The following is a 70,414-nucleotide window of genomic DNA, read 5'->3' on the forward strand; positions in this document are numbered from 1 at the left end:
CAAACCCTGGTTGGTGGATCTGGGACCTTTAAAAGCCACTCATTGCCCCACTTTAAACTAAAGAGCAACTTTTGACAAATGCACCATCAGAACTGCCTAATACTTGCTCCACTCCTAATCCTTGCTGAGCTGTTGCCCAACTGCTAATCGCTCCTAGCGACCATCATTAAATCTTTCCATGTTTGCAACACTAATTCTAAACAATTGCATCAGGAGAAAAACATTAGCTGGGTCTATGCCTTTGTGCTGCTTGTATGCTCCACAGGAAGATCATTTAGTTTTTAACGAGACTAATTAAAAAGAAACAAAAAAATAATACATCCATCCCATTAATGTATAATAAATCAAAACACTACTGCCCTTCCCAAAGCGTTGGTTACTACCAGCTCCTAACACCGCGGAATGCGAAATTATTCTTGTTATTATTTAAAACATTTCACCAATGCRCTCGTAATACCAGATTACCTGGATTTTGCCCGCACGGCCTTCAGCTCGGCATCGCCTTCCCGCTCGGCCCTAAAGCCCAGGCGCCGCGGCGAGGGCTCGAGCCGCAGCGGGTCGCCGGCCCCCGGCAGCGCGCGGCCGCTCGCCGCGGCAGCACGGCCCCGGCGCGCGGAGCGTGGTGGGAGACCGCGGAGCCGACGGGAGGATACGGCAGCGGGTACCGTTTCCTCCCAGATTTCAGAGAGACCGGAGCGCTTCTTGTCTGTTAATATCTTAAATTCTCCGCTGTCCGTCACAGTTTTTTTGCTTGCTTTCTTTTTTAACTAGTTTTAACTAGTAGTGCTTCACGCTGAGCACAGGGCTATCCCTGCTGCCTTTGCTGGGGCTGCTCGGGCTGCTTCCGTTCGTGCCGCTGCGCTGTTTTGGGAATATTTTCCCTGTTAGTCCAGGTCAAAACCCCTTTAAAAGGGGAGGAYGCGCCTCGGCGCTCGGAGCAGACCCCCCGCCACCCCGGCGCCTCCGGYGCCCGTTCGGACCGGGGGCTCCCGCTCTCTGTCCTTTCTCTCCCGGTCACTGAGTCTTCAGCAGAAGCTGCTTTCTTGGCCGCCGGAGCGATGCTCCGGGCAGAGGCAGCTCTTTTGCCGTGGGGCTCCGAGGCAGGGACGGAGGAGCACCGGCTGCGTCCCCGAGAGCCCTGTGAGCAAGGGCCGAGGTCCCGGGCGTGCGGGTAAGCACCCGTCTCCAGCCTGAATCTTAGAAGTGCTCATTCAAGCGCACTGAAACAAGGAGACGTGTTCCTAAAATTAACCTGTAAAAAGTGATTCRATGGGACACTGACAGCTAAGAAGGAATCAAATTGTTGTTTGGAATTATCATGAGATAATTGGCCTCATTTACTATTTTAAGACTGAGAAAGGCTCCCTCCTCCAGACAACTGCAAYGGAGAAATATTCAGGCGTAGATAATGTCCCAAAACGTATCATTAAAAGCTTTAAATAAATGTACAATGACATCTCGTATTAAGAAAGATTTCTTTTGTATTTCAGACAGTAGCTAGCAGGTCATTTTCAAAGTCATCTTTAATAAATAAAAGATTTTTCTTTTGTTTTCCCAGATATGTAATTTAAAACAAATTATTTGGGATGTAAGTATGTAAATTGAATTCTTTTACATGTTATTGATTTAAAAATCACTTTTCTTAGGGATGCCTCATACTTGCTGAAAGATAAATGCCTCTGTCTGCTGCGTTTTGTCCATTGACTCTACTTGAAGTGCTGCAGAAATTGCACAGTCTGATCTAGCAGATCATAATGTTTGTAAAAGGGAGGAAGAGATGAGAACTATCCCTTTCTTGCTGACTGTCTCATTAATTACTAGGATTAARCTCCAAGGCAGCCATGCAGCGTTATAAAGAAAATGTAAATACGCAGTGAAGGAGCCAAGTTCTGCGCTTGCCGTTCAGCTGTCGCAGTGGATCTAAGCGGGGTGCGGACGGCGCCGGCCGCTCCTCCGACGCCGGGGCTCGGGAGCACGGCTGCTCTCTCTGCCGCGCTCCCCGGGCGGCAGCGCCTCTCGTGGCCCGCGGCGTGTGTTTTCTCCCGTGTCCCTTGCCCTTTCCAGGTGTAAATTAGTGACGTTTCCAGCCCAGGGAAGACTCGGAAGACATCAGCGCCGAGGAAGGGCCGGGTGCAGGCTCCATGCACGGAGCTGTTAGAGAGGTTTCTACTTTATGTGCTTGGTAAGAAAGGAGAGAAGCCTGCAAGGATCAAGGGAGGACGGGGACATGCTTGAAACAGAGGCAAAGCCGCAGCTTGGACCCACCCAAGGAAAAAAACAGGCTGATGCGCAGCACTTCTGGAACGCAAATTAATGATGTTGGAGGTATTTGCTGTTTCCCTGACCCCATGACGTAGCCGGTTTTGGCTGCCCTTACGGCTCTGCTCGCTCACACGAGCTGCAGCCGGGGTTTCTGTGCTGTCCTGGGCTTTCCTGCTGCTCCCTCTCGCTAGTGGCAGGGCTTGGCGGAGCCGGGCCGAGAGCAGGCCTGTGAATCCCGGGGTCCGATCCCACGGGAGCACCTCTGGAGCTGGCCCTGGACTGCCGCTGCCCTTCCTCTCACACGCCCTTCCCAGCTGCAACAAGCTCCAGGACACAAAACTGCTGGCTTGGGCTCCCCGAGTGACGTCGGATGCTGAGCAATTGCATCCGATCGGGCTATTTGGCAAGGGAGGACACTAGATACGGCACAGATGTGTCTGCTGCTGAGTTTGCCGTGCAAGGAGACGCTCATGCCAAGAGTTGCAATTTCACTCTCTTTCTGTGACAAAAAAGACTATTTGCAAAATACGCTCTCCTGTGCCCTGGCACCCACTCRAGTTTTCCAGCCCTGGTCAGTTTTAGGGCCAGAGTGGCTGAACCRGGCAGTGAAACCTCCGGCAGGGAAACAGCCCCATCCTCTTTGCCCTGGCCCCATCAGCCGAGCAGCAACCCAGTCCCCCGTGAGGGGGAGGAGCCACTGGGCGTGGAGCCCCACCCAGGGGGTGTGGCCAGGAAGGGCCAATCAGGAGCAGGCATTGCCTATAAAAGCGCTGCCCTGGGCACAGTTGGTCTTTGGTGGATGAGGGTAAGGGAGAGGYGGGTTGGAGTGTGGACAGCCGTGGTGGGTGCTGAGCTCTGGGGCCTGCCTGGCGGGTATGAGGTCCCTACCTGATCTCTGCTGCACGGTGTGGGTGGGGAAGTGCTTGGCTTTGCTCTTGTCTTCTGGCTGTCTCATGTTCTCCCTCAGCTTTGCAATTAAAAATGAGATATTTAGAAAAAGTGTTTAAATGAAGAACACATTTCTGTTTCCTAACAATACAGAGAAAAGCCCTGGGTACGACAGTTAGTGCCACTCGCACTGAAGATGAATGTTTTGATACAGGAAGCCAGATGACTCCAGAGATTTTTGGAAGACAAAAATGTAATCAGAAAGGAAGAGTTTAGAAATATGTAGAGTGCAAACAAGAGGTTGGAAGCCTCCTTTGCTGCAGGATGGGGGAGGCAGAAGATAGGACGACCACCTCCCTGGTACAGGCTTCCACCCTGCCTGCAGCTGCCTGGGACCTATCCAGTCTGACCTGTTGGCCCCTGGCAGCAGGTCTGGTCTGATCTGCTCTTGGTATCATTCTCTTCCTTCCTTCTGCCTCTCCTGGCTGGTCTTTCAAGGCTTATCTTCCTGGCTTTGGCAAGCTCTCACGTGCTCTGGGCTCAGGTGGCTGGGTGGTTTTTATCCTCTTGGCAATTAGCTTTTGCACTGCTGAGCACAGATAAGCCAAGGACAAAACTATGCTCCTGGGCCAAGGCTGAGCTGGGCCATGACGTGCATCTTTCGTGTGCTTGGGCGGCTTCCAGTCTTTCTTCTCTAGCCTGTCCTTGCAGGCCTCCCTTCCCTCCCTGCCACACTCCTCTTTGCCCTGTCTCTGACATYTCTCAGCCGTCGGCCCTTGGCTTGTGCGTGTGCACTCACGAAGGCTCCTCTGCTCCTCCAGAGCTGGCTGGCTGCCCTACGCTGTGCTGGCTCCTTTTCTGGGGAGGCCGGCAGGGAAAGCGAAGGAGCTTCTCAGATAGGAGCTTTTCAGAWATTAAAAGCTAGTAGCTTGTGGAACCTTGAGCACCAAAAGCAGAGCGGRGCGTGAGCCAGAGGTGTCAGGCCTGAACTTAACCATGGCTGAAGCTGATGTGTGCTTAGATGGACAGTTCGGCTGGTCGAGGCAGGCTCTCCGCACTCAGYCCCTGACACCAGACTGTCCTGTGTGAGGAAGGGTGGATGGTGGTACAAATTGTGGGCGAATTGTGAAACCCTCACCCAATGCATGGTGGCCAAGAAGGCTGCACGGGCTTCCCCAGTGCGGAGCTGCATTTGGGGGCTGTGCCCCCTGCACCAGTGGTGCTGACGCTGAGCCCTGTTCGGGGGCTGCGCTCCCTGCGTGGGGTAGGTACCAGCTATTTTCAGGCTCCCCATCGTGGAGCCTCCCCAGCTGGCGCTGACCCTCGGTGCCTAAGAGGGAGCATGGAGGAGCCAAGGTCGGCCGAGCCTTTGTAGAGCAGTGCTTGTGAACAGAGGCGATGGTGGGCTCCGTATAGCTGGGCACGCGGACGGTACTTTCTGTTCTCACTGCCGTATGTCCGCCCCCGCAAAGGCAAAGACACGGGACTGTTTTTCTTGGATATGTCGAGGTGGACTGGAAAATTACACTGACCTCTTAAGCAATACTGGGTTTTGGCCGTCTGGATGCTGGCTCAGCTTGCATTTGATTTATGAGATCTGATTTCCAAGATAGTAAAAACAAAGCAAGCATCTTCAACAGCCTATCTCACTGGGTGTTGTTGCCTTTGCCAAAGAGGATGAAAAAAGTGTATCTATTTTTAAAGGTTAAATAACAGCAAATTGCATTAAATCTCTCCTAATGGTGCTGGGTTGCATATATGCATTCTTTAATCAGTATTAAGTTTGTTAAATGACTTTTATTGGTAGTTAACTGTGTAATGGTCTCRGTGGAACATCTGGTCCATGATTTGAAAAAGAATACTCCTCAACCCTTGCTGAGTGCAATTATTTTTGGATACAAGTGGAGGCTTTAGAGCCATTAAGAAGATAAAATGCAGATTGTCTGCAGACTTTCTTAAAATTTTAATGGCTTTCAAAGAGAAGAACTCATCATTAATTTTTCTATTGTTAGGAAGCAGTATAGTGGAAGCCAAGCAGAAGAGCTGTGAATCTAAGAGAAGGTGGTAAAGCGCTGATGCTCTTGTGTTTTAGGCTCCTATTTCCCAGTGGCTTGGCCAGGCACCCAAATCCCGGGGTAGAGGGTTTGAAATCCCCCCTGAGGCTTCYGTATGTTTGTTTTCTGAACCTTGCAGTAGCTCATCTGTCAGTCAGTTTCTTAGTAAAACCACTGTGGGCTGGTTTGGGTCTTTCTGTATAGTGATTTCATAGCATGTCAGTAAGTGGGACAAGGACTGTTTACAAAACAGAGGAAATGAAGGGCTTTACGCTTTCTTCCATTGGTGGGAGAATAACGGATGGATCCCAAACCTCCTGACTCSCAGCCTAAAACCAGTTCATCCAGACCATGAATGAAAATAGCCAGTCTCTGGGCAGCTGATGTGCATGGTAGCCTGTGATGGCAAACAGGACACCTTTATCCTAAAGAACATGTGCTCTTGAAGGGAATGCACAACTTACCAGTAGAAAATCAGTTGCCTCATGAGCTAAGTGTCCTTTTTACACTATGCCTCTCCATGGATGGAGCTGGCTGACTCCTCTTTGTCTGCAAGAACAGTGCTTTAAATTATTTACTGGAAACTATACCATCCTGGCTGCTGTTTGCAGTTATGATTGTGCATCTTGTCACAGTGAAAACCCAATGCAGGCAAGTAATAAAATTTTGGCAAATTATTATAGGAAGATTAAGTGAGACTGTTAAACCAGGTAAGGATGGATGTTCTTAGTCTATGCTGAGGACATGCTATTTATCATAGAGAAAATCAGAGATTTGARAAACATGCTGTGCTATCTGTCATGGATGGCCTTGGAAGTGCCAAAGGCTCAGTTATGGGATGGAGGAGAGAGACTTTGGCCATGCATGTTTTCAGATGAAGGAGCTCTACAGAGGGGGAGATAGAGAACATGAGGCTTCCCAACCTTTCCTAAAAAAGAGCGAAACTGCAGCCTTAGGGTGGTGTGGGCACCTTGTCTGTGGCCAGTTTGTTGGTGGGGACATCAGCAGCTCTGCCAAGGCGATCGCAGCTCGTGATAGTTGTCAGAGCAGGGACTGCTCCAGACCTCATCTAATCTGCAGCCAGAGGTAAGCTGGGGAGCAGAGCTGAATCACCCCAAACTTTAGTTTGAAGTCAACCAAGACTATGCATTCTTTTGGGCTGGGGTTTAGTAATGAGTTTCAGGAGGAAAACCTATTCCAAATTATTAAAAAAATACTAAAAAATCAGTGTTTCATTCAAACATTGCTATATGTTTCGACTTGATTTTTTTTGAAATGGCCTTGTGTTTCAAAACTACAAGGGAATGAAAAGTAAAGGAAGTAAATTWCTTTATCAGAAACAATTCTTTGATATTGATTTACTCAGAGGAAAAAAAAATCCTTTCCAGTTGGTCTGTAACTAAAGATTTGTTCATCAAAAACCATCTGTACTTAGGGATGGTTAAAAGCAAGTTCAGGTAGTGATTCTTTACTTCCCACGAGGTAAGGGCACTGTAGGTGTGAGAACAAGTAAAATATCAGGTGTTGGGAGGGTGATCCTCTCGCTTCATGTGCAGCCTTTGCAGCACCATGTTTGTGTTCAGATCTTTCTGTTTGTTTCTACTTGTTTTTTCCACTCCTGACAGTATTCATCTCTCTGTTGCTCACCAGGGTCAGTGAAGATGGGGTCATYTTAACCTTGGCTTGAAAGCTGACCGCAGGACAGTTGACCAGAGTAAGCTGTTTTGCAACAGCTTTTCAGGGGAAGTGCTCTGCGTGAACATAGGATTCTGTAATAAAAATAACAATTTTGGCATAGAGTGTTTGGGTAGGCAGCTACACCACAGCAACTTATTAAATAGCTTATTCTACAATAAATGCAGCATAAATTAGAAAATCAGAACACATGGAGCTGGGAAGGACCTCAAGAGGACAACTGCTTCATTCATAAATATGCCTGGGTAGATCTGTCTCCTGGATTTGTGCAAACAGCATTCAAATTGATTGCCTACAGGCTCCTCTGACTTTCTTGCCATCAAAACAGCTTGAACTATTTGGGCCTGAACTGGTTGTCAGCTTTGCTTCCTGTTTTCTCACTTTGTCGGAAGTCAGCATTAACGTTGAGGGTTTTCCCCCTTGCCAGTGGGAGCTGTCAGCAGCGGACCTTTGGGGGCACTGGATCTGCAGCCACGCGGATGCTCGAGGCAGAAAGGTGAGCAGATGCCCAGTGGACGCCACGTGCTGGTGCCTGCAGTGGGCCCTGCTCTAAGTAAAGGCTGTGGATGGCTGTAAGCACTACTGGGATGCAAAATAAAGTGGAAGAGAAATGGTGAATCTCTTGGGCTATCGGAATACGAGCACCCTGCCGAACAGCCGCTGAGCCTGTGTACATTTGCCTGGAAGAAGCCTGTGTCTGTCTGGTAAAATCCTGTGTTCAGATCAAATTAAGATGCAGTTATAGCATTGGGACTTCTTGTAGCCTGAAATGTCTCTGTATAAAAATGCCCCTAACATTTTAAACATGGGCATTTGAGCAGAAAGATKATCTTTGTGGCTTAACTTGCCCTTTCTTAATGCTTTACGGGTCAATTGCTATGGAAGGGTTGGTTCGTTCTCTCTCTCTGGATATGACTTGTGCCTGGTGTGACAGCAGAGCTTGCTATCTTGCAGGAGAACTGGGGCAGTAAGTTTTGTTTTGTTTTTTTTGGAACAAGAAAGTAATCAGGCTTGGAGGGAGGAGTCTATCAGCTGAAAATTCAGCTGTTATTTAATGAAGCCCTTTCTAGACTTCTTTATTAACCCTTAGTCACCACTGAAGTGTGAATATCAGGGCATGGAATACTGTGTAGATTGGAAACAGAGGTGCCGTCTAAAGGGAAATAATTGTTTCTGGGAAATAGGTTGAATACTGAAGTAGCCAGTTTTCTTGCAACAGTGCTGATTTTCAGGCACACGGTCAGAACAGGTTTTCCTGATAGTGCCAGAGAAAAGCACTTGAACAAAGCTGCTGAAGTGCACTTTAAAAGGCCAGGACGAATGCCAAGAGCCACTTGCAAAAAGGGGGCATAGGGGCAAACTGATAACCTCAGCCAGGGTGAGCATAAGCTGCTCTTGCCTGTTGACATAGCAGCAGGATATTACGGAACCGGCCTTGTAGTAGTTACTACCTCTTAGGAAGGACACAAGTGATTTAATTTTTCTCTTAAATCTTCTTAGAAATGACACTGCTGCACAGTGATTTACTGAGGTCCCTTGGAGCAAGGAACATGCAGGTGGTYGGAAGCATGCTGGTGATGTAGCCAGTGCTTTGCACCAGCATAACTCCCTCGTCAAACCTCCTCGCAGCCAAGAGGGCTGTGGCAACAAGGCCCGTGGGTCCAGGAGGCTGCRGGCAGAGGATGCACGAGAAGCGCCTGGCAGAAGGCACGGAGTCCCATGGTGCTGGTACCCCTGCAGGCTTTTGTCTCAAGGCCTGTCAGACATTTGCGTGGCTCTCCTCTCTCTTGGAAAGGGCCAGAGCAGCTGGCAGCATGATAAGATAAAGCAGGAATAGAAGTGCAACTGCAGAGCTTTGTTCTGTGAAAAACATGTCCAAAATCGTGGGCTGTCTTCATGTCTGGTATGCGACTCACCCTTCCTAGCCAAGTGATTCAGGCTGCGGCCAGCCTGTAAGGTTAGAGAGAGAAAACAAGGATGAGCTGTCTTCTCTAGACCTGATCTGGAGTTTTTGATGTTTAACCCTTCATTCCTACCTGGCATATTTCCCTGGCAATTAAGACAAAATTCATCACTTTCAGCTATGTCTTATTTCTGCTTGTGTTTCTGTGCTGAGCGTCYCAGTGGTGTGGAGCTTTGAGTGCTTGGATGAAAGCCTGGATGATCAGGGTCCCATTAGGGTATAGGGGCAGGGCCTGAAAGCATGCACTTAAATCTTAAATCTTAGAAAATTATATCTCAGACTAAACTATTCATTAGAGTGCCATAGAGGAGTTTCAGGCTGGCTAGGTACATCATCACAGGAGATGGGCTGCAAATTATAGTAATTTGGAAAGAACACGGATTTGGATCTTACTGCCTGTGGTGAAAGTCAATGCACAATGAATTATTCCACTTAGCAATTCATACTCGCGCATGGTTTCAGCTGRAGCCTGAGTAAGCCTATAGCTCAATATTTCTCTGATGAGCTACCAGGCATATCACAAAAGCTCTTGTGGGGGATTTTTTGTGCTTGCTCTTAGGTTCACAGTTCTGCCTTCACTGCTCATTTGRAGGTAAATGGCTGTGAAAGGAGCTTGCTCGTCTGCTGTGTGCAATAACCAGAGAGTGGGGAATGTTTCTTTATGCCCTCAGTGGTCTTCTGTGATGATGGCAAGCAAAACGCTGTAGAGTCCTTGTCACTTGTGTCCTGGCTAGTGAAACTGCAGAGCCACACTGATGCAGAGTTGTCTAATCTTTTTATGAAAATTGGYCAGGGAAACAGTCTAATTGGCACTGAGAGAGGCCCCCAGCTGTTTCTGTAAACTGTATAAATTGCTTGTTTTTRTCAACTGGAGTTTTGCTAGTGGGAGTCCCTGTGGTCTCCATGTTCCTTTTGGCTTTCAAGAACCATAAGTAATACCTGGGATGCCTTTTGCATATGAGAGAAAAAAATAGCTCAGGAGAACTGTCTGCTGATTGCTTGCTGAAGTGCAACTCTTTTGAGAGTTACCCAGGAGGACAAATCTTCAGCACTTGGCTCCCATGTATGCTCTGCAGGTGCCACACGCAGGTACCCTGCGTGCCAGGCTGGCTTTGGACACAGATGCCTGCTGGATGGCAGCCTGAGCAGAGGTACAAGACTGTGCACAGTGCTAGTGTTTGCTTGCTGTTGCTCCAGATTGTTTTTCCCAGGCTGCCTGGTACCCCAGAGTGATTGGTAACGGTAGGAGAGTGATGAACGGAGGCTACACTCACGGGAGGGAGGCAGTTTGGGCTCAGGTGGGTGAGGGGCTTTCTTGCATGTGAGTGCTGCTCTCATGGCAATATTTCCTCCCTGTGCTTTCCCATGTGCTTCAGATTTGTCCAAGAAAATGGGATCTTTTGGCTCCTCTTTTCCTCAGACCATCTCTCCACTCCTGAGAGAGAGAAGGATTTTAGGACATGCATGAAAATTGCCCTCAAATTTTGATGCTTGCTCTGTGGAGCTGCCTGGGATTTTCATGGTTTCTGTAGCTCACAGTGATGTGGTAGGTCAGCAAAACCTCGGCAGCTCACCACATGTTCTTGTTGGTCTGTTCAGAGCACTTGTTATTTCATTCCTCCTGTTCGCAAGGTTGAGGTCCTCTGTTTGCCTGATCTTCTATCTCCTAGCACCAGCAGCTGCAGCTCCRGAGGAAGATTTAGCAACATATAAAGAAATCTCCAACTCTGAGGAAGATTTTTCTCCTTCTCCCCAGCCTTACACGAATTAAAAATAACTAATAATTAACGCCAGAGCCTGTTCATTCTGTGAACAAATGAGATATTGGTGCATGGAAAAAGGGAGCTATGAGATCACTCATGCTGACTGATTTGTCCATCTCTGTCTAATATGCATTCAGGGGCATCTGTAAGCACTAAGAATTTAAGGGAGAGATTTGAACTATATGTAATTCAATAAGCATTCATTAAACATTAAAAGAACCACTTGGCTTTGCAGGAGAAAATCTTGAATTTGGCTTTGTCCTTTCTGTTTTCCAGTGAAGTGTTCAGTCACTGTGTTTAAATCTCACAAAAAAAGGCAGATGCATGCTGGAGATGCCAGTCTGTGTGGGGTATGTTAGCACCAGTTGGGAGGTTTCTGTTGATGTGATTTTTTTTTTTGTAGGTGGGAATTGCAGTTGTAGGAGGCCTGTGTTTTTTGTAGAACAGCTTGGGCTTTGCTGAAATGTATCTCTAAGAACACGGAAGGTTTATTTTTGGATAGGTCCAGAGTTAATGTGTACCTGCCTTATGGTAATTGTAGCTCAGGGCTTCCAGCCTTACAGGTGTGAGTAGATACATTGTCCACATGGCGGAAGAGCTACGGCCCCCAGCCTGGGGTCAGCCTCWTGGCATTGCCCTGTGGCCAGGCGCTAGTGTCTTGTCTCTTGGCAGACCTGTGCTCCCATTTCAGTCAAGTGACACTACAGCTTGCAGTAAACGTTTTAAAGAGCTGAACTTTGCTGTAGAACTAACCTGGCTTGTTTCATCTGAAATAAGTTATAGAGGAAACCAGCTGATGTGAAAAGATACGATGAATAGCTGGAAGTAATAACCTTTTATAGTAGACCTGGGAGCATACAAGAGGTATCCTAACCCCTTTGCCCTCAGCACCWCATTGCTTTAGCTGGATTGTTCCTCTCCAGAAAAAACTTCTATTTCAAGGTTTCCAAATCACATTTTCCAGTAATTTTTCAGCACACAAAACACCAACATTTAGTCCATATGTCCAAGCTGAGATGAAAATAGCAGGTTTTCCCCTTGGCCTTGGCGTGGGTGCCCTGCTGGCTCAGACTCGCGAACTTTGATAGCCATTAAAAACACTTGTGAACTAAATGACTGAAAGAACAGCAAGAGAAAAGGCTTCAGCTTAATTGTGCTCAAAGTCTTTTTTAACTACTCACCTTTCTTCTCAGGCTTCAACTCACACTGAGGGCAATGGGGCACTCTCAAGGATCTGCAACAGGCAGCTCAGAGAGGCAAGCCTGTGCTCTTTTTTGTTATATTTGTTATGAAGGTCTTTGCAGGAGAAATGTTAAGAGGCTATTCACTGGAAAAGGTTGAAAATTACTGAATATCTGCACAGCTCTCAGTTGCTGTCCATCTTCCCCACCATTTTTTTCAGCATAGAGAGCAAATTAATGTGTGCAGTGATTGCAGCTATTGCTGGATTACATAGTTATTCATGGCATGCAGATTACAAGGTAATAATTATAGCTGAGGTTGCTGTGATTTTACTGGATCCCTAAGTATCAAGATCTCATAAGCACTGGGAATTTTGCTCATATAGTAACAGTTAGCTTTAGTTGGAGACACGAGCAGGGAGCTTTCAAAATGCATCCTAACTACTGGGGAATTACAAGTGCAAAATATCCTTGATAATCAGGTAACAACTGAATCTTTCTTTCTCTGGACTGAACTTGCCCCATTATATTGTGGATGCTATTCTGAGAGCTGGCACAGGCTCTGAGGGGCATTAGCAATACAAAAATAGCGCTGGGTTTGGCCACATCCAAGCTCTCAGGAGCAGATTGGTGTTTATGATGGTTGAGAAGATAGGCTGAGGCTGGCCAGAGTGGGAGGCTGACGAATCAATTCACTCTTGCTCATCCGAGGATCTTACACCAGCAGGTTATCTTTTATTATTAAAGACAGAAAATCTACAGTTTTCAAACCAAAATACAGAAGAATACTTTAAAAGATAACTTTATATGCATATCCGAGATAAATTTAGCCTTGAGACCAATGAGTCAGCATGGTAGGCCAGGATCAACTTCTGGAACACCAAGATCTGGACCAGAGGCTGCTGATGGTCTCAGTACCTGCTTTGCTGGGGCAGGGAGGTCTACTCTGGAAGCAGGGAGGGAAGCTGGCATCTTTTGGCCTGTCTGCTAGAACAGAGGCTGGCTTTTGTAGAATTAACCAACGGGGGAAGCCAGGGTGTTTTAGTCTGGCTTGCTGGTGGCTGCTTCTCCTTTAGAATAGATGTTTCTGCTTGCTCCCTGTCCAGCCTGGGAAAAATTAGCTGTAAAGACCTTACATCTGACTCAGTGGTGCAAACTGTTTCCTTGTTCAGTATCTGGGAGGTCATGGGTGAGTCTTGAGGTAAAGTTAGCTTCTGCATCTCCTAGGAGACAGAGATTGGGGTGAACACACAGGCCCCCGCCCTTCATTCCCCCGGGGAGATTGGTATCGCGTGCCTTTCTGTACCATCGATCATTTTAGCACACGAATGTGTGTGGGTGTGTATGGAGTCTGCCTGTGGTGCAGGGATGGAGTGCATTTCTAATTATAGCTAATTGCAGGCTTGATAGTCTCTGGATTTGGTCTGATAGAAGTCAAATGATTTCCTGTTATTCAGCACTTCATAGATACATACCCAGAGGCATCAGGATGGATGAATTTTCTAAGGGCATCGAGCCAGGCAAACACACACTCTTCCCTTTCATTCCTGTGCACATACCTCAGAAGAGCAAAATACTCTACCACAAGGTCACTCTGTGGTCTTGGGCAACGTTAACACTGTATTTTATTAAATAGTGTAGAGATCCCTAAACTAGTTGAAATGGTCTGGTTTAGTGAAGCGGTGAAGGCTTCTAGGAGGAGCAGGATGACTTGGCCATGCTGTGTGCTGGGCTTTTGCGATCAGTTTGCTTCTGAGATGCAGGCCAGCTCCCCAAGTTAAGTACACTCCTCTGCACTGCCTTGTAACCAGTAACGTTGACAAACCTTCACACCAGTCACTTAAAGCTCTGGCACAGAGGTATTTTCTCACAAATCAGAGCCAAAATTAACTGTGTTCCCTATAGTGGTACTTTGTGCATTAATTAGTTAAATATTTACACTGTACTTTTAAAATCAAACATTATGCATGTTCTAAATATTATCCTAAGTAATTAAATTCATACATTAAAACATAATGGGGACATTAGAAGTGCATTTCATGTAGTTAATATAGTTGTAACATTGTGTTGTCAGAGTCCAAGTGATAGAGCGAGAGCTCATTGGTACAGGTATTGCATACAGAATCAGACAGGTAGATTTCAAACATAGAAACGATCAAAGTTAAACAAGGGTTTAAGAAGAAAAGCAACAGCTTCTTGAAAGGAACAAGGTGAATTTGACTCCAAATGCATTTTTTTTTTTTTTTTTTTTTAGCTTTGGTGGTCACGTAAGGCAGGATCCAGAATGATGGTTTCATAGCCTTTAAAATATTTCAAATAAACAGTATTTTTCTCTAGGAAAAAATACTCCCTCTTCCAGGTGTTCTCTGCAAGTTGAGCCTACAGTCCTGAAAAGCTGAAACTGATGCTGAACGTTTTAATCTTATCAAAAATAAACAATGAGAAAAATTTAACATAAAAATTGTTTTTTAAAATGATTTCAATGTTAACATTATAAGTCATACTTTAATTAAGTAATCTGACTTTGAATCTGCTCAATACTTCTTAAATGGCTGCTGCTGTTGGAACAAATCCTGGTCATACTTCTTTTTAGATCTTTGTAGGAAGTTAAATGGAGAAAAAATTCTGCTTTAAGAAAAGCCAAAAGTAACATGGAATGAAAAGAAAGGGCAGGTTCTCCAGGCACTACAGAGCAGCAGAGTTTGCAAGTCTATTATAAATCTTCCTGGTAGGACAAGTTTCAGCAGGGCAGGGGAGGTTAGGAGACTGGGAGGACACTCACCATGATTGCCAAGGCCTTGAAAGGTGAGCAGATAGTCCCAAATGGATGGCATTTACTAGCACTGATGGTCCCAAACAGTTGCTCACGGACTTTTCTTCTTGCTCTTCTTTCCATCAGCTCTTTTTCCACATGTTGTCTGAAAAAACTCTGGCAAAGAACAGTCTGTGTGGGAGAAGGGGTCTCTGATGCTGAGACCTGCTCAAGCTAAAGAGTCCTTTGTCCCTTGGCAAAGGGTGGCATGTTACTTATCAAACCTCTGACTGTGTCCTAATACTGAATGAAACGTTACAGCTTGTGGTAGAGAGCAGGTCATATTAGATGTTTTACTGACTGCTTCTGATCTTAAAACCAATGAATCGCTGAACTGCCATCCAATCCAGAAAATCCTCCTTGCAGTCACACTGGCATTTACAACTTAAAGATATACCAAAGAATATATAAGCGCAGAGACCTTTGGAGATTACTTTTATCATCTTTCCTCTATTAAGTATAGCTCAGCTCTGTTGCCCTGCACAAGAGTAACATTAGCTTGTCATTACTTCTAGGAATCACCCATTAAGTCTTTTGAAAATGTTGTTCAACCATGTATTTGCAATAGATTGGATTGCTATTGCATAAGCCACAGAATGTTCCCCGTGTATGATTATTATTTTTTTGGCTCATTTATAAAGGAAGCAACCTTCACTGCTTTAGCACTTCGTATATCTTTTAATGAATCTGAGCTTTTGGCAGATTCTGTTATCTCTAGCTGTGAGGTTTTGCCTTTGGTTGGAAGCATAGAATGGACAAAGTCAGAGAGAGGAAGACGGTCTCACCAACTCACCTTGTGATTTCTCTGGTTAGAGGTGCTGTCTAGCAGCCRTGAAGAGGCCAGATGGTTTTGCATGGTACCCTCTGAATAAACCTGGCTGGGTGATGCTGATTCAGTGTGGGGATCAACTCTTGGTAACTGAGTCTCTGCAGAGAAAGAACATGGTCATGAGAGGCACAGCTTAGCATCTCTCAAAAGGAAGGGATGTCTAGCTGAATTCCTTCTGTGGAAACCCCATGAAAGGAGGAGAAATTGCATGTAACTAGTGCTAAATGGCATATGATTCAAGCAAAAAAACCCCTCACATCTCTTTATTACAGAGATTTAGCTCACTAAACTGTGTCAGGGCCTGACAACCATTACCAGAGGCTCATCTTCCCAGTGCCTTATTGACTGCTGGGACATCCTCATAATTGCCAATGGTGGGAAATGATTCTCCAGCATCTGGCATGTGCTAACGCTGATTCAATGCACTTATCAATCCACTTAAGAAAAGAGTGTATGTGCTGGGTATGCAGTCAACAGCAGCCTGACAGATTCAAAAAGATCATCATTTGATCCTTTTCCTCTGAATTGCTGTTGAATAATTGATTAATTTCCACTGGACCCTGCTGCAGTTTGAACAGTTAAAGGTGGGAAGGCATTGGCCAGACATCATGTCCCCTGTCTGGTGACAGGGCTAGGAAGTTGCCGGCCCAGCTGCCCCCAGCCTTGCCTGGGGGGTTATATTTCAGAAGCTGCTGAAATGCTAAGAACAAGTTGTCCTTCAGCTCATGAAAGTTCATTTGACAGTTAAGACTGCTAAATTAAAGCTCCTTCTGTTTTATTTTTTTGGTTTAGGTTCAAAATATCCTCTGCTTTCTTTGAAGCTGGGTGCAGATATTGATAAGCACACCTGCTTGGAAACTTTTCAGCTAGATGTCTTTTAACAGAGGAGGGTGCRTTGCTTGGAGATCTATAGAGATAGTGAAGTCAGAGGCAGGTGGGTTTCTGAGTTGCAGCTCTCTCTGGTCACCTCAGAGTTAGGGAAAGCGAGCGATAAAACTGTTTAAAGCAGATGTTTCAAGAATTGCCCAGCACTGCTTCAAGGATACCTTTTTCATTCAAGGTCAGAATACAAACATGATTTTAGGCAGTTTAATTTTTTCCCCCACTTTTGTCCCCAGAAAAGCCTGGCAGCAGGGGCGAATGTAGCCAGGTGACTTYAGTTGAGGCATTTGGTCAAATAAGAGAATTTGTACTGGCATGCTTGCAGAAATGTTGGTAGCCTCTGATCTTCCTGGCAGAGCTTTGAAGGTGGAATTTTTTGAGGGAGACAATTATGCAAAAGAGTCTATTTGAACAAGGGAATTAAATATTTTCCCATTTCATTCCTGGTTGAGGAATGCTGCTGAATCTTAAACAATACGCAAGGGCAGGGAAAASGCGTTCTTCAGGCTTGCTGAGATCCAGTGCTGTCTAGACTTCATAATACAATGGTATACACTGCCCTGCTTTGAACTCTTGCCATGACCTCTCTCAGTGCTTCCTATAAATGGAAGCTGAGAAGCCTTCACTCTGCCAAAGCCTTGGTCACACTAATGAGATCCTAGTTCCTGTCAAATTTGGCAATTTGTCCCACTAAACCAGTGAACTTGCAGCAGGTAGTAGCAAAGCTCATTTCCAAAACCACATCCCTCTTAAAACAAGAAGCCACAGTTGACTTCCCATGATGGGATGACCATCTCTGTCCAGGTTAACAGAGATGCGTAGGGGACTAGCTTGGCAGGGGGATGCTCCTGCAGAAGGTATCTAGAAGCCATCACTCTGCAGAGATGATCTTTGGAATGGCAACTTAMTGCCAAGTAAAATTGCTGTCTATGCCATTTTAGAAAAGAGACGCTAGCTGCTTGAAGCCTGTCTCTGATATGAAAACAGCAGTGTCTGTCTACGTGAGGCTGCAGCTGTCAAAAATAACTGGTTCCCTGATGTTTCTCTCCTATCTGCCTTCATGACTCTGTTGATGCAGTTTGGCTATGCAGTGTTGTTTTGGATCACCCCTGGCACTAGGATGTGTTTCCTTCTCCTGCCCCTCTCCACTCTCTGGGATCAAGTTTCTTGCAGTAAATGTGATTTTGTCTTTCTGTGCTCCCCATTGAAGGCTGAGTTTGGGCTTGGTCACCTCTTTTTCTAAACCTAGACCAAGTAATGAGCATCTGCCTGGAGGCAAAGGTTTTCCCTAAGCCCATGGGTTAAATAACTCATTTGTTAAAGCCTTGTTCCTTTCCCAAGCACGTGCTGCCCGTGAGAAGKTAGCAGTACTGAGCGGCACTGTGCATGGGAAGGATGCCTTCTCTAACCACTGGATACTAGCTCTTGCAAAACCTACAGCAGTATATTGCCATCAGAGCACAGCCATCGCTTCACTGGACTGAGCAACTTCTGGCTCATGTGTATGTAGCATTGGCCGGGTTCACTGGCTTTGGTCCATTCCATTTGGTCCACTCAAGCACTGATACAGCCTCTCCCACAGTATGCGCATGCTCCATAGCTTCTAAAGGATTTTACTATCCAGGTCTGTGTGGAGTGGAAAAATATGCTCCCTGCTTTTACCTTCAGAGAAGATAATTAAGTGATGGTGTTGAACAAAGCTGGGAGTATATGACTGAGGGAGAAAACGAACCTACATCTTTTAAGTCCAGCACTCATTCCAATGCCCTCTGTGCCCGACTCACAGGCACTTATATCCAGAACTGACATTGCACTTTAGTAAACTCATTTGACAAACTGTATTATAGTGAGCCCTCAGAAACATCGCTACTCTTATTAGTAGGAAAGTAAGATCTTTGCTATTGTATTTTAAAAGATCTTGAAGTTTCCAGGAGTGCCCTGTGCTTTGTATGCCTGCAGTTTTGGGTGCCTGGGAAGACACTCCTCAGGCAGTACCCATTTCCAGAGGTTAAGTCCTGAGCAGTGCACATTAGATCTGTTTCTCTGTGTGAAAATGGAGGCAGCCCAGGTCTTTTTATCACTTTGGTATATGCTCCTGCACTTCATCAAGAGACAGTAAATTCCTGTGCAAAATGGTAGGCTGTAACCAAATAGGCAGAAGAGAAATCAGTGAATGCTGCAAAGATCCCCGTAGATATTCATCCCCTGATATGAATTTGAGCTTTGGATTAACAAGTTTTCAGACCAGCATCAGTTTTTGGTTTGAGATATTTTTGCATCTCAGACTGACATGTCATACATAGGTCATGTACCATGGACAGATGTGTCAGGAACCATCAAGAAATCATGTTGCGAGTTGAGTAAATAGTGAATGAACTATTCCACCTGTTAGGGATATTAGCTCTGCTTATGCTAGAAAGGGCAGATGAGATGCATAGCCTGAAGAGTAAGTAAATTAGAGCCTTGTATCCAGGATGAGCAGTCACTGCCTGCACATGTTCATTTACATGCAGGGAAACTTGGGCACAGAGAATTCCTTTGCTAAAGTCACACTGAGTCTGTGCAAATGCTGAGAAAAACCTGCAAAGTCCCACTCCAATTTCCTGCTCTAACCCACACAACAGAGCCTAATATCCAGGGCCGGGAGCCAAGCACACTCAAGTCAATGGAAAGATTCCCCTTGACTTTAATGGTCTTTGCATAAGTGCCTAATTCCTTCCTGTTCTCAAGCTGTTTTGGACTTAGTTGTGGAAACAACTGCAGACATAAAGTGTTGCAGCGAACTGTAAACCCTTCAAAGCAGTGTAATGGCAGATTTTGCTCTCCTCCCAGACAGTTGGAATGGATTTTGCTTGACAAAAAGCCTGATGTATGTTCTTCCAATCAGCACCGYGGCTACAGTGTGAATGAGAGTTTTAACAAACATGTTCATACGTTGTGGTCAGCCCACTACGTTTTGGAGCCAAGCTGTTCCCAGGACAGGAAAGGCAGGGAGCTGGTGTCCAGGCTAGGCAAATCTGAACCTCCAAAGCTTTGACAAGGCCAGTTTCTCTCAGAGCTGCAATTCTGCAGCTTGATTTTCTAGAGTCCAGTTCAATTCCCTGCCTTCAAAGACCATGTCACTGGTAGTGATTAGATGTTGCCCAATTTTATCATCTCTTTATGATATGTAAGACTTTTTGGCTCAGAATGTGTCACTGCAGCCGTTGTCGCATGTTGGGCAGAGCTGGCATCTAAAACTGCAGAGGGAAGGAAATGAGATCCCAGTTCAGCAATGCTCTTGCTTAACTATAAAGATAAAGGTACAGTCCAACTGCTGAGCTGAGCACATTTCTGYCTGTCAGCTGAGTAACTCATCATGTGCTTGCCATCAACACATCCCATGCTGTGAAGCAAAATGCACTACCTCAGACACCTTTGTGRCTTACTCCACAAGACTCTCTGTTTGGCAAAACACGTAAAGAGGTGCTTAACTTTAAGGACTTAAGTTTTGCTGACTTCCAGGGGGATTAAACATATTTGGAGGTGTTTGGCTGGAGAGGGAGCTCAGTGCATCTGGCTGGCTGTGCATGACCATTGAGGAGTAYGTGAGATTTTGTTCCTGAACTCTGGGACTGTCAACTAATATCTTTAAGCATGAGATCTACTGCTTGGTCTAATCWTACAAGGACCAATAATGGCAAGCAGATTATTTAGTCTTTAAAAAGCCCACAGACATGCTATCTGACTCTCTGTTAGAGGAATAGTGACTTTCACAAGGGATCCTTGAGTGTTAAAGAAAAGAAGAAACTATTTTCCATTATGGAAGGTTCTTCAGCTGACTGTCTGGGGAGAGAAGATTGATTATGATTGCTCTATTTCTTTCTCTACTCCCTAGAAACTTTCTGGATAGAATTAGGTGGTTAGAGTTGTGGGGGTGTTTTTTGWTTTATTTGTTTTTTTTTTCTCTGCTGTTCAGACACAGGTTGGTTTTTGTTGTTTCTTTTTTCTACATACACAAAGGGTGTCAGCGCTGCACACCTGCACATCCCATACTGATTGTTACTTAGCATGCTTATGAATGTGAGCCTGTTTACAGTGTAGCCTTAATGGCTTAGATTCAAATTCATATTCCTGGAGCCACGTTCCACAAAAGGAACAGAGACCTCACTTTTGCAGCTGTGCATTCCTGAGATGAAAAAGACAGCTCTGGCCCAGGCTGTTTCTTAGCAGTAAGTCAGACCTGTGCAATCTRTGGAAAAGTCTGGCAGCTATAAAAAGCTGTCTGACTGTTAGAATAATCAATGGCTCCATCTGGGTCTGCTCCTGATGCCCTGATTCAGGGAACAMTTCCCCTCAGGGATTTCAAAGATTTCAAACTATTGCCCATCAGTCTCACTAGAAATGTGGCTCTGTGAAGACTTCCATTTCAGAGCCTCAGGAATTACAAAATGCTGGCCTGGCTCTTTCGGAATGATTATTTACTTTTTAAACACACTGACTGCAACTTAGAGTAATCATGCTATTGCAGAGGAAAACAGGCAGGAGATGACACACAGATGAAGTAAGGGATTCATCTCATTGCAATCTGGGTACATTTTTTTCCTCTGGAACTTAATTAAAATACATACATCTTTCCTCACATTTTTGTGAAGCTTGATGGCAAATAATCGTCACTATTTAATTACATCAACATTAAMTTATTTTCATGGCTAAAAAGGATAGATCCAAGGGCAGTATCATTCCCCTGCACTAGATTACTCTGTGATGCATTMATTCCACTAAGCAGTTAGAAATGCAGCTAGTATAATCTGTGCCAGCACTCCCATGGGCTGGACTGTGCTGGTCAGTGGAAGATAGACTCCTACAGGMGCAGTGGAAAGTATATGCATTAGTCTGGGCTTGCTGATAAAGCCTCACCCTGCTCGTACTCTTCCTGCTCCATGTTGCTGGCACTGGTGCTGGCCCCATGGACTTGCTTTCCCTCTGGGATTCTAAGTTCCCCTGGCCTGAGAAGAAGCCCATCAGCCATTGCTTGTTGTTTGGTCACACTCCTTTCTTTCTTGGTTTCCTTCTGACCTCCCCAAGGCTCCCTGATGAAGAAAAGAAAAAAAGATTGGATTGGATAATGAGTTATAATAAGTTGAGTTATGATATACCAAGCCACAAAACTGGTCATATTTAGTCAGAGAAAGTTAAACAGGGTTTCTCCTTGTACATCAGAATAGTCTGCTCTATAAAGGAAGCCAGTGGCTCCTTTCTGCGAAGGATGTAGAAGCTGCAGATGGAAACAAACAAACCGTGATCCCACAGCCTTCACCTCTTTCTGTTATTCCAGACTAYGATCAGCATTGACAAACCAGCCCTGGTCTCAGTCCAGTGAGCCACTGGCATCAGTATTTACTGGTTAGTGCAGCTGTCTGATGTGCCTGGTAGCCAGGCTTTACAGAGGGTTTGGTGTAGGCCCAGCAATGTCTTTGCATGCTTCCGTGATGCCTTTCCAGCTCAGTCGCATCCTGCAAGGTCATTGGTTATGAAACAGCTAGTTTTAGAGTGACATTTTAAAAATGCAGTTCTTCTTTTTAATATAAAATTGTTTTATGAATGTATGTATGTATGAATTTTCCAGTGTGTTGTGTTCTGCTTGAAATTACTATGGTTCTAATGTGCCAAAGCTTTAACGTTTTGTTCCATTTTCTCTCCTAAAGCTGATCTGTTCCATAACATCAAAATCAAGTCTGGAACATTGAAGTGTCTCAAATTACAGTGCATATATTGGAAATGACTGTATTTTGACATGTTGCCAGCGCAGTTACAGTATGAGCAAAGGCTACAGAACAGGCACAGACAGGTACAGAAGAGTGCTGTTGGTCAGTAGGCTCAGTAGTAAATGGGAGTTACAGCTTGAGATGGACAGTAATTGACTGTAGGTATTTTCAAACATGATAACTGATAAAGCAGCAGAATCTATTTCACTGAATCTCACTTTGGTCTCATACTAGTTTAAATACTGGACTTTGTGTATGATTTTTAGTGCATTAAATTCTTAGTTTATGTCGGTTGAAGAATCCTGTCACTTTGTATTGCAAAGACACTTTAGATCCCAGCTGTAAGGCCAATGGCAATGTCCTACCTACTGTTTTTTAAGATTTCTCCTAACTAGCCATCAGAAGTGGCAGGGCGCATATCTCTGCTCAAGGGGTAGTGCTGGCACAGAGCATGTGAGCCCAGTATGACTCTACCGGTGGGTGGTTTGGGTCTTGGCCAAGACAGCGAGGTTGGAAGGATGTGTGTGGTTTCACTTGAGTACTTTGTGGCTTGACTATGTGGCAAAGAGACTGAATAGGCATCGTCTCTCACATCCACACCCTCCAATTTAATGCACACATGGAAAAAGCCAGTGGTAGCTGCTGTCTGTATGATAAATGGTACATTSTAGGGCTTTGCTTCAGAGGCTCAAAGGTCTTTGCAACACTAAGCCTAGAACTCTATATTCTGTTCTGGGTGCCTCTGACAGATGTAGCAGGAATGAGGGGAACAACAGAAGAGGTGACAGCAAGACCAGTGAGTCCAATTAAAGAGCTTASCTTGGCTGACTATTTCGGGGATGAGTTAATCAGCTATAATATGTGAGCCCTGCAAGGCATGGTGATGAGCAGGAACATACAGAGGGAGGGAGGGAGGGAGATATAGTTAGAAGAGCACTGGTGATACAATCTTTCTCACAATGTGATTTATTAGACTGTGATAGTGTCTTTCAAGTTAAGTGGCAGATGCCTTATCACACGGGACATTTAATGTAAGATGAGAGCAGTTTTATTGTAGGAAATTGTTCTTTATCTACAAGGGAGGCCCTGGACAAGCTGGACCAAGTCAGCATCTCTGGTTCTGTTACTACTGTGGCTCTCATAATACTCCCAGTCAGAAAGAGAATTTTTAAATCTTTTATGACATGCCTAATTGACTCATCATCCCTGCCCTCTGTGTGCAAGTACATTTGCACTGCCCTGAAATGTGAGCTAATCATGGYTGGAGAGAAATGTTTTCTGAACATAGTTGAGGAGAGAGAGAGCTGAAGAGGGTGAAAGGGGAGCAAAGTAATGACGTTTTAAAAGCAGAAGATTGTAAAACACTAAAAAATATATTAAAAAATAACAGAAAAGTTGTTTGTGGTTTCTTAAGCTAGTTTACATTCATGGAATTTGATGARGCCCTGGATTATTGTTGGGTTTTTGTAGATATTCTTCCATTTTTTTAGGCTAGTTTGTCTGTAGTGTGGGCATATGTGGGTAGAGAACTGGGGAATATGCTGAGGAAAAGAAATAAACTAAAAATGGTCATCAGAGGCAGAAACTGACTGATTATATATGCAACATTTTTGTTTCTTTTTTTTTTTAAGAACTTAGAGCTTTTAAAGATTTGGGGATGCAGAGATGGAGCATCAGGCATGACAAAGGAAGTTGACTGCATGCAATTGAGGGATGCTTCATTAATCATCTTGCCTCCGTGAGTATGTATAGCTGTGTCTCACTTTTTGCAAAATAATGAGTCCAGAYTTCTGATTTATGTCATCTGGAAGGTGCCTAGTTCTGCAGTGATAAGAAAAGATGCAGCCAAACAGTCTTAGACTAGGATGCTAGAAAGGTGATGGTATAGTGACGTTGYAGGTTTTGTATTAGTGCTGTCAATAAATTAATTTCTTGTTGCCGTCCAATTYTGGTGTCAAATCTTGTCTTGGCATTTTTGCTTGGAAGATACTTATCTTCATGGAAGGATTTCTTCTCCTTTGTGTTACTCAGGCTTTTGCAGAGCTAAACCTGAACGGTTTCCTTAGGTTGCTGTTGCTTTGCTGGTAGTCCATCAAATCCCGAGTTAGTTCAGCAGATCCCAGACCAGAACAAAWGGAGCATAGAGAGCAAGAGGCCCAAGGTCTGGTCTCATTTATGTGAGTGTGTGATAGCCAGAGCATCCTCTGGTTATTCTGCTAATTTCCTGAAGGTCGCCGTGGATTTTTATTGCTTGTGCTAAAAGAAGCATCTGGCTTGTAATGTTAACATCTGAGAGGGAACTTAGAAGAAAAAACAGTTGCTGCTGCAGTTTCTGTAGAAGAAATAACTGTTTCATTCTGCCAGTAGCCCTGCCAGGATGTGTGCTGGTTTCCTGGGGAAAATGTTTCTACATTTGCAGAGACCTTTTCTGAGACACCAGATGATTCTGCCCTGATCAGAGATGACAGTTATAAGAGGTGTGAGTGCCATAGCTGCCAGCTGAAAAATACTGATTAATTTTTAACTCAAAGCTCTTCTCCACACTGAAGTTCTAGAGACAGGCCAAGATCACAGTTTCCTTTTCCTGCTACCAAACCACAGACTGACATTCCCAGTAAGTGTATCCAGTGGATATATTCTTTGCTCATTGCTCCTTTCAAACAGAATAAGGACTTTTTTGAAAAYTGCCAATTCACTGTCTTCTTTTTTTTTACTCAGCTGGAGGATTCCTTGTAAATCATTAATATCTCTAGCGTTCTTTTCTCCAGCAAGTTAATTAATATTTGATTCATAACCTCAAAAGGAAATGGATATTTATCCAAACCATGGAGAAAATGAATGTCTTCTAAAAGTAATTGTAGTGACACTAAGTAATGCTCACTAACAACTGATCTTTTTTCACCTTCCTGCTGCTTCAGGAAACAAATTTTGCTTGGGTATGGAGGAGCTAAATCTAACCTTTTAACAGGGTTGGATTTGTGCTYGTCTGGCTTGGTATTTTTCATAGTTTATCTTTACTTGTAAATGTTGTCTTTTTTCTGAGAGAAAACAGCATTTGTGAAAAGAGGCACAGACTGCATAGCATAATTGCTCCAACCTTAGCCAGCTAAGGCAATTGGAAACCCTGGGTGATTTCATGGACTGGGAGGTCTCTGGCACTTTGTGAAACATTGTTCACAGTTCTGGCTATTGAATAAAATCCTAAATCATTTTCAAAATATTGGATAGCCCTTTCAGAGTTCCCATCTGTTTCACATAAATTTGTTTTCACATAAATGTTTACTGTCTTTGTCTCAGCTCTCTAGCTATTGTTATCAGTGACCTTAATTAGAGCATTTTAGAAATCATGTCTAGTTTGTAGTTCACATATAGACAATTAAAAAGTAGTTATTTGCTTGTACTGTTAACATGCATGTTCCTCCTGGCTACTGCTCTGCATGCACAGGCATACTTTAAAGAGTGTCAACTCTTGGAGAAGACTTCACTGGAGATAAAAGTCCTTGTTGCCCATTGTAGACTTCAAGGGCAAAAAATAACTGTRTGGGTCTTGGGAATCTGAACAAAGTGACCAAGGGGCACAGAAATGGCCTGAGAGTTATTGGGGATCCTGGATGACAACCAAAGCATGACCTGTTGCAATGCTCTCCCTTAGCTTTTCCCACAGCCCCGCCCATTGCTCACTGTTGCCCTTGGCTGGGTCAATGCTGGACCTCATGCTCTGTGTCTCTGTTAGGGGTCTAATTCTGCTCTCAGAGCTCCAGAGGGACCAGCGACCTGCCAAGAGCCATTCCAGCCTGCAGCAAGTGGGAAAAATACTGTTGACATTGTTTCTAGGCTGCTAACTTCACTAAAAACCCAAGGGACAGTGTGCCCTGGGGCCAGGGTGGTGGACTATTTGYCAAGCAATTTAGCAATGGCACTAGTTTTGAGGCAGCATGAAARGAGCCAAGTGAGCTTCCTCCCCAAAAGGCTGTGTTGCTCACTCCCTTGTTTTTTATCATAAACGATGCAATTTGTAAGGCTACCTCCTGGAAGCACCAACCTCTGGAGTCACAAGATTGTGTGTGTGTGTGTGTGTGTATATATATATGTATGTACATGTATATAAAAAAAAATCTCCATTTTCCTAACTCCCATGAAAATGTGAACTTCAAGCACAAAGAAACAGCTAGACTTTTTTAATATTAAAAAAAAAAATCTATGCTGCTTAAGACGATCTCACAGGGTGTTTTTTAGGGACATTGGCTCATGAATTTTTAATTTTTGTGCTTGGCAGCACTGGTTGAATTAGTGACACAACAACTGATTTTAATGAGTGTAAGATTAATGCAGATGAGCTTTGCTGAAATTGTGATCCAGCTGAGGAGAGAGGATTTTCTCACTTCACCTACCAGTTCTCTCCTCAGTGGACTATTACATTAAAAGTATTACCATAGCAGAGCATATTGGCATTTCTGGTCATTACCTTGGGGAGAGATGCTCATTAAATAGCTTGTTTTATACAGCAGATTTTGCATATTAACCCTTGGTGGCTGTCCCAGGCCCTCAGCAGTGCTGTATGGCTGATTATGGCACCTGGCAAGTGGGGAAGGAGGAGCGCTGTGGATGGCTGTGCACTGATAGAGGAGAAACCTCCCTTCACTCTCTGTGCCAGTGCCCACTGGAATGGGAAAGGGAAAGGGAAGAGGAATGGGAAGGGAAGGCAAAAGGGAAAGGGAAAGTGAAGGAGGAGAATTCGGCTGTCTTGTGGAGCCGTCGTAGCCAGCTCCAAACGCAATCACAGTCCACAGATGGCTAAAAAGAGCTCGGCATGGACTATCAGCCTTCCTGGAGGAGCAGTGTTGTTTATCTCTGTTGTGTTGCTGTGGCTGCACAGCCACCAACACCTGAGCTATCTTATTAAACTACAGAATAATGCACACTGGCAGGGACCTCGGGAGATCTCCAGTCCTTCCTTCTGCTCAGAGTAGGGTCAACACTAAATTCAGACAAGGTTGATGACCACAGGCAGAAGGAAGGTTGTACGCAGTGTTTGTCTGAGAGGTAACTTTAAATGGTATGTCAAAGGTTGGGTACTTACCCAGCATGGGTGAATGCTGAAGGGTCCCATCTCTTTTCCTGACCAAAATTTCCCACAAATTTCCCATCTGTGGTCCACAATCTGACGTTTTTGTCTGAGGAGCCACTGAAGATGAATGAATCTGACCCAAACATGAAGTGCTTAACACTCACCACTGTTTGGTTGTGGGCTCTCCAGTAACAGAGATTTCTCCAGAGATCCCTAGGCAAAGTAAGCAGGAGAAAGAGGCTCAGCCGTTGCCAGATCCTTTCCTCTGTGACAAGTGATTGTGGGACCTATTACATCCAATAGTACACAGTAACTGGGCTTAACCCAGTGGGGTTCAGGTAAAGAGTAGTGTTACTCAGGGAGGATGCATTTCTCTGGCTGAAACTAATGCAGACTAGTGTAACTAATGCAGACTAGTGTGTCTACATCTGGCTTTTCTAACAGAAGTTTATTTATATTTTAGAATCACAACAATTTATAATCATGGTAATTCTCAGGTTGGTCAGAAACCTAGCTCCTCGCTATCTACATTTCTTTCCCCTACTAGCATTTGTGCTCATACTTTTCACTCCTCTGACCTCTCCGTTGGTGGAATGCTGTTGTTTGATAAAGTGCGTAGCACACCAGGTTGTGTCAGTAGCAGTCATGGCTGTGACAGAACTGGTGCCACAGAACACACTATCTGCACTGGGCAGAGCTCTCCTACTGCTCTAAGAAATAACACATTAGGCTTAATGACTTGCTTTCCCATATACCTAAAATTAGATCTTTATGTTGTGAGTTAACTTATTACCTGCATGTGCAATAAGGAAAGATGRGGGAGGCTGAGCTAAACTAATTTTATTCGATTCTATAGGCAACAGGCAGGTTTTTTATCGCACATTTTTTATATATTTTAATTACATAGCGCTTTCAGAGCTGAAGTTTCTGCCTGCTTGGGCTGTASAGCGAATGTAGCAGGCGCGTTTACGAGTGGAGTGTGACAAACCATAACTAATGAGGAGTCTCCCCAGAAAGCATTAGGGGGTGGCGGAGGAGAAGGCCTGCCCGGCGCCTCGGGAGCCCGCTCGGTGGAACGTGTTCAGCTCTCGTTTTGCAGGGATCGCCTGTCTGACCATGGCTAAGAGAAATCTGTGAGGGAGAAGTGGGTCACCGAGATAAAACAGTTGTACGTAAGAATTAGAAGACCCTGAAAAATAGTGGTCCAAAGTAACAGCAYGCTTGCAGTGCCCTTCTCCGGTGCCCGACAGCTTCTCCGTGCAGGGACTGGGGCCGGGCAGGTGCGGGACCCCTCACGGCTGTGTAGACATGCTGCCTGCGGACGCTGATGTGTGGCTGGCAGTGGCAGTGGCCGCCTCGCGGCTTTCCTCGAGGCTGGTCACACGAGTGCCTGCAGACCCACACCAGTCCAGAGTGCGGAGCCTTACCGGTTCCTCACTGGCAGGCCGGGAGCCTCTGCTGGGCAAAGCTTTCCCTCTGGCTTCTGGCGCGGCGTGGCCTTGCTCTGCCCTGTCCTTTCTGCCTGCCCCAGCYGAGGGACACCGTCGGGGTGGCAGGACGGCCCTGTGCTCAGCGGCCGTTCCCCAGGGAACCTTCTAGAACCGGCCTGTCCTGGGAACCTTCCGGAACCGGCTCCCTGTTTTAATGCCAGATCCAGCCAGGAAATGGCAGTCCTCACAGAATGGGGGACCCCACAAAATGGCGGGCACCTCAGGGAGCTCCCTCCGTGAGGAGGCGCCTTCTCCCGCCCAAAGTGGCCTCCTCTGGGAAAGCAGAAGCCTCAGAAGTGCAAATTTCCAGGGGCAGAACTAAGAGGGGCTACAGGCTTCCCTGTATTTTAGATCATTTTGTGCCGGCCAGGCTGGACACGAGGTGTGGACGAGCRTGCTTGAGACATGTGGGACAGCCCATGCTCAGCAGTGTCCCAAACGCGGCTGGCTCCGCCGGTGTCTCCCGGCACAAGGGCCGTGTTTGGGAGGTTGGCTGCTGCACCAGAGACGGGTGCTGCTTCTTGGGCCACCGCACTGAAGACACCTGAAGCAACAAGAGAARGTTGAGGTGGATGCCGAGCTCAGGGTACGTGCCCATGCCGGGCTTACGTGTGTYCCCTCCTCCCGAGACGTCCCCGCGCCGCCGGGACGGAGCCCGCAGCCTGCGCAGAGGTAGGAGCTGGTGGGAGCATGCTACCTGTGTGAAAGCTACTCCTGAAGTCTTCAAGGATCTTTTCAGCTTCAAAAAACTGTGTATTTTACAGCAAAATTCCCCGTGTTGTTAATACCGCTTTCAATCCGTYGGAATTATTAGCATTAGCTGTGCCCCAGCGGCAATGCTGATGATTTACCTTGTCAGCTGCCTTAGCTGCAGCGATGAAGGGCAAACCAGTTTCACCTTTTGATGAGCTTCCTGCATTGTCTTGCTTCTCGTGCTGAAGCAAAAGTCTACAAAAAAAATGGGCTGTCGCAACATTAGGAGACTGCAAACAACCCCCTCCGGGTACACTTTTCTTGGAACGCATTAAGGAAGAAAAAAAAAAAAACACACCACAAACCCATTTCTCCTCATCCAAATTTTCCCCTAGTATTTTTTTTTCTCTGACCAGCCTGAGCTGCTGGATGGGGTTTGCTCAGCTGGTGCAGCGTGGGACCAGCCCGTCGCCTTGCAGCTGCCTGCAGCCCCCAGACATGCTATGTCAAGCAGTTGCGCTGCTGTGGTTCGCCGCATTTTGTGCTAACTCCGTCACGTCGCTCCTATTCTTAGCACCGAGGAAGACAACTGCCTCGTCCTTGCACCGTGAGCCGCAGCTGGGGCTTCTGCGCTCCACAGCGGCACCCTCATTACAAGGTATTTGCTTGAGCGCGCCTGTGTGCAGCACCTGCCTGAAGGCTCCCGGCGCGCCCCGACGAGGAATGTGCCAGCTCTGTGCCAGCTCCAAATTGCAGGGTTTCTTCTTCCTTGAAAGGGGAGGGGTGTCTTCATCCAGGRCCAAATTCCTTTTACGTGACTGAGGGTTGCTTCCTCGTTACACTGAAACACRGCCTTCCAAGGGGAGCTAATTCACTCTGGTGTGGTGAAGGCGAGGAGGCACAAGTGCTGCAGCTCCGTGCAYGCTTGGCTGGGCCTGCTCGGGGCAGGGCTGAGCAGCAGCCGGCAGGAAAARCCTGCCAGGGAAACCCAGCATCTCCCCTTTCTGGGAGAAGGTGGTTGCTGCTAAAATCCGCAGTTGCGTGGTCCCTTGTGCAGAAGGAGTCACGGCTTTGCCCTCCTAGTGAAGCCACCGGAGACAGCTCATCGTGGGTTTCATTTTACGTAGGTGCTCACCATATACAATTACAGTCCCGTGGATTACTGTTTGCGTCTGTAAACTCTCTGGCCTTTTTCTCTTTTGGGTGCTTGGCTAAAATTGTCCACTCCCACTGAGTATGGCTGTGCATTGAATAATACATTTYCCCCCCCTTTTAGCACAGCAATTTTCTTTATTCTTCCTGGGCACAGCTTAAATGTTTGTGCTTTGTTTTTTATTTCTGTAAGGCTTTTATTTCCCTGACCGGGATACTGAAGTGGAACATCTGATCACTGGGGTAAACGCTTCCCAAGATAAAGGGTTTGTATATCCTGTTTTTAAGCTTGGTCTTGTAAAGTTGGTCTTTCTATTTAGCTAGCATTTCAGTGTCCATAAATAGCTTAAACTTTTTCGAGCTATTCTCAGTGGCAGTATCTATAACTCAGTGACAATGATATTGCACATCCAAACTGAGAAACAATAGATAAATACATTAAGTAAAATGCAATGGGTCAGCTACGTTCCTGGTGTTATGTCGGGAAAAGCTGCTGATTACAAGGCCTAGGAATTCCTGCAGTTATTTCAGAGAGAATAAGTTGCAAACAAGCTGGGGAAATTTGTTCTGTAGAACTTTACCCTTCTGAAACGTATCCCAGAAATGGCTGTGACCCTGGGCCAGGATATGAGACTGAAAAGTTTTGTATCTTCATGGTCTCAGGGATGTGCTGTGAACTCCTGAGTGGAGACCCAGGCCCCCCACTGAAGTCACTAGTAAGACTCCCAAATGGTGTGCTGGAGCCWGGATTTCTGCGGGTCACCAGGCCTGGGTGTCACTTCATTTTGCTGAAGACAAGAACAGAGCAGATTTAAAGGCATTACCAAATTCCACCACCAAAGGCTCACAGGAATTGCTCACTCTTTTGAAATGCAATTGCATAGAGCAATGTTGGAAGAAGAGTAACTTATCTGCAGGAGGATGTGACCTAAACAGACATGAAGAAGGCATTCAGATCATGCCTCGCCTTTATTTTCTGTGACCAACTCCAGTCCTCCAGGTGTATGTACCCAAAACGTTCTTAAAGAGTAAGTCAGCCCCTGCATAATATTAATGGAAATGAAAGAAAAGAGCAAGAAATGTTGACTACCTAGAACAYCAAGCTTTCTCCTGGAATATCTTAAACAAACAAATAACACACACACAGAGTCACACACATGCAACCACTCACACATGCATTTTAAAATGCTTTTATTAGACTACTTGGGTCAGTTTCTAGAGAACAAATGAATAAAGTCATCTACTCTCAAAAAGCCACATTAACATTAGTGGCATGCAGGCCAAGACTCAGTTTGCCCCGAGAAGGCCAGATCAGTGATTCAATGACATTTTATGCTGCATTTTCCACATTTTATATTTTGGCTTTCATATTCACAGTCCTGCCAATATAATGATAGCACAGCTGCTTTTCATCTTCAAAGCACTCTGTGAACATTAACTATGCTTAAAATGGTGTTTAAGTAGCCCTCACAGTTTGCCCACAACCCTGAGATGATCTCAGAAGGAGAATGAAAGTTTTCTGTGTAAAGCACCTAGCTTAAAATACATTATTTCAACAAAGATGCCACCCCCATCAGCCTCTTCCCATTTCCAGCCACTTGCAATAACCATGCTATGGAAGATAAATAGAAAAATGTTGGAGAGCAGCTGAGATGCTGACGTATTTAGCATTGAGGCTCTAATAAAGATGAATGCTTTTTATGAGGAAAAAGAATGTGTAACTTGGAATCTGTACAACTATGTAACATACAAAACAGGCCTATAAACTCCCATGGCCTACAATTTAATAAATAACGCTGCATTAGTCAGCCTAAAGCAAATGATACCCTTTCTGCTGGGGCTCTTTGAGGTAGATGCTCTGTGATTCTGTATTTCAGACCACAATTTCTCCATCAAATTTGGCTGTAGTAAAATGTCCAAGAGCAAGGCAACAATCTGTTGCAAGAATGTCCTCTTGGTGCAACTGCTGCTCACCTCCAGGAGGAGTTTGGAGAGACTTGTAAGTCATTCAATCGGAGAGAGAGAGCAAAGAGAGAGTTAAAGTAAGCTTGCAGTTTGCGCCCTTGGTTAAGCAGTCRTATCAGGGAGTTCAGGAGTGGAGCAAGTGTGTTACAAACCCTGCCTTTGCTGATATACAGATAAATGTTATTTCAAGTACCAGCCAGAAAAGTGTGTGTGCTTTTTCCCCTGGAATGTTTTGGTTTTAGTGCTGTGTGACCTATTCAGCGCTCTGCTGATTTGACTACATGCCTCTGACTTCAGCTGGACCTCTAACCAGCTCACTGCAAGGTCATTTCTGCAGCTGTAGCTAAGGACTTTTTCTCGTACCCTGAAGCCAGGAGTGTCACTGCTGTTCCATGCAGTTTGTCCTCTCCCACTCACCCCAAGCTTGCACAAGTTGTTCAGGACAATGTGGCAGCTCCATCCCACTGCCAGCAGGATTTGGTCTGGTAGGGTGACCAGCGCTGTGATTTCAGCTTCTTCCATTGCATCGCCTCCAGCTAGTGCAAGATGTGACCACTGTGAATGGCCCAGACCTGTCCCAAATCAAATGTGGTTAGTTTGACCCARTCCAATATTTGTGCGATGTTTTCCAAGCCTGTGGGAGGAGAAAGGCAGATTAAAAGMTGCACCCATCCCAATCAAGGAGAAGGGTAGAGAGGATCAGAACTGAAGCTACGACTCTAAATGTAATTGAAAACATCAGGAGAAGAGGAGCTTTTCAGAGAAGCAGGTGACATTGTCCCCAGCAAGAGCTAAGGGTCAAGGAAAGTCAGCATAGGGAGAACTGCCTCTGGGCAGAAAAATCCTTGTGACAACCAATCTGGAGCTGGTGTGTGGTTGTATTATCAACTCTCTTCTTGAACAAACCTTGATGGTCCCATTGCCTGCTGCAGTAGTAAGTTTTACTAGGAGGAGGTTGAGGACACATACCAAGGGGTATTATCTCTTCTTGCCTGTATGCATGGCTGATAGAGGGGAGTTTGGCAGCTGGCTCAATGTCCCACACAGTAACTGTGTGGCTCATTACACTGAGCCTGAGTTTGGAGTATGGACAGAGCACACTTTTTTTTTTTTTTTTTTTTTTTTTTTTTTTTTTTTTTTTTTTTTGTGTGTGTGTGTGTGTGTGTGTGTGTGTTCAGCAGGCGAGTATCTGCCCAAAGCACTCTGGCTGTATGTTATTCCCATAGTGACCTGAAGCCTCAGAAGGTAATTGCCAGTCCATCCTAATCATGCTCAGACGGAGTTATTCTCTGCAACCCATCCTCCCCACTCTTCTGTGGAACACCTCAGAAAGCTTCTATCTCTTAGTCCATCAACTTACAGATAGCCAAGGTAATCTCCTTATGCTCATTTCCACCCAAGGTCTTGTTGCTACACTGCCTTGGGCCAACCTAAACCATTCTTCTCCCTCTTTGACATTTATGTCTCTGTGGAACATACGGTACCTATTAGACCTTGTACTGAATAATCGGTAACACAGAGGTCAAATGTGGGCTTTGTTAGGTTTTACTGAGTGTGAAAGTGGGGAATATTCCAAATATATCTGTAAAAGACTGAGGTTGGGCCATTCATTACTGCTATGTGTTAGGAACATTTCCAAGGGGAGGCATGTGCAGAGCTGGTAATGAGGTCTCTTTTGGCACAAGCAGAGCTTTGAATGGGTGTGAAAGTTGGAGGCTGAAGGCAGTAGATGGCAGACCTGAGGAGGAAGAGAAATTTGTAGCAGGGGATATTAGAGTGCTTTAGGTTGGGTACACACCAAATGGCTCCTGCAACATAAAGGTGCTACAAGGCTCTGTGCTCTCTAAAGAGCAGGCAAAGTGGCTGCATAGAAGAGAGCAAGCAGGAGGATGCAAATGGCTGCAGGGACATGTGAGGATGGCAAACACTTCTTGGTCTCACAGCAGAGGTTGAGGTGGACATCAGAGGATCCTAGCAGTAGTTTCTAAGCAGTGCCAAGTGCAAGACTTTCTTACGTGAGTCAAGTAGGGAGGGTGTTTAGTGGACTGGTTTTCTGTCTCATCCCAACACTTTTCCCTTCCAGATCCCAAAATATGACAGAAAACATTATACTGAAGCCAAATAAGACACCGGTAGGAGCCAAACCATGACATGAACTCAGGGGCCTGAAAAAGTGAAGAGTTAAAAAGCACTTGGGACTTGTTTTCCAGGCAGGTTTGTGGGATGTTGTTTTAGCCTCACCCTCCCTGTTTACTGCAGAATGAAAGAGCCCTCAAAATTGGACCACTCTTTTCTTGTGGCTTCTGACATCAGTTTGACAGCAGAAAGGCCAGGGCATAGGACCTGTAGCTGTATTTTTCCAGTGGGTTTGGGAAGCAAGTGACTAATGTCAAAATAAATGTACTGGGCTGGGTGTGTGCCCTGCTGCTAGTCATTGCTTGAGATCCACAGTGGGATGGACTGGTGATGTGTCCACGCACCCACAGACCTGGTGGCAACTGCCTACTCTTGGTTTAGGAAATAGATTAAAATAAATTAAAAAAAAAAAAAAAAAGAGAGAGAGAAGAAAATGAAGCACTACTGGTGGATCTTGCTACATTTTTACCATTTCCATAACCTAGTAAGGATCTATATGTGCTCCTCCAGCTTTTTCTTAGTATCATCTCTGAAGTCCTACACCAGTCACGAGCACTGTCCATCTTTCCCCTTCTCTGCTCCCAGGGTCTGCTAGAATCTCTCACAATATGTGTGTTCTTACTATGGTGCAGCCAGTCATTACTGGCTGCAATTGCACAATTTTCCATCATTAGGGACGAGATCTCTCTCCTATGAGGAAAGGCTGCGAGCGCTGAGCCAGTTCAGCCTGGAGAAGAGAATACTGAGAGGAGCTCTTATCAAGGTATACAAATATCTTAAGGGAGAGTGTCAAGAGGGTGGAGCCAAACTATTTTTGGTGGTACCCAGTGACAGGACAAGAGGCAATGGGCACAAACTGAAGCAGAGGAAATTCCATCTTAATATGAAAAACTTTTTTACTGTGAGGGTGGTCAAACACTAAAACAGGTTGCCCAGAGAGATTGCGGAGTCTCCTTCTCTGGAGATACTCAAAACCCATCTGGACACGATCCTGTGCTCAAGGTGACCCTGCTTGGACTAGATGATCTCCAGAGGTCCCTTCTAASCTCAACCCTTCTGTGAGTCTGTGTTATGAAGCAAGCAGGCCAGTCTGTATGTGTACACATTTGACCTCTTCCTTCTCTTGTGTGAAGATGCCAATGAACCCTGCCTTAGGTGCACATTAGATCAGAGATAGCATGCTGGAGGGAAAAAAGGAGCAGAAAGAGTTGATAAAAATCTGTCCCAGCTAGACTGTCAGTTCTAGGGAGAATATACCTCTGGTGGCTGAAAAGGCCGCCTTATGACTCATGAATTCAACAGATTTCATCCAAGGAAAGTCTCAAAGAGGGAAGGAATAAAGAAAGGCATCACATTTCTTTTATATTCAATTTTCTAAAACTGGTTTCTATAGTAAGTGTAATGCAAAAGCCTGAGCCAAACACTGGACAGCTTCAGAGAGAGCAGGCTGGAGCTGGAATTCTTCCATTCCCTAACTAGTAGGGGACAAAACCATATGTTGAGTGTTGACAATTAGCAGGGCTCACATTCTGCCTTTCTGTCTAAATTGGATGTCTGTCTTGGGACAAATCTCTCTGGAATTACTGATGTGAGCAATCAGGGAGGCTAACCTGGTGGATGGAGTGGTTGCAGAGCGCAGCACAGCGGGGCCACACGGATCGCTACTTCTTTACCGATATGGGTAATCTTTAACATGTATGTCACCCATGGGGCTAAGAGGAGGCTGTTGTGTGAACACAAGGGGAAAATCCCATTGCTCTAGTGCTTGGCTGGAGCCCTGGAACTTCAGCACTAGTGTTTGCAGGCCAGCCTCTGAGAAAATATCGCAGACTTTTAGCACTGAGAAAAGGAGAAAGAGAAAGAGAAGCAGCAATTTGTTCCTCCTGCTTCTAGCTAAAGCGGCTAAGGAAACCTTGATTAACCCTGTAGTTTTGGGAATGTTCAAGTCTGAGCTTTGTGGCTTCAAAAGATCTGGATCTTGAATGCTGACTGTAATATGTAATGTAGTGAGAAGTGAACAGGAAGAAGCTATCATGATATCCAAGCTAAATACCTAACACAAGCAGTCTGAATATGGCCCTATGCTCCCTCTGAAGCAAGCAATCTGAGTTGTTCATTATTATCATTCTACCCAAGGGCATAAGTCTAAGGAGGCAGAATGCATTATAAGCCAAGGTTCTGCCTGGATGTGTGCTATATGCTGTTTGCTATGGATCATTACTTATTTATTTCTTTTTACACCCATCTTCTAGTAGAATTAAGGGCGATAATGGAGCGCGCATTGAGCACTAAGTGCCTGCATAGTCTCAGGATACTTTATAATCATTGCAGTTTTCATCCTTATGGCATCTTTGGGGAGACAGACAACATTCAAATGCCCATTTTACAGCACCATGCACTCAGCACTTCAGAAAAAGAAATCCTTAGTAGTGTTGGCTCTGGGTAGAAAGTATAAGTTTGCGTATATCCAATCCCTCTGCAGTGAGCTCGAGAAGGTATGTCCATTCTTTTTATGCTCATGTATGATTTAGAGTGACTAATTGCAGAGAACTTCTCCTTCCATCTAATTGTCTGCAAAAGGAGAGATTTCAAAGTACAGTAATTGTAGCCACTATCAAAGGGAATAGAAGATAAAAGCAACTTCTCTTAGCACTAAATCACCCCACATGTGTTTCTTGTCCATAGCAACTGGCAGTATTTGTATCAGAATAATGCATCAAATATATATATTTAATCTTTCACCCAAGAATTTAAAATTGCTTTTCAAGGAAACACTATCTGAAGGAACCCCACACAGCCCTGGGCAAAGAGTATATGGAAGTCATTTTCTCTTGCAGAGTGAAACAGCCCAGCTCTGTAGCACTGGGAGAGAAGAGCAGCGTACGATGATTGTGCTCCACAGGGAAACCACAACTGGAAGACTGGGAGAAAGGGAATATACTGAGAAATGACAAGTAGGTCAAAACCTCTGTCTTGCAAATGCTTTGGACACAGTAGCTGAACAAGGTAGTTTAAAGGTTGCTGGGTATTTCCACAGGGAAGCAGAGATTTGAAGTACCCTCAGAGAAATGATCTCCAAAGGAAGGGTTGCAGTGCCAAGAGGAGGCCCAGCAGCTGTGCTGTGCTGGGACTGCCAGCCCAACAGAAAATCAACTGACAACAGCACTTCTATACTAAGATCTGGGGTGGCCCAGGAAATGGGGCTGCAAGTGGAAATGTTTAAGAGCCACCACTTCCAGGTTTGTAGGGAGCACAGACATCTTATTCCCTGGGGTGTGCCAACTGCTTCGAGCTCTGCAGGACCAGTGGCTTCATGATATGAGAGCATTCATCCCAGAGCCCAGCAGTACCACCTGGGGCTTTTGGAGACCTTATTCTCAAATACTAGCTTCCCTTGTGTATTCAAAGCCCTTGTCACTCAGCCAAAGGACCCAGAAATACCCAGAGCTGCTGGGTAGCACCCAGTACAGCAGCAACACACCAAGTCCTGTGGATAGCTGAATATGAGGCCGTTGGCTTTACCAGAAACAGCGGTGGAGTGTCCCTGAAGAAAAAGGAACAAGGATTGGCTGTCATGTAGCTGCTCCAGAGGCACTCAGCATGACMTACCCCTCCAGTGACCAGGAGACTCAGGGCAGCTGCAGTAAGCCAAGGACCCCACACCCTGGAAAACACAGGAAAGCTCCCATCATTTGGATTGTCTGCTAGTGTCCTCAGCATCTCCCTGCACAGGCTGGGGTCTGTGCTGTGTGCTGCAGACCTGGCTGGGGAGAGATGCCATGAGAATTTCTTTTTGACCTTTTCACATTCTCAGCTTATGACTCAGTTATCAAATCAGGTTACCTTTGCATCTCTGGCAGAAAAAGAAAGCATCACAGAATTAGCTCTGTGTCACCAAGGAGTGCTTAAATATTGTGATTACAAAATTCCAGTTTCACATAATCTATTCAGACACGCAGGAAGAAACCTTTGCAATTAGACTCCCTGTCTCTGACAGAAGCACAGAAGATCTTCTTTTTTTTTCCTTTTCCATTAGTGTATCTTTCTGTGATTTTAGAGCAGCAGGGGAAAAAAGTCTGTTAGAAATTCTTTGTTGTGCTAAGTCTGTTTTTACTTTCCGATTGCGAAAGCATATTACATAGAACAGAGATTACTTAGAGACTTCCAAAGATTTGCTTTCGATCTTTTTTTTGGAGCTTCATTAAAATTGCAGGTTTTAATCTACACTTTATCCTTACAGTATTACAGCATCACTATATAATAATGGCCATACTTTTCATTCAGAATTAAAACCAGATAGATGCTTCTCATGCTTTGCTTTCAAATCTTTTCTTTCNTTTTTTTTTTTTTTAATATTGATCAGGTCTGTTTTGTTTTTCTTTTCCTCTGGCACTGCTGGCACTGTAAAAGAAAGTCACTAAGGAGAGACTTTCAGTCCCAGATCTTTGTGTGTTACTGGGTGCARTTTGTTTTGTAGATTTAGGAACAGCTTTAAGATAGTATAATGTATAAATAAAATTTTTAAAAAGTGATTTCCTACAGTATGATAGGCAAGAAAATAGATTTAAAAATAGTACCTCTGCTATCGGGGGCACAGAGCAGCTTGGACATGTTAGCATAGCATGTGATGTGCTAGGGGCATCTTTCAGGAGCTAATTGCTGTTGGAAGACCTGGTCCTCTATTACTTACTTAAGAAAAAAAAATGTCAAAAAGTCTTCTTACGGCCTCAGGCGCATCCTGATTTCTGCCCTGTAGGAGAGGTTTGGAGAAGGATGACAGGGGCTGGACATGAGGACAGCCTCGAGGGCACACATTAATGAAGCTTAGAGGCTTCAGGACAAAGCAGCCTTGAGCCAGGAAAACTGACCCACATTCTTGATTTTCTTGTACATCTTCCTCTTTCTATGATGAGAAGTTGCGCTGAGAAGGTCTCCTGCCTCACACCAGGCACAGGAAASAGCTTTCTCAGGCACATGAGGGCGGTGTGAAAGAGCAGGAGCTGGCTGTGTGCTGTGTGTTCCTGAAGGACTGTAGAGGAAATAAATGGCCCAAGGCAAGTTTGTCTGCTAGTGCGCTGCCTTGTCACCATGGGAATGGGAGCTTCCCTTGTGTGGTGTGGGGGTGAAGACAGCCCATCCTTATAGTGGCACTGCACCAACCCCAGCCACTGTTGATAGCACTCTGACTTGGTGTAGAGGTGAAATCCTTCATACTTGGRTCTGCCCAGAGCTGCCCCTAATGCTCAAGGTGCTGCAAGTGACATTTTTATCCAGACTTGACCCCAGGAGTTTTGTTTGAACTGGAAGACAGCTCACTTGGAAGGGTTCTCTGTATTTCCTTCCAGATCCACTCAACAATATCTAATAATAACTAGCTGCTTTCCTATTTATAAAGGAGAATAGTGGTGAGGAACTTGTCTCATGTGGTTGGGGCCATCACAACCCCAGGTGCTCCTGTGCAATGCCATGACTCTAGCTCTTTGCTATTGAACTATTCTTCTGCCCAACAGCTCCCTAACAGGCTTGCCATTGCGTATGGGAAAGGGCAGTACCCAGGGCTGTTGCCTTTGGATACACACACATTTTATTTTGCCTGTTGACAGGGAGTATTTTTCAATTCTTTTTAAAAATGGCATGGTTTTGTAGCAGTCCCTACTCCAGTTTGTAAAACAAACATTTCCCAAGCACTCAATGTTTCTGATGATGTTATTATTACTGGAATGTCAGCAGGAATATTAGAAACTTACTCTCTTTTAGTGGAGCCTGTGGATTTTATGGTTCTTAGCATCACCCACTGAAGATACTCTGCTCATCTCCCAGCGGTCAGATGTGATGCAGAGGGCTGATGTATCCTTTTGGCCAAGGCAGCTGGATGCAGTCCCTGCTTTGGATCTGAGCTGGAAAAGCATTTGGGCTTAGATTAACACGTGCTAACCCCTAGCTCTCGCCTAGCCTGCGTGCAGGAGGAGAATATTATTAGCTTTGCTCCAGCTGGCTCAGCAAGAGCCTAGGCTGGAGTCAGGCGGCAGCTGCTGGGCAGCCACAGCGCTGCTCCTTCTGCCTGTGCTGGCTGGATATCTCGGGAGCTCACTGCTGCCACGCCTGGAGCACCCAGTACTTCTCACCTGGCCAGTTCATTTATCTTTGCAATATGCCAGTGAGGTTCCAGTATCCCCACTGTTCAGTCAGAAGACTTGAACATGGAAAAAGTAGAACTGACTGCATGRTAGCCCGAGCTGACTGCACGGTAGCCCCAAATTCACTAGCTTGCTTGCCCTAGGCTAAATTTTCCTGGGTGCRGTGAGCAAGGAAAGTGCTTAGAAAGGGTCACTACACATTTGAGCAGCTGGTCATATCTGCCCTCAGCTGCACAAAAACGCTCTGTGGTCCCAGCTGATCAGCAAARGACTTTTAAAACAGGCCCATGCAAGGCTGCAACAGCCTGAGCAAACTAATAACGCTGTGGTTGTTCCCCTAGAGCAGCAACGAGTCCCTRGAGCCTGACAAAGAGGCAGAGAGGGATTGGGGCTTGCTTGGCACAACTGGAGCTCCTTTCCTGCTCCATCAATGCATGCTCAGCAGCTGATGAAAYGCGTGGAGAGCAGCAACAGCCCTGGGATGCTGCAGAAATTCTGGCTGCGCTCTCAGTTGATGCCAGGCAGCAGGTGTGTGCTCTGCTTTGGTGATCTAGTGAACTTTGGTAATCTCGACACAGGAGCCCTACATAGGGGGATCACACTCTGGAACTGGCCCTACACCCCCARCCAAGGGCAGATGCCTAAATTTGTCGCTGCCTTTCCAGATAGCTCTGGTTTCTGGTGGACTGGACAATTTGCAGTCAGTTCCGTTTCTRGCTGCAGCATTGCCTCTGCTTCCCTTACAGACAACACTGTACCTGCATTTCTGGGAAATACTGGATAGAGGTGTTTTTCCCTGATACTTTCCCTCACTCTCTCTGCTAAATACAGGAAACGAGAGGTGATGWATATTCTCTGATCTGTTCTGACATCTACTCTGTTCCCTGGTGGATTACTAGGAAATCTTCTCAAATAAATTCTAGTTTCGTATCTGTATGTTAACTTGTTATTCCTTTAGTCCTAATTAATTTCTCCTTCTCACCCTGAATCTGGGGGCATTCTTAGCCCCTCAAATGAGAAAGAACAAACAGATTTATTGCTGCTGTCAGCATGGGCCCAAGTAGATTCTTCAGACTGTGAAGACAGGCACACCCTTCCCCACTAGTGCAACCTGTGCATGTCCTGAAACTCCTCGGAGAAGTGTGCCATGGACATGTTGAAGAAGTGAATACCTGTGCTGGGGCAGCACCGTTTCACAGATGTTGGCCCTGTACATAGCATCTGTTCTCCAGTATTTAAGCCTCCTTCTTCTCCTCTGCRAATGCTTGTTATCTGCCACAACCTGTTAGGAAGCAAGCACACAGAGAGCTGCAGTACAAGCCAATTGCTCATAAGAGAGGCAGCGGTGCCACCTTCTGCACAAAACAGCCAGGGCTTCATGTCCTGAGGACTGAAAATGCCCTGGGCTAATAGGAGCTGAACCAGGTCTTCCAGCTCCCCTGGGAACGGGAGCTTTTCCTTGGATGCCTTTGGTAGAAAATTGAAAACGTTCTGACAAAATGTTCTGTGATTGTTGTATATTTTTCATAAGAAAAAAGAAACTCTGAGCAGCAGTTTACTGACTGATACAGCATTATCTGATGACTTGTCCTCAAACTCAGCCCAGCCCTTTAGAGCTCTCTCTACCTCACATGCTTTCTGCCCTGGGAGCCTGCGGTCCCACRTGGTGAGAGCTCCTCCTCTACTGATGCTCACAAACTGTGGCTGCAGGAAGGAGGGTATTGCCAACATCCTAGTAGTTGCTTCTTGCTGGGAAATTAAGGTAGGAAGTTGGTCTTGCACCAGAGGTCCAAATCTCTTAAAGGCTATACGAATTAGTGCTCAGTTATTCCCATTCCTCATTACTGTGTGTCTGTATTGCAACTGTCATACTGCATGGTAGCAATATAAGATGGGAGTCACACTCCTTTGTGGGCAAAGTGATTCAGTCATTTTTTTGACTGAAAAAGTGATCCTGAAACTGGCACGTTGTGATGCACTGTTTGCATGACTCCCTGGAGTAATGTGCTGGGCCAGGTTTCCTGTTTCCCTCTCAAGCCAGGGGAGCAAATCTTGAAACTTTTACCTAGCCCTTTCTCAGGCCAAAATCCCTATAGTCACAACAGGCACTTTGCTTGAGAGAGATAAGCAAAAGAAGCATATGATATTGTTGAGCTATGGGCCGAGAGCGCTCACGTCCTCGTTCCAGGAATTCAGCTACCTCATCACCCTGTGTACCTCTCTCCACTCACCTTGTTTTGCATAGCGTGATGGATGAGGGGCTCAGTTTCAAGAATCTCATTTCTGGCTTCCCTTGAGGAGTCTCTTTCTTTGTAATACAGGAGTAGGTATGTGCAGAGCTTGTCCTGCTCAAGAAGGCCATCACGTGTGGTATCAGCCAGTGAGTGACAATGAATAAAAAAATGGTGAAAGGAAGGTGACTTCTCCATCAGCGAGGGTACAGGCTCAGGAGTACCTGTGTATTTACAGTTGACTATTCGTCTGACCAACCCCCAGTGACAGCAGCTGTGCAGATTCAGAATGAGAGGTCTTCTCTGCTGTGACAAGAATCTACACAGAGAAAATGTGAAATGGCCATGACTAGCCCAGATGCAGACCTCCATGCTGTAGGTTAGGACCCTAATGGGAGGGAGACATCAGAATGAGATGTGCATCAGCAAGCTGGCAGAAGCTCTTGCTGGCAAGGATTGGAAGAGCTGTGGGGATTTGCCAACACAACGTACCCAGGTCTGCATCCTACCTTGCTGAAGAGCAGCTGCAGTTGGTGGTTTGAGGACTTGGAGCTGATAAGCTCTRACAGGGCTATATGGACCTCCTGTAAAATTTCAAAATTTTAGCCAGTATAAATCTGCGTACAGTTAAGGATTTGGCTATTCTCCTTTACGGAAAGAGTGCTGTACCTAGGCATTTTTTTTCTCTAGATCTTATTAGCACTTAAGTGTTTTGGTGTCCTCAAGATCAACACCATGACAACAGAGTCTTTAGAACAAATATACGATCAGAAAAAAATATCCACTTCTAGTCATTATAGAAATAAGTATGCTAACAAATGATATTGACATTGAAGGGAGACCTAAAGGACATTTATTTTACCCTAATGAGAAATATTGCTATTCTGAGTGTCTGTATTACAGAGATGTCTGTAGAAACGATTAAATAAGCACCTATATTGTTATATTCAAGTTATTTTTATATTGTCTTCTCACTACAAATGTGCTGGAAGGTGTGCAGCCGTCACTGGGTTGTCCCAAAGCTGGGTTCTGTTACCCGGTGTGCAAGCACCCGATAGACACACAGGGTCGAGATACTTATTCATTTCATTTCTGTGCAGAGCTGGGTGCTAGGTGGTAGATCCACAAAGCTAGCACACCTTCTCCCCTGCTCATTCTTTATTTATACACACTTTTCAGGGAGCACAAATTCTTCTATTGGTTACAGTTTYGTTACATCAGGTATTTGCTCTGTGCTTGCGCTTTAACATTCCTGTTAATTAGCATTAGAAGCGGAGAAGAGGTGGTAACATCATTATCAYRTCATTTCCATCTTGTTATTCATTTAGGGGTGTGTAGTTTGATATCTTAATGAGCCTTAATGAACCTGAAGTCACTTCTGAGTTATTCTGCTGTTTYTGTCTTGCCTATCTCTCAGATTCTTCAAAGTGCTGTGGTTTCATCAAGGTTATTCAGCCGGAGCTGGTTATCTTTTACAATACTGTTTTTCTCTCTCCCTTGTCCTTCAGTCTTGTTAACTATTTGCAGGGTTTTTCTCACAGCATAGCTGCAACAGTCACTGACTAATAGCAATTATCACCAAGAACGACTCTGCCATAAATTGATAGTGCCATTGCACTTCCGACTAACAGCAAAGAAACCTCCTGCACTGCACATGCTGAATGCACTCTCTTGCAGTCATGACTGGTGTCGTCAAAAGATGAGCTCCTTTGAAAAGCTGTAAAGTATGTCTTTAGGGGTAGGTGATTCTTGGAATAGAACGTACTGTGTTGTACTGTGAGAGCTTACACTACCATAGCACTTACCGTAGAGATGCCTTGGAGGCACAAGCTTGCTGGTTAGCAGAAGTGGATAACCTTGTCCGGCGGAGAGGCAAGGAATGCGTCCAGTGCAGCAAGGGCACCAAACGCTTGGATGTGAGGGACCAAGGTGGGCAGAGCTGGCCTTCTCGCCCTTCACTTTGGTGACAAATTTTAGCACTGCACCAGCTGATGATATTGCCCCAGTTAGGTACATGAGATAAATGTGGACCTGGGTTTCATCCCCAGGTCTGARGCTCTTGTCTATGATTATTAGGCTGAGCCAGTCCAAAAGGCTGGACTCCCTTACGAGATGGGAGCTTGACAACTGGGTGGTAAAAACACTACGGACACAAACCTACCAGCTGCTSGGGAGCTGGGGTGTCACCCCTCCAGTTTTCTGCTGTGGAATGCTCGGGAATCCAAGCCATGCACTGCGAAGCGTAACCAGGAGATGGCACACAACGAATAGAGATGTTCCCTGGGAGAGCAAACGGAGAAAGGCAGTGTTAGTCCTAAGGAGTCTGCTGCACATCCCCCAGAATGCGAGCAAAGTGACTCATTATGGCAGCTTCGTGAAAGAAAAGTCTCGTATCTTTCTTAGAAATCCATTGTGCAAGTCCTTTAACATGGAAAAAAAGCACACAAACCCCATTTTGTTTTGAAAGAGGGGAAAAAATGAGCACACTTCCCCCTCTTTGGAAACATGCAGCTGTCACGATATGCCACTGCCTTCTGTCCCCAAGGCCTTTCCTGCATGAGCAGAGCCTCCTGTGACTCCTGTTTTTGTTCTTTTCATTCAGCTGCACTTCACTGATTGCTCTAGTATCCCCTCTTTAATGTGTTCCTTGAAGAAACTCTGTTTATGGCTTATATGAAGTCACATTAATAGTTAGTAAATTGAAGAGGTTTTTACTGACAGATCAGACCAAATAGCACAGCAATGTCTGCATGTCTCCATGGCTGAGCAAGGAAAGGTTCTCTGCCTCTGAACTGCAGGTCTGCATCTGCTGATTCACAGACTGGATGAAATACATTTCTCACATATGGCTTGTTCAGTCCATCTTTTTTTGTGGAAACAATATTTAGGCACCTGTTTCTGAGGTAGTATAGCAGGAAATAACAAACTAGCATTTTTTTTCCTAGCCATTGGCAATTCTCCATTTCTAGGAAAGGAAGAATAAAGGATGTACAATCAGTCATTTAGAGACCAGAAAAAAGATTTGTTTTCAAGGAAAACATGACCTACAGAGCTTCTGCTACAAGCATTGTATTTCCAGGAAATTATCATCCATAACTTCAACAGATAATTTTGAAACATATTAGCATTATTGGAAAACTATATACTGTGCCACATAGCACACACTCAGTTCATAACCAAAAGTTCATAACCCCCCCGCCCAAAGAGAGTTATTTTTCTCAATTTTCTCTCCTTCAGTTTAAACATAGAAAGTTAACTGCAACACTCAGTCAACAGAGACTTAAGGAGTCTCAAAAAAAATGAGACCAAGCAACTCCTTTGATCCATTGTCAGAGTCCTTTGAGCATAAGAGTGCAAGGACAAGGACAAGCCCATGATCACACTACCCTGGGCTGCTAGTCAACGCTTTGAGGCTCAGGGGTTTCCTAAGCCTGAGGGTGTTTAAGAGGTCCTGATGAAATGTTTTTTCTTCCATGAATTTGTCYAGGAACTTCTYAGGCTAGAAGAGTCAGTGAAGGATGACACCATGAAGGACATGTGGAAGGTTACCAGGAGTCATTACTCACTGTCTCTTCCACTCTGAGAATCTCTAACAATTTACYCACATAATAAATAAAATCAGTCTTACATTAAATCCCCAGGACAGTAAATAGATATTCTGCAAACTCAAGAAAGAAGACGAAGATGACATTGTGCAACCATTTCTTGCTTTTTGAACCTTTGACATGCAATTACCTGTCCTCAGGCAAAATGCAGAAGAATCAGTTCCTCAGCCAGTGGGGCTTGGTATAGCTATGCTACATTATGTTGGYGGGAGTCTTCCATCCTATAGTAAGAGGAAAAAATGTAGTTGTTTCAAGGCCGGTTATTTTTCAAATTAAAGCAGCATAAAAAAGTATTTTTGACCCTTTTCATTGTTTCTTCTAAATTCCTACTTAGCATCTTGAAAAATCTTTAGGGGATTTGCATTTAGAACTTGAAACAATTTTCTCACAGTGTGGCCAAAGAAAAATAAGGCATGTGGGTGGAAGAAGCTATGGCCCACGCCAACAGTCAAACTCAGCAAGTAGGTGTCTTCAGCTATATAAAGTGAGGCCAAATGGAGTAAAGCACTACTTCAAGTCTTCCTTGCACCCTAGTCTTTGAAGACAGATAGTAAATATATGCTGGGACTGGGTACAGAGTGGATATTTCCATGGCCCAGTGCAAACCTTGCCTGATGTTTCCACAGGTAGACTAACATTTAAATAGTTGAAGAAACCTAAAAATAGACCATCTACAACTAAATACTGACTGTATTAAAACCTCTCTCCACAGCAGTGCTCTGGCTGCCAAATTACYTGCGATCAATGACTTTCAAGAAGGCATTCTCAGTCTAATGTGTGGCCATTGGAAGTTGGGATCCCAGCAGTCCTAGAGGAGGTAATAGTCAAAAATAGCTTCCTTCATGTGCCTGGTTGCAAATGTCATGTTAGGTCCTCTTGGCAGGTTTTGCTGCTAGAGCAGCCAACTGCTGGCCCAGACCTGGCTCTAGAGAAAATGAGGTATGGAAAGGAGGAGTGGGAAGGCTGTTGAGAAGAAGAAAGTATTGCTCCAAAGTGAGGGTTGGCATGATGTGTCCACCTGTAGCACAGCTGCCTATCTATCTCATGTATTCAAGGTTCCCCCCAGACTGGAAGCACTTACCTGCTAGAGACAAGGTTGTTAATGGTAGTTACAACTCCTCCAGCAAAATCAGAATATKTTGCTGCTAATAGCTGTAATAATCAAGTGGAATGACCTGCTCCAGCATGCCCCAAATCCCTGGGAAAAACTGCCACTACTTTTTACTACACTAACCTCATGGGCACTGGCAGCCCTGTAAGTGGAAGCTGCCTGGCACCAGCAGTTGGCTTCACCCTCTGCAGAACGACACCTTCCAGGCACATGGACAGCTAGGGGGTATGCAGAGACTTTTCCTCCTTATGTTTAGGGGAGAAAGAGAAGAGCTCYTGCAAGGAACAGCTTCTGGGCCACATAGAGCTCTTCAGAGAGCTCCTATATCCAAAAGGAACAAGAAACATAAAAGTCTGGCAGAGAAAATTTCAATCTGAAAGTGGGGCACAGGAGGGAGGGAAAAGGGGGAAGAAGAGCAAGGAATCTCAGCGAGAAAAGGTTATCCTTATCCGGCCTTTGACATTTGGACCTGCAGCTCCTACTGAAATCCATAAGGCACTTATCAGCCTTCTCTGATCTGACCTAAGGATTGCTTTACTTCCTGGTCTATGCTTCTGTCATTTTCTAATAGCCAAAATTCATTCACAGAAACATAAGCCGTTGCAGGATGGAAGCATTCAGTCCCCATGCGGACACACAGGTGGTTCTCAGCTCCTGCAGAGCTCATTTGCTAACTTGCCTGTCCATAAAGCACTACCTGACATCTGTGCCAGGACAAAGATGCACAATGACAAACGGACACTTCCATTTTGCCTAGAACATAAGTTCATGAACTTCTGTTATCATTCAAGCATGATTTAATTAAAACATTATGACTTACACAATCATCTCTATGTCCCCCTCTCCACTCTTTTTAAAAAATGTTTCCTGTGTTTTCCAGCTGGACAAGCTATCCTTCTGACTTCTTTGAAGTAAATATTTTATTGAGTTTGGCTGCTGCCACAGCCACACATAGTCTTCTGCCTAATATTTTATCCATGTGGTCCTAAAGAACTAGAGGATGTTTTGAGCTGAGAGTCTCAAAAGGGTTTTGAGATGTTAAGTAGAGTTAAGGAGTACCAATGCAAGAGGAAAATGTGTTACTTCTTACCAGCTTTCACGTGCATGCTAATTTAAGCTGAAATGCCTTAACAATGAAATATTCTCAAAGAATGCTTGTTATGACATCCCAGTGCTCACATACTGTAAATTGGAGAACATACACTGCTTTATTAGCTGAGGACCTGATACACTGTAGTCATTCCCTCCATAGCTCGCATGTGGAGATGTACTCCAACGATGATTTCCTCTTTTGTCTCAAATGAATGGAAAAAGAGAATTGGATTCTAGTGCATTYGTGATTGCCAACATCTGCCTTGCCTCATTTCTGTGCTTGAAGAACATCTGGCTCTGTTCTAGGATGGCCATCTGTAGGCAATTGTGCTGCATGGACCAGGTCAGGCTTCCTGTGATAAAACCTCTCTGAGGTCTGCTGGTCTGAATTTAACTTCTGGCAGCTGCCTAGAGAGACTTGCACCTTCTCACTGCTTTGTTATTCTTTCAGCAAGTTGGGCATCCAAGCCATTACTTGCCTTATAGGTGGAGGCCGCTTACTGACACTGTGCTTCCTTTCAGAGCAGACATAAATAACTTTATTTGATGCAGGTCCTGTCTCAGATTTCTTTCTTCTTTCTTTCTTTCTTTCTTTCTTTTTTTTCTTTTTTTTTTCTTTCTTTCCCAGGGCTACTCTGCAGAAAGGATATTTTTTGCTTATTTGAGCTGTTAGGTCTGGAAATGCCTGCTTGGAAGAGAGCACGTGTGGCAGGGCAGGTCTTGCTATGCTTTGCCTTTACCTTCCCGGGGTGTCTGAGAGCAGAGTGTAGGCTTGTGGGCAGTCACAGGAACTGTGTTACAGGCTTCCACAGGATGTGAACCCTTCACTTAGCCTGTCTAGCATTTAAACTAGACAACATTACATTAACATTTGCAGTATAGTTGTAAGAGAAGAGGAGACCTGGAAAGCTGTGCCCTTCTTGCTTGATGTTTTTCAGATCCCTTGCCTCCGCTCATCCATGATTCTGCAGGGTAAATACACYCTCCCCTAGCTCCCAAACCAAGGGCACACGCATGTCTTCCTTCCCCTTGTYTCCAGTACTGAAAAATAACAGGCTGACACGTTTTGCCTCACCTAACCTGAAACACATGGGCTGCTCTTTGCTGTCCACTTCTGGCAGCTTGATTGGGGCCTGCTGGATAGGAAGTGGGTTTGGACATGGCCAGCGCTCAATGGCCCATTGTACGCGTCCCCCGTGGGGGCTCTCTGCCTTTCACAGCGCTCTGCTGGGCATCTGCACAAAATGCAAAATGACAGCGTAGCATAAAGAGGGCATTATTAAACCTAACAAATAAGAATCTCTCTGGCAATAAGACTAACTTATTGCACAATAATTATTTTCCATAAGTTTTCTAAGGGGATCAYGCAGCATCCACAGCAAGGAGCTATCTCACCCATACTGAAGGTTTTGCGGTGGAGAGCTGCAAGCACAGTTCCTGATTGCCAAGCACCAGGAGGTGGTGGAGGTGTCCTGCGAGGCAGCACAATGCTCTCTTTGCTTTGGATTTATCAGCGAAGAGATCGGCTGCACGGAGGGCTTGTGTGGTGCTGGAGAAACAAGCAGAGCAGCCAGAGCTTCAGGCCAAGTTCAGAGCTGGTTTGCCTGTTGGAGCAGAGCAGCCCATGCTTCCATGGGGCTGCTCTTAATCCTTCGCTCAAATACCCTCTAGCGTAACTGTTATAGTATTTATTTTTCCCTTACAGCTAGGACAGTGGAAAGGAGAGAAGCAACAGAGAGCTCTGAAGGGAATATTTAAGATGTCTGTTAATTTCCCGGAAATTTTTCTCTTGTTCTTTTCAATAGAAAAATCTACGTTCTCACGAACTTTACAGGAACTTTTGCTTATTCCCTTTTGCATAGCTGAGCTCAGCTTTGTGCTGCTAACAGACCCCAATTCTCCAAGCTCTGGCCAATGGCCAGGACCTGGAATTCAAGACTGTGTGATGGCGATGGCATGAGCCCTATCTCGCTTCCCTGCTGGGCGATACAAAGCCTCAGACCCAGCTGACTCCCCTTTTGGCGGCTTTCTGTGGTTTTGTTTCCCTTTATTTTTTGTGCAGAAGATGAAGTCAGATCAGCTTGCTTTGACCTTCCCCTGCAATGCCRAGTAATGGAAAGCACCAACTATGATAGAGAATAACCTGTCAAAACCATGGTGCTGGAGTGGGAAGTCAGCTCAGCAGTAGTTACGTAGAAAAACTGATTATTCAAGAGGTGCTGGAAGGAAAAGTCAAAGCTGGAGATGTTCTTGCTCCTCAAGAAGAGGTGCAAGCATCAYCTCTGCAGCACAATTACCACGGGGAAATTTTGTACCTCAGTCCTACCTGCTTCTCTATTGCACTGTGCTTGTCATCTCTGTCCTGCAGTGACACTCTCCCAAGGCCAGCCTTTAGCCCAGCTAAAGTAACATTTTCCCTCACACGTTCAGCTCTGCTCATGGTGTCGGGGGAAGGATTTCTGGTTTGCTCCTAGGAGTGTCCCAGCTTCAGGGTTTGCTGGCACAAACAAAGGAGTTGCCTGCAGGTCCAGGAAGTCATCGAGAACACTTCTAGAGAATAAAATCCACAGATCTTGGGGCTGTTTCATTCCTATTTGTATCTCTGTATCATTCAAAGATCTCCAATGGGCCCAGWCTCCCTTGTACTGTATGGCAGAGAGATATTTCCTGGTTACAGAAGCAAGGGTCTGCATAAGGGAAGAGACACAGATGCAGAGACGCACATAAGAGGAAGAGGATGGGGAGAGATGAAGCAAGTGCAGGGTCCATCTACACACCCCTGCCCTGCTGTTCCCCAGGGGTAGRTATTGGGCTTCCAGCAGAACAGGGGGCAATGCCCATTGCCCTCTGGAGATGCCCATTCTGCTAGGATGAGTGCTTTCCAGACATCTAAGATTGCACAAGAGCTGGTTTTATAGGTCCACTCAAGCCAGCAGCCACTACAGCGAACCAGCCAGCATCTCTAGAGCCATAAACCACAAAACGCTAGTGAAAAATATCAACAGAAATGGGTCACGTAACCTGATGTTAGAGAGGCTTACGGCTTGTACTGCCCTGAATTCTTTAACTCTGCCAGTATCCCCAGGGCACTAAATAAGGCTCTTGATTTTCACTGAGTTTACATTTTCTGGAGCTGAGTGTAYGAACAGGTGACCAAAATGTTCAGTGATTTCACTTAATTTTCCCAGGGGTAGTGAGTGGATCCAGAAACATTGTGCAATCAGGAGGGAAATCATCTCTCTGAAAATGTACCCTCCAACAGCCAAAATATGTTTTGAAGCTGAGCAGGAAACATACATAAGCAGTGATTGCAACATAGTCACCACTGCATATTATATAAAGAAATTTGGATTTAATATTTGGACTTAATATGATATTCAGCAACTTCTGTTGTACAAAAAAACATGATAGTGTTTTGTGAAAGTACGTGTTAATAAACCCTTTCCACTTTTGCAGTGGGRCATTTGAAAAACATGAAAATAGAAAAATTTCTGCTGTGCGATTTGCTCAYAAACTCATAAAGAAAAAAAGTATGACTTTTTACTAGACTTTTTGACCCAARTCAAAATTATTCTGGGGAAAGTGTTCAGTGGCACACAGAGTTCCCCAGGCAATGGTTTGCAAAAAAGGAATAATCACAAATCTCAGGTCTTTCTGTTTTGTTCTTTGTATAGTATGAAATTTCCTATAGGGTTTTCCTAAATACACCCTGCTGTTAATCTCTTGTATGCAAAATGAGAAGAAAAGGTGTTTTCTTTTATGTCACGAAGACAACCAACTCCAGCAAGCTTTGACTGGCTTCTGACCTTAGCAATACTTTTATCAACCTCGTGAAGAAATCTGAGCAACTTAATGGAGTCACCCAGAGTAAATTAAATCCAGTCAGGACCTCAGTGGTGCTGAAGTACCTGTAGGCCACCAGTTTTGACCTGTGACATTTTAATTGGTCATTGCAGAAAAAAAAAAAAAAAGCAGCTAAACAGGTATGTGGTTAATTTTTGAAAGCATAGCTTAACTCAGGAAGAAAGTAACGGATCTCTTGGGAGATGCACAGAACAAACAGCAACTTTGCTTTGCAAAAAGATTAGAAATTGATCCAGCATACTTCCTTCCTAAAAACCTCTGTAAATGCCTCAGCACCTCCAGCTGTCATGGAACATGTTTCTGTGCTGTTACCGTGCCTTTTGGAGGGTTTTTGGATGTTGATTGCTTTTTTGTCATAGCCTGTGCAAGAGAAGTGTGTCTCCCCATTAATGCTTTCTTTTTCACTTGCTTCTTCTTTCTTACCGTCTCAAAGGCTTCGTATCTGGCAGCTCCTCAGACTCCCCTCTGTTAGTAAAGCTAGCAGCAAAGATTGTAATGAGCTGCTGAAAGGCTTCCAGGCAAGAAATGCTCCAACTTTGGTTACAAAACGGAAAATARGAGCGGCGCCTTGTGAGAACTGCTGGTTTCCAAGGAGAGGAGCTGACCGCACAAGTGACAACGATGCAACCCCGTGTGGAGGAAGCACAGAGGTGAGTGTGCTCTGAGTGAGACTGCAAAGAGCGTAAATACAACCGACTACAACTGCCTGGAAAACAGTCCTGTTTGTGTCACTTGCTGGACACAAAGCAGTGCCTTTTGAGCACAAGGGCAGGGCAAATTTATGAGGTATTTCCCCACACACTCTTTTATGGCCCAATCCTTTGCTAATCAGGGACTTTCTGACCTAGACATCATTTCTTTGAATTCAGAAGCACTCACTGAAAATACAGCTTTACTGTGAAACAGCAAACTTACAGCAGGCCCAATATCCTGGCCCAAGGAGCTTAGCTGCAGTTTGAGTGAAGAACCTCAACTGTCAACTTCCTAGTTTCCAGCCATGCTACACACCCTTTGTCCCACCTCAGCCACTTCTWTCCCCACAGGAAAGAGTTTCAAGCTTGCTTAGTTATTCCTGCTCCTGCTGGCCCAGCACAGCAACAAAATATGTGGGTATAATCRCAGTTTCTATAAAGACATTTATTGGTAGGATATAAAAATAGAGTGTAAATTTTAATAAGATATATTTAAACAAGTCTCAGGCAAATAGTTCCACATGTGTTAGTTGGTGGGAGATGAGCCCAAAAGACTGACAGCATGGCCAGTTTCCCTGATGTGCCCAGATCCACCAAGCAAAACAAAGCCTTGATCCCGGAAACAGGTTACGACCCCTTTTTCTGCACATCTTTCTGGTCCCTTTGCTTCCTATGCCTCTGTCAGATCTGCTCTGCTTGACAACAGCTCTCACTAGTGTGGGCACTATTTCATCAGTCAGTCACTGGAWATATGGAGTAGGGCTCCACACAGACATCCGCAGAGTCTTCTGAACTGGAGAGTAACCCTCGGCTTGCGCTCTCTGGAAAGAGAGCCTGTTCCTCTTCTCGTTATGCTGATAATGGTAGTAAATACGTGCAGTATCAAATCATTTAGATTATAGAGAATAATTGTATAAATGAGCATCTCAGGTCTTTAACTCTCTTCCTGCTGAAGTTGTTTCCATTCAAAAGTTCCATCCAAACTTAGATCAAAATTATCCTTCTCCTGCTCTCGGGAGAGTTCCAAAAACACCTGAAATGGTCAATATAAACCTCTAATTATTTCTCTGCCACACACTAGACACTGCAATCCAGCTTTATAGGAAGTACAGCTCTGCAACACCCACAGGAGGTATGTGAGAGGTATGCTTTACGAGGTGGGGAGCAGACAGAGTCGCTGAGATGCCTGTGCTTTCTGGTTTACCCTGCCAAGAGGTGCAACAGCAGCAGCCTACTGGGCAGGCAGATGGGTTTTACCCATCAGTGGATTGGCATAAGTATTCCTCAACTCTGACACAAGCCTTGTCCAAGCAGCATTAATGTGCTAGTTCAGGAGCAACCAGAGATGCCAGGCACTGGCATTTTATCTAGACCACCCGTCCCTCTGGGCAGCAATGCAACTGTGCACTCATCTTGGGTGAGTGGAGCCAGGTAACAAACCTAGGCTTTTCCCGACCATGTCACTTCCCAGAATGTGAGGTGTTGCAATGGAAGAATAATAATTAACAAAAACAATATTTTTTGTCACTTAAACCCCTCTCAGAGTAATCCTCCCCCTGACACAAACCATGGGTGTGCACAAAAGAGCCATCGCCCCACCACTGCAGGCAGTTTCTCTGAGGAGCATCCTCCTGCCACAGTGCTGGCTCTGGCCACTCTGTAGCTTTCAATCCTGCACATCCTTTACAACATGTCTAGCTTTGAAATCATGTACCTGAGCCAAAGTATTCAAGGAAAAGCTGTACTCCTCGAGGTTGAAGGCTCTTTTGGCTGTAGAAAAATAAAAGAGCTGACATTTACCATACTGGGTTCTACCTTTTCAAAAAGTCATCATGTTTTGCTCTTACCTTCCTCTAGCTTGGAGAAAGACTGAGACAGAGGCAATGCATCTTCCATTGGGACCTTGTAGACTAGCAAAGATGGAAACCTGGAAGAAAAAGAAGTGAAGGTGACTTGTTCTGTATTGAGGGTTAAAAGTTTAGGTCATACTATGGAGCTGGACTTTTTACTGTATGGATTACAGCAGGGCTGGACCTAGTGACATTATCTAATCAAATCCCCATACAGAGACTCGGACCCATGCAGTTCTCTCAACCTGAGACCCTGTATTTGGTCATTAAACTCGGCACATTTTTAGGGGGGAGGCAATTTGCAGCCACTATTCGTCCTGTATTTTACCGCTCCTGACGGGCTGCGCTTGGGAAAATCCTCAAAATCTCAGCATGCAGAAGATCAGCGTGTTCTGGGTCCTTGACTTTAATTTCCAGTAGGTAACCTTTGCCGAACTTGTTCTTCAGATACTGAATGGAGCCAATGCACCTGCAGAGGTGGGAGGAAACACATAAATGGACAGAGATTGTCAGCGTGAGGGTACAATAAATCCTTTGGTATCCAACCATCTGGTCTTTCCCAGAGGACATTGTACTGCTCCTCTCACTATTGCAGTTAAGGGAAGTATTTCATGAAGTCCACAGTAATGGACTCAAGCCAGGGAGGCCAGAGGAGCACCCCTGCTGCTCCATGGACCAGAGAGGGGCAGAGACATGCTTTCTAGCTTGGTCACAAAGGGTGAGCAGCCACGCATGCYGGCCTGCGCTGCAGCCCACCGTAGCTGCCCGGACACCATGATGGCCACCCGGTCGCACACCGCCTCCGCCTCCTCCATGTAGTGTGTTGTCAGAATTGCTCCTTGCTCCTTGTTTTTCAGCGCAGCACGAATCATTTTCCTGAGGTTACAGAGGAGGGGGAAAAAAAGCCAACATTTCTTAAGTATATCAAACGCTTCTTACTACACCTTTGCTGCTCTAAATGTCACTTCTCCTAAAATAAGTGCAAAAAGATATAACAACTTTGGACTGAGGTGCACATGACAGTGCTTTGAAAAAATGTCAGAAATTTTTAATCTTGACTCAAGCCTTTTCATGGATTCTTCCGAAACCCGCGTATGTTATGAAACTAAATCGTCTGCTGGGCTGAATTCACAAGAGGATTTTTCCTTCTCTTTGCTCAGACTTTAAGGTAGGGGGAATCAGGAAAGTGGAGTTTCCAGCAAAACTGTTGGCAAGCGGCCAACAGCGCTAAGGGAAGATTGGGTGAACCTCACTCTACCTGTCTCTGGGCACCTGCTCTTGGCTTCCAACCCCTTTATCCCGCAGCATGGTATCCGAGGCAGTACTCACCAGACGCGGCGTGCCCCGCTGGGGTCCATGCCGGTCGACACCTCGTCCAGGAGCAGGATCGTGGGGTTACCCAGCATGCACAACGCAAAGCACAGCTACAACACGGAAAGATTTTTGAGCCAAATCTTCCAGGGTGCCTGGCACTGTGGGTGTGCAAGCACCTCTGGGCAGAATTTAGGTCACTTTATGAAAATCAGGGTTCTGATTTRTAGGAAACATGGACTTGAAACCAATAGTAGCTTACATCGCCTTCAAATCGTGTTTCCTCTATTTCCTGACACAGGAGCTGTGTCAGGTTGACACCAAACCATGTAGATCAACCTTCTCATCCACATCTCCATAAACTGAAGTAGTTCTACCTTTCACAACAACTGTAATTTAAAGAAATTAAGTAATTTGGCAAACACTCTGTGAAAGAACCCCTGACATGGGGACATAATTGCCTCCAAGCTGACATAGCATGGAGGCACATGAAAGCCCTCCATCCTCATGYGAGAGGGAACATGAGGCTCTCCCAGGTAACTCGGAGCACAGCTGTGTTCCCTCCTCACCAAAGTGATTTTTCATTCATACTAAGAACATTGCAGAGCTTACTACAGGAAAAACAAGATATACATACCTTTCTAGTTATCCCCACAGATAATTTTCTGGTTGATTTTTTTACATACTCCTGAAGCTCCAGAGCGTTCACTATTCTATGGGGAAAGAGAAGAAAGGGAAAAAACGAACATTTGTGTTATTCTCAACTCCACTCCCTAATCTGAAAACAGTAAGAAAAAGGAACTTTCTTTCCCCTGCCTCTTTGCTCCTGCTTGTTTTCATTAAATCTTCAAATTTGTTATTAAAAAATAAGTGAATATTTGAAGCCAAGTGTACTGAATAGGTGACAACCTCTTTTCTAAAAATAATCATTAGCATTAGTAGCATTATAAAGCCATTCTACCCAGCCTATGTTAGTTGAGCAAGCAGTACTTAAGCACCCTTCTTTCCATGCCAAACTATAAAGTCACAGGTTTTCAAAATCCTTCTCACAGTTAAAACACTTAAAAAGATGTTAGAGGTAAATTTATCCCCACTAAATGTCATAGGTGAATGAGAGATTTTCTCGAGCCACTCACTCAATCAAGGTATTTAGCACTAAAGTATTTTTGCAGAATACTTTCCCGAGTCTCTTTCAAATGTTGTTTCTGCCACCCCCCTCCACCATCCCCCATGAAATTTGATGTTCTGGTTCCCTCTCCATGCCTTCAGACTGGGAAAATAAAACGTTCATTGACAGCTGGAACAATCTTCCCTCCATACCGGTTGACAGCGGCAGCCGTATCCTCCTTCCTCACTCCCTTCACAGCAGCATAGGCCTCCAGGTGGTCTTGGACYGTGAGGTTTGGCCAGAGCGGGTCCTCCTGAGGGCAATACCCCAGGAAATCTGGTGCGTGGTCCTGCAGATGGGAGCTTGCTCCGTCTCTCCTCAGCATCAGCACCTGCACGACCAGGCTGTTTGCTTTGCTCTCATATAGCCTTTCCACATACAAGTGTAAGGTTCAAAGGAAGACTATGGGCTTCAGCACGATTTAGGAAAGGAAACTCAAAGGGCAAGAGATTGATTTTGCAACCCTCATTTACATAAATGCAAACAAGGTAAATTAGGGGAGACGGATCCCTACCAAAATTTAACTAGGCTACTCAGGGTAAATCAGCCTCCAAAGATGCCTCTTTCTCTCCACTAACTGTAGATGTTAGGCTTTGATTTAGAATTTATTTCAATTTCTAGCTAACATGAGTTAAGATTTAAACAGGTATATACTAGTCCATCGCCTCCGTTCAGGAAACGTGCAGGTGCATCACTGGTTTATTTCCACTTTTTTGTCTGAAGACCATGATGTATGGAATGAGTTTATACTTCTTCTAGTTGTTCTATTCTATTACTGCTTGTCAAAGTCAGAAGTAACCTACAATAATTTACATCAATAATTTTAACAGCCTATGCATTCAGCTAATACCTCAATCCCTAACATTGCTTGGACTGAAAATTATTGCTCAGCCTAGCAATATAATATAGCTATTGCTTAGCTTTACACTTGCACTTCCGTTGCGAATCTGTCCCTTCCCTCCAACCTACAGGTGCCTCCTACCTGCCCAGCAGTCAGTGTCGTCTCTCCAGTAATCATTTTGATAGCTGTGCTTTTACCAGCTCCATTGGGCCCCAGAAGTCCTAATACTTCTCCTGAAATCAATATACACCATTTCTCAGTAACACTTACCATTTAATAAATACATCAGGCACAATCACCATTAAGAAAGAGCATGCTAATACCAAAGGTCTTGTAAAAATAAAGAGCAAYATAAGGGCCATGCTGACAGTCCCTAAATTACTTCTCAGCTCTCTATAGCTGATCCAGTGATATGAATCTCAGCATTGATCCAAGTCACTCAAAAGCCACTACTGAAGTGACTTATGTAGAGGGGAGGATACGTAAATTAAGATAACGTAGAGTCAAAGGTAACAAATATAAAGTATTCGCACAACACATCAGCCACAGACCAGACATGCCTTAAGCACAGAGCAAGTAGATTTGACTTTTATGTCCTTGTTCAATAACTGACACTCTCCAGAGAATTAAATTAATAGATATGATCGGGGTCTTTAAAATAGTTGCAGTAGAACAGTACCAGTTCTCACCTTTTTTAACACAGAATGATATATTTTTGGTTGCCGTTTTCTTCTTCTTCTTAAAAACAGAACCAGCTTTCTTTATTTTATATTCCTTGCACAGATTGCTGACAATAACAACTGATTTCTGAAAGTGAGGAGGAGGAAGAAAGAATAGTGTAATGTAGTGGATACTATTAAGACTTTAGTAATATTTTTCCCTTACAAAAGGAAAAATGCTTCTTCCAAAGATCTTTGGGTTCATTTGTTAGTTCTCTGAGAATTCGAGGTGCAGCAGGACACTTAATTGTCCTCTTGAAATCTTTCTTCTCTAGTCTGATGGGATCCACTTGGTCCACTTGTGAGGTTTGATTTTCCCAGTGAGATGAATACAGTCAGAGCACTGACCTACCTTGTTGATAACTTACTTTATTTTTGCCAGTAGGCTTCTTACTAATATAAAATAGAGAAGTATAACACTTAGTTTTACCTCCTCCTGACTTGGAGATGCTATGGCATTTCTCACTGCTGTTCTTTCAGCTTTAACATCATCATCTTCTTCTTCTAGCTCCTCAGGGTTCTGGAGGCTGGTCTCTTTTCTTGGGGAAATCCTGCAAATCCATCAGCTCAGTCTTAGCATTTTATTCTTTACCTTAGTTCTTCACCAATGCAGTTTGGATAGCCGAAGACTGAATGTCTCTCTGGTTCAGTGTTTCTTGTTTTTTCTATTATTTATTGTAGGGCTTTCTGTACTGTAAAAAGTAGCAGGTTGGTACTTCCACACAATGCAGGCAACACTAAGTGGAGATACTAACAAGCTTGAAAGCCATTTAGTATTATCATAACTTTGTAGTGTTTAAGAGGCCATTGTGATTATAAAAAAATCATCAATATTAAAAAAAATAGGGACAAAGGCAACAATTTTAAAATGTCGTCCTCAAGGAAAAGCAGTGCAGTACGAAGTTATATCTCACATGTGCCTATGGTGCATGTGCATTTATACAAACCTAAATATTGGGTCCTTTCTCAGAACTGCTCTTCCATATTTTATCTCCAAATATCGAAGTAGAAAAATGAAACCCACAGAATGGATATAAGGCTGAAAAAAAGAGGTTGCCACATTAACAGCCTTGTCTTCTGCCCTACTATGGCTGAAGCTGAAAAGATGGTGGCAATGTGAAAATAAAGTACATTAACATCTAGACTCAAGGTAAATCCTGAAGGCTGTGAACTCTGCTAACACTTAGAAATACTGCAGAAAATATCACTGGTAAGAAGAGAAACACGCAATTCATAAAATAACAGGACAGCATTAAGGTGTGATCTGGGCTTATTCTGCTTTCCCTTCCCCATTTCAAAATAACAGAATTATTTTTGCACATCTAGGTAATCTGTCATCCCGATCCAGAGATCCTCCTTTCACGTAAAATGAGCTCAGTTTTCTTGCCTCCCTTCCTCCCAAGTGAAGATGTGGCAGCAGTTGGTGCTCTCTGRATGGACAAGTTGTGATTTGGGTCTGAGCCCACCCTAAAGCTGTCAGGAGATGCTCCATCCCAGCTCAATCACTGATCCAATGTGAAACTTCTGTCAGGTAAGTGTGAGGGAATTGTACACATTTAGCATCTTTTAGGACATGAAAATTCCTAAATAAAGGTAATCTTAAATGTTTTCTTACTGCAAAGACAGCCATTAGTACACCATTCCTTGAAGTCACGTCAATTATTTCAGTGTCTTCTATAAAAATCTATAATAATAATAATAAAAAAAAAAACACAATGAAGGACCTGTGATTCTTTAGTGCAACGCTGACAAATGTTGGAAGAGTTAAGTGCAAATAGCAAATACTTCAGAAATACACAAAAGCTTCTGATTCACTCAAAATGTTCAAAGTACAGATGAACTATTTTCAGAAAATGTCACAGTGCTAAAAATAAGCATCAGCTTCTCCTTTTTAGGAATACTGGTCCATCACAGGAAAATATCTGTTCTCTTCTCCTTTGGAATCCCAGCAGAGAAAAGGTGGATGAAAATAAGAAAGAAGAGGCGAGTCTCCTATTCGGATTTACACTCTTAAATCATTTATAGCACAGAAAGATATAGTCTTGCATATAGCTGGAGGATTTTGCTAAATTAATAGCTGCCTTTCCAGTACCACCTCTCAGCTGACATGGAGTAAAGCATCCTGTGAGTATTCTTAATTCTCATTTGCTTTCTATGCAAAGTAAGAGATATAAGCTCAAATTTCTCTTATGACTGTTCAAGCCAAGATACTTGACTTTGYATGGAAAAAGTTAAGAGTGCTTACCTAATCTATAATCATGGCTTAACTGCACGAGAAGTAGCCCCTAGCAACATTGAACAGCTGGAGGAATTATATCTGTTCTGAAATGGTCATCTAATGATGCACTCTGGTGACTCAAGAAGTCCCACCAGCAAAAGAAAACTAATGATCCTTCCTGAACAGAATTTGCAACTGCCATCAGATTTTGCCCTCAATAATACATGCTTTTGTTTTATGTACTAATGCATCTCGTAGCTCAGCACCATAGCTTACCTGCTGGCTGTTGACCACAAAGCCCAGTAGTGGATGCATAGGAAACAAGACAGACATGATATAGAGGGAAGTTCTAGGATCCAGTGAGTAATCCATAACTTTACTGATAACAAAAGAAACCAAACCTACCTAAAAATGAAACAAAAAGGCAACTTAGCTGAAAGGAACAGTTACACCTCTTCACCGGTGCTAAGAATTGCATTTATCAATATTTTTAGTTCCCCGTTGAATTTCTAATAATGGGAAATGAACACAGAGACAAGACATGCTGAGGGTTCAGGAGCTCCTCAGCCATCTCTGCCTGAGCAAAGGCTGCAGCTTTGGGTCTGCTGGGGAAAGTCCTCCCTAGACAGGCCTGCTTTGGGCAGGAGAATAAGGAACGTGATCCCGTTGTCTTCTTTCCCAAGGTTTATGGTCATCATGGTTTATGTCAAATATTCCACCTTCTTTGATATCAGGCTTAGGCTTTCTCTTTCTAACCCCATTTAGAGACTGGCGCTAAACAGAAAAAGGTGAGACTAGCTTGATATAGTGTTGCCTACTAAAAAGACGACATGTCCTTATCTATGTCCTGGATGTACATTTGGTGTTTTGACTTCTAATTCATCCTTATGATTTTGAAATATATTTTTGTAAACCCTACAGTATCTTATCTAGCCCTATACTTACCACTATTAGGATAAAAGACCAAAAATCACAGTTCCACCCTTTGCGAAACAGGAAGGAGATCAAATAGATGAAGAGAACAATAGACATTCCATAGCCAAAAATAGTCATAACCTATAAAGAAAGAGCTTTCATTAGAGAAAAGGAGTGGCGTAAAGAACCAGAAATCCATGCACATCAATGTGGTTCAGTTTAAATATACATACGTTAAGACCAGAGCATTCAGAAATTACTGCAATTACTGCTGAGTACAAAGGACTATAGTCCTTTCACTCCATAGTGAATCAGTGACCACCAGAATTATATTTACCAGCAAAAAAAGGCTGCTGCCGCTCCCAGAAATCTTGCTGCTCATTGCAAACTGAAGCCCAAACATTGAGAAGAGAAGAAGCCAGCTCAGAGGGATGTCTACCAGTGCCTGGCCACACCAGTATGCTGAGGGCAAGAGCCCGGAAACCCGCAACTGGGAGCGAGCTCCTGTCTAGGGATGCACACAAAAAAGGGCAGYTTAGTTCAGGCCTCTGGTTGGCCTGTTACATCCTTGGGAACAACTCCATGAAATATGAAGAGAAATATGAAACATTAATGCCTCCCCCAAACCATCTCACTGGTCCACCTCTCCTCCAACCCTGAGGCAGCCTCACACCTGGAAGCTAGGAAGTTTCCAGGAAACTTGGGAGCTTCAGACCAGGAAACACCAGGAAATGGAGAGCATTCACAGTCTCCATGCCCACCATGCACATTGGATAGGCAAGGAAAAACTGAACAAACAAAAAAATACCTACCAAAGCAAGAAAACACAGGTAAGAGACTGCCATAATGACACCTATGTTTCGGACACTACTTTGTCGCTCCGTTTATCTGTAACACTCCTACATACACTCGCATTGTTTATTGTCCTAACTATGCCTCCAGGTTTGTTTTCTCTGGAGTGACCTGTCTGCTTTTATCTTACTGGGGTTAAATTCCAATCCTTTTAGTATTTTGTTAATCTCTGCTGAATGCAAAGCTGCTTATGTCCACCTAAGGAAAAATACCTCAAACAGCATGTCACATTCATGTGACACCTAGTGACAATACAGCTGTAATCCCTTCTTCCCACACCAAAATCTGCTCCAATTCAAGGATTACCTTGTAATCCTGGAGGTAGCCCATTGCAAAGTGAGGAGGAAAACCAGGGAATAAAATCAGCATATAAATGAGGTAAAAAGAAACAAAATAATCCCAGAATCGTGGATTATCTACCTGAAAATAGAAGAACAAACCATTTGTAGAAAACAGCCACATCATAACAAATAGATACCACAGTTAATCTTACTGCGTTTTCATGATTTAAGATACAGTACTCGCACAAAATGGGATTTGATGCTGAGCCATCAAATAATGCTGAGTACTGGGGTGATGGAAGTTTTCCCCTTAAAAAACTGAACACAACCCTACAAAGCGCTTGCCACTTGTGAGGAGAGATGGGTAGTGTAGGTCCTACTCCCACCCTGGACTGTGATAAACTACACCTATGGATCAATGTGCCACAGCTTGATGAACACGATGTGATGCAGAGAACAAAGCACCTCCTTCTCAGCTCTGGAGAAACCTCACAGCCTTCCTCTCTGTTTGACAGCTCTCAAGACCCACAAGGAAAAAATTAGCATCCCCTAGACATTCTTGCTCACTTCCCTCCCCCTCCAGAGAGGCTGCTGGTAGTCCCAGGGACTGTCCAAAATCAGATGTGGTGTTGGTGCTGGCAGATTTCTGTCGGGGAAGGAGGAGGCCTGTGAAAGTGGTAAAGAACTTTCAAGACAGAAGRTTATGGGGAATTATCTCATTTTTCAACTAAAGATTAGTCTACACAGCCTTTTACTGATGGACATGAACTCACAACTGTCCATGATGGATTGGTCACATCCTATCAAAGATGCTATTATGCAGCTTCTGGTCCAGAGCTGTTTTGCATCCAGCTATTTGAGAGCACAGGCAGAAGCTGTGTAGTTGTGCAAGGGCCCGTGTTAAATTTATCCTTACACTCACCCCTGAAATCAACAGTGCTTGTTCCACAGCCACTGCTGATGCAGGTAGATCAATGTGTATGAACAACCTCACATGGCCTCCTACTATCGAAACCTTAAGCAATTTTAAGAATAGTTGTTTGATGCATTCTGGCTATCAGACTCCGACACTTACAGAGAAAAATGGATGATTCCAAATCCGAATATGTGCAGTAGAATTGAAAGTTCTCAGCAAAGCATTGCTTATGATGTTCACAAGCACTGGAAAACAGTTGATGGCCTCCATGTGGCATAATACAGTAAACCTGTAGTTCTTCAAAGAGCAAGAAAACAAGATGAAAACCAAAAGATTTTTTTTACTGCAGGGAAGCAGTAGAAACTGATATGCTAATATGAATTAATTTTGCTTATATCTTGGCTGCTAAATAAATAAATAAATTACCAGGTAYTAAAAATCTCTAACTGTATTACAAAAGTAGTAATAAAAAAGTAGTTTGAGGTGGAGGACTGGAGAGATGAGGCCTCCCTCTAGCATGCAGTCTAATAGTCAAAACACTTCCAAATCTTTGTGCTCATGTCTTATTCAATAGGGTCATCTCACAGGTTCAACAGAATTGATTGCAGCATCTTGCTTATTAAATTATTGGGAAGAAACTGGAGGAGGAGAAGAAAAATCCTTACCTGGCCTTCTCGAGACACTGTTATAGCCCCGTTATGTTTTAGCTCCTCTGTGATATTTTCCACACTTCTTATTTCCACTGTTAGATCTTGACTCTCTAGAGTGTGGATAAAGTCTTCAATGCCTGATCCTAGCACGAAAGCCAAAAGCAGAAGATTCATAATATTGAACTATTAAATATTAAATGAGGCTGCCTTTTTTTTTTTTTTTTTGAAACCATGATGATCCAACAAAAACAGATGAAATCTAATGACTACAGAAGTCAGACAGCACCTACGAGGTAGGTCATTTCATTTCTGTATAGCATTTAGATTTTAGTCTCAGTAACTGAAATTTTGCATTGTCATTTTTTTGCTGTCCTCCTTGACCTGCAAAATACTGTTTCCTTTCTGATGGTCTAGTGAAGCAACAGTGTCATACTCCGGCAAAATAACATATAACATGCACACATAGGAATGCCAACCATAAAACACTGGAAGTAGACCATTCATTTGACCCAGCATTAGTTGGCCTTTGTTGGAGTATGGTGCTAGCTTTCAGGATCCCACAGTTCAGAAAAACAGAAATTTTGGATAGAGATCTTTATTTGTGGCATGAAATTAACTGGGGAACATCTTGGGCCCCCTTTAATCCTATTTGCTAGGATATCCCTTTTCAAATCAGGGTCTCCTCAGCTGCTAAAGCAACTGGAGGCTTCAGTTACAACCCCTTTAGAATGATAATTTCTGTGCTCTTCTGTCACTGAAACTTTCATCACTTGTTGCATTCTCTTCCTCCTACACTTTCACTTATTTTTCTTGCAAAAGTAAAAAAAAAAAAAAACCCAAAATAGAAAATAATGCTAATTAGCCTATTTGTTCCACACACCTGTTTTATTGAGGATGAGCAGGGTGGTAGTCTCCAAGTGAGCCTTCTTGCCAAGTGGAAGAAAATACTGTGCAGATGACAGCTCCCAGGCACTTACACTCTGCCATGCAGCAACCATGGCCATTTGTAAAACCACAGGAAGCAGAAAAACCACATAGAGTAGCAAACTACAATGAGAAAGAGATGAATAAACCTTTTGAAAACGTATTCTGCACACTGCATTTATGTATCAGAAATAATATAATATGTTTAGCTTATCCAACGCCTTTGCTCTTAAAACTATTTTAGCATATTTTAGTTATAGAACCTTAATCATTTACAAGAGCCCTCAAAATTCAGCAGTTAGAGGGCCTCAGATTTAAGGAAGTCAAATTTTTAGAGTCATGAAATCCCCTTCAGACTTGCCCAAGACATAAGTTTTTCATAAGTCAGTATTTCCCCTTTTCTCATGCCCTGCCAGGAAATGATGGCTTGGCAAACTGAAGATCARTGAGGCCAAATGAGTTCAGACACTGACAAGATCAGAGAAGTTTWAAAAAAAATACAGAGGAAGTTTGAAAGTAATATTTTTTCCTCCCTTCTTTTTATACTCGTTTATTTTAAAATCCCCTCCTCCACCCAAAACAAAACTGTTCCTAAATGACTCTTTTTATCAGAAAGAAAATGAGGTTTCCCTTGCACATATCACTCCATGTAGGAAAGAAAATGCACAAAATAATCCAGGTATCAAAACTGTTAAAAATCAAGTCATGGCTGCAAAGTCAGTGATGGGAAAGGCGTTGGTGTCTGAGAGAGATTTTATATTACTGGCACTGGAAAGGAAGAAATCTTCCTATCCTCTGAGTTTAGTGCATCACAGAGATCGTTCACAGGAACGATCTGATTTCAATTACTCCAAGTGTTCATTGAAACGGGGACGTGAAACCTGCCCCGCTTGCAGCGACTGCTGTTCACATCATGCTCTGAGACTTCAGAGCTGAACGAGAGAAGCGCTTTGGTACTTACATTGACCCGAGGTTTTTCAATGAACCCTTAAGCTTTAAGAGATGAACTCGTGCCATGGCATAGACCTGCTGCCTCCAGAGAGCCGTGTCACTCACAGTTGCCTCTACAACATCCGAGAGCAGCAGGGCACCCTGCTCCAGCTCATCCGGGGACCTTGTTCCTGCATCTGCCCACTCCTCACCAAAAGCATGGTCATCTACAGAGAGTTTTCAATGTGCACAGTTACATTTGAAATCAGCTTTTACATTGTAATGTGTGAAAAGAAATAGAGTGCCCTAAATAGTGAACTATTTGTAGCATGGTAAATGTTACTGTAAAGTAGTCCCTTTTCTGAGAAGTGTTTATTTCAGAGCAGTGATTGTACCTTCTTGATCAACTGTGGTTTCTTCCTCCAGTTTCAAGAAGACATCTTCCAGGGTTGTCATGTTAACTCCATAATTGATAATCCCCTGGTCAGAGCAACTGTCGAGACCACTGAACAGATCTGTGAGACAGCAATAACGCAAGTGCCTTCAAGGTGTTCAAACCCAAGCACAGATCTCTASAGCAGACTCCAATGTGCCTGAAGTTGACCTGACTAAATCATCTCCTGCTCATAGGGAAAATGATAAAGCAATGAACTGACAGAATGCAAAGGTTAGGAAGGAACAGGAAACTGCCATATTCATAATTCATTGAAGATTTTTTTCATTTAGCAACAGTTTCAGACTACGTGTTTCTGTATTCAAATAACAACCATAGCCTAAGCTCAGAGGCTACTGAGTTTCCTCATCAAGGTTCACCATTACAAACAGAAGATGAGTGTGATCTTAAACGTTCGGAAGTTAAAATTTTGGGAGAGGCCAGAGGGGGGAATAAAATSCAACAGTTCTAAAAAGTTCTTATTCTACTCCCACAGAACTTCCCCCTCTCCATTGCTCTCTCCCTACATTTCCACCTTTTTTCATAGCAATTCTCAATTATTTCAGTATACGTTACCTGGGAATTTGTTCACATTTTCCAATGGCAGTTTATATCTCAGCTCATATTGACTGTGTCCTGAGAATATGGCATTTGGGATGTACTGTTTAACCAGAGCTGTCACGTTCTCTAAGTCACAAGACTCACTGACATGGATCCTGTTCAGTTTAAAAAACAGAGGGTTAATTTGGAATAAAAATGCTGTATTTGCTAGGATCTGTTATATCCAAAGCTCAGCCTACTTCATTCACCCCTTACTCTAGGGTAAAATACTGCTACCGGTTGCTAGGGCTAATATAGATACCTTAAATGATAGCCAATCCCCCATTTTTTCTTCAAGAACAGAGAAGAACCAACACACTTTAGCCTCCCATGTGAGATAAAAGCCTTGCGATCTAAAGAAACAAAAAGTCAAAAAGTTTATACTGTAGAGCAGAGGTTCTAAACACCTTTTTGCAGCTGAGCCTTGTTTGAGATGATCGATATGTTGTGCACTTTTATGGGGCCGGTTCCCTTTTCCCCAGCCCACTATTATGGCCTTTTTGGCTTCTGCCACCCATGCAATGGATGGTCAGTAAATACAGAAACATCCATCTCCTGGCATGTCATCCTCAAACTCAGTTCCAGCTTGAGCACATGTCTGCTGGAGCTCACTCATGTGAGCTTAGAGCCTTACTGGGGAAACACATGAGTAGCAAGTATCTTAGAGAAGTTATTTCACGCAACATGATTAAGGGAGAACAGGTTTACAATGAACTTGGATATAATGAGTGTCACCAGGGAAGCATAACAAATGCCCTGCATTGCTAAGGAGACTATTTTATTTCCCCAGCAAGGCCTTAGCCTTGCTATCCTGCTGTCCTTGTTGACCCGGTGTTTCTGTTAAAGTCAGAGATAGCAACTGCTTAGTGCTATCAGTGCCAGTGGAAACACCTCTCATGCATTTAACAGGACCGAGATTTCATCCCAGCTAGTTTGGCCTGGGGAAGGACTTTGTGCTCAAGGCATGCTCTGAAGAGAAGCTCCTGGTCGAGTCCATGCTCACCTGCAAGGATATCAGCCTCGTCCATGAACTGGGTGCTGAAAAGAATCACTCGCTCACTTCTGTTTTCCTTGAGGAGGCTCCACACCTGATGCCTGGAAAGGGGATCCAACCCAGCYGTCGGCTCATCCAGTAACAAAACCTACAAGAGGAAAAAAATTCTCATTTGAAATCAGACATTCCTCCTTGCCAGGAATTACTGCATGTCTTGTGGGTTTTGGCATTCTCCTGAAAACCTCAGGTCCTGAAGTCAAGAATGGCCATCTTTTATGCAAAAGCAACCATTCTGGGACCTGTACAGTGATCCGGGAAGTATCTATATTAAAAGYAGACCAGCAAAATCAGATTTATGAATTTACTTTCTTTGAGGTATAATCATAAGAACTTTAAAAGGTAATAAAATCAGAGTGAGCTTGTAGCTAAGTGTATAACATTTCAATTAGGTTGGACTCAGCCTTTCAAATATTACACAGCTGTGTCTGCTGCTTTACCTGGGGGTTTCCAAGCATGGCTATTCCAATGGATAACTTTCGTTTTTGTCCACCACTCAGTTTCTCAGCTTGAGTGTCTTGAATGTTGCTGATATCCAGCAATTCCAAAATATTTTGTACCTAGAAAAGTACAAGAAAGTCCATTTCAAGCACTAGTATTCCTCTAGTCCTTTTTTAGCCATGAAGGAAATCTGATTGCACCTGAAGGTGAAATTTCTACGTGTGCTTACAGAGGCAAGCTCCTACCCACTGACCCCGCTGCTGGCAAGAGCGGTCGCAACAGGGCCTAGTACATTCCCCTCATCTCCTTGGGATGAGCAGAGTCATCACCTTAGTTGTACCGAGCCACTAAACTGGCCCACCTCAGTGCGCAATCTGATTAAAGCTGGATACTTGCTTTTATTTTTGGAAGAAACTGTCCACTAGACTTTTCACATTTCCCAGTGCAAGACAAGCCTTTGCTGAAAYGTGGGATTTGCCTACAGTCCAACACTTTCACCAGAGTCCCACGCAGTGACGCTTTTCAGGGGAACGTGCACACTCACCTCATGCTCTACCTCTTTGGACTTGATGCCCTTGATTTCAGCAAAAGTCTGCAAATTTTCTTTCACTGTTAAAACTTCAAACTGGACATTGAATTGCGGGCAAATGCCAATCATCTCTCTAATTTCTTCCCTGTCTCCTATTTCAGATAGCTTGGAGTTGTATATGCTTGCAGAACCTGTTTACAGGAATAAACACAATGAGGTGGAAAGAACTTTTCTTTATCCATAGAAAGCTTTAAATCAAGCCCACCSCTCCACCATTTCACCTCTCGACACCTACCTTCAGAAGGCAAGGTAAGTCCGCTGAGCACATTTAACAGTGTCGTCTTTCCAGCCCCACTGTGGCCAAGCAAGGCAGTGATCTGGCCCTCATAAATATTTAAAAATAAACCTAGAATAAAAACATTAGGTTTGGGAAAAAATGAACTTTTACTTGCTTCTGCTCATTGTCCCAGGCA

At 44.3% G+C, this 70,414-nt stretch overlaps 2 protein-coding genes and 1 long non-coding RNA gene across 6 annotated transcripts in view; 1 reads left to right on the plus strand and 2 right to left on the minus strand.

Moving 5' to 3' along the window:
* Positions 1 to 643: 643 nt before the first annotated feature.
* On the plus strand, positions 644 to 10,839 carry LOC146596113 (uncharacterized). Its single transcript, XR_014895810.1, has 3 exons — positions 644 to 2,325; positions 3,304 to 3,580; positions 6,855 to 10,839. It is a non-coding gene; the product is annotated as an uncharacterized LOC146596113 (long non-coding RNA).
* Positions 10,840 to 12,747: 1,908 nt separating this feature from the next.
* Positions 12,748 to 27,290, minus strand: LOC146596114 (uncharacterized). Its single transcript, XM_085304829.1, has 5 exons — positions 27,157 to 27,290; positions 21,229 to 21,401; positions 15,412 to 15,545; positions 14,589 to 14,750; positions 12,748 to 13,029 (listed from the first exon to the last, which is right to left on the minus strand). The coding sequence occupies exons 1-5, from the start codon at positions 27,288 to 27,290 to the stop codon at positions 12,748 to 12,750; spliced, it is 885 nt and encodes a 294-aa protein (XP_085160955.1).
* A 26,446-nt stretch (positions 27,291 to 53,736) lies between these two features.
* LOC146596115 (ATP-binding cassette sub-family A member 10-like) overlaps positions 53,737 to 70,414 on the minus strand; it is a 25,491-nt gene continuing 8,813 nt past the window's right edge. For all 4 annotated transcript variants that reach the window (XM_085304734.1, XM_085304733.1, XM_085304735.1 and 1 more), the window contains 28 exons: positions 70,237 to 70,347; positions 69,957 to 70,132; positions 69,412 to 69,531; positions 68,924 to 69,062; positions 68,183 to 68,273; positions 67,897 to 68,036; positions 67,283 to 67,402; positions 66,919 to 67,114; positions 65,914 to 66,080; positions 65,049 to 65,176; positions 64,543 to 64,680; positions 63,493 to 63,606; positions 62,672 to 62,842; positions 62,365 to 62,475; positions 61,696 to 61,824; positions 60,817 to 60,885; positions 60,149 to 60,240; positions 59,632 to 59,752; positions 59,172 to 59,289; positions 58,624 to 58,715; positions 57,794 to 57,972; positions 57,111 to 57,186; positions 56,492 to 56,586; positions 55,919 to 56,038; positions 55,491 to 55,631; positions 55,160 to 55,239; positions 55,027 to 55,082; positions 53,737 to 54,345 (listed from right to left, as the gene is read on the minus strand). In XM_085304734.1, the coding sequence (XP_085160860.1) occupies positions 54,247 to 54,345; positions 55,027 to 55,082; positions 55,160 to 55,239; positions 55,491 to 55,631; positions 55,919 to 56,038; positions 56,492 to 56,586; positions 57,111 to 57,186; positions 57,794 to 57,972; positions 58,624 to 58,715; positions 59,172 to 59,289; positions 59,632 to 59,752; positions 60,149 to 60,240; positions 60,817 to 60,885; positions 61,696 to 61,824; positions 62,365 to 62,475; positions 62,672 to 62,842; positions 63,493 to 63,606; positions 64,543 to 64,680; positions 65,049 to 65,176; positions 65,914 to 66,080; positions 66,919 to 67,114; positions 67,283 to 67,402; positions 67,897 to 68,036; positions 68,183 to 68,273; positions 68,924 to 69,062; positions 69,412 to 69,531; positions 69,957 to 70,132; positions 70,237 to 70,347 (3,389 nt within the window). In that variant the 3' untranslated portion in view covers positions 53,737 to 54,246. The remainder of the gene's footprint in view (positions 54,346 to 55,026; positions 55,083 to 55,159; positions 55,240 to 55,490; positions 55,632 to 55,918; positions 56,039 to 56,491; positions 56,587 to 57,110; positions 57,187 to 57,793; positions 57,973 to 58,623; positions 58,716 to 59,171; positions 59,290 to 59,631; positions 59,753 to 60,148; positions 60,241 to 60,816; positions 60,886 to 61,695; positions 61,825 to 62,364; positions 62,476 to 62,671; positions 62,843 to 63,492; positions 63,607 to 64,542; positions 64,681 to 65,048; positions 65,177 to 65,913; positions 66,081 to 66,918; positions 67,115 to 67,282; positions 67,403 to 67,896; positions 68,037 to 68,182; positions 68,274 to 68,923; positions 69,063 to 69,411; positions 69,532 to 69,956; positions 70,133 to 70,236; positions 70,348 to 70,414) is intronic.

Source organism: Rhea americana, unplaced genomic scaffold, assembly GCF_003343005.1.
Source record: "Rhea americana isolate MKP2758 unplaced genomic scaffold, rheAme1 scaffold_21, whole genome shotgun sequence".
NCBI classification, from domain to species: Eukaryota; Metazoa; Chordata; class Aves; order Rheiformes; family Rheidae; genus Rhea; species Rhea americana.